We start from the raw sequence: 71,222 nt of genomic DNA on the forward strand, positions 1-71,222 counted from the left end.
GATTTATGCTCTAGGACAACAATCACGTGAAGATTGGCGCTATGCGCATCACATACGAGTCATAATTGCCTAGAGCAATTTAGGACTGGACTGGCACCTACAATGGATCCAAAGTTAGTCTACGGTGCGATGTGAACATACATGTGAAGACTGGCCCTAGCTTAGGCAAGTACTAACACTAGTGTAGTACACAAATGAGCAAATAACGTAAATATGATCATGCAATAGTAAACCGATAATTCTAGTCGACATAATGTTATTCATGGCCGTAAATATGATTAAGGCATCCTATAATAATATGCATATTTATGCATCCTTTAGGACGTAGCATAATTTCCTAATTTCTATCAATGTGCTAATTCTTATAAACATTAATCTAATCTTGACATAATGTAGAAAATTCTTTATAAAAAATATAAATGAAAACTAAATAAATATATAGTATTTAAAAGCAAAGACCCACTCACAAATTATGTCGTTAGGTCAAACCCACTTTGCGGGCATCGAAAATCCTCACGATGCGTTTCACCTAGAAATGAAACCATTTACATAGATATATTACGTAATATTGTAACTAAGCATTTTCGTACAAAGTACGGCTCATAAAGAAACTATTTTAAAATGATCAAATTTCAAAAAACGGAGGGCTGATTCAGATTTAGCACGTCGAGAAACCTATATATATATATATATATATATATATATATATATATATACCAATTCGAGGTTGAGTCATAGTCGGTGCTGGTTGAAAGAATGGCCTAAAAGTGGTTGCATCATTCGCCAAAAAATCTGGGGAAAACTCCTCGAGATGCTTTCTATATTAGATCACTCTCAAATCTCGTTTTAAGGTTGAAAAACAATATAAAGGCTTCGAAATAAGAAGGATGTGAGGGTCTCAAGGCTCACCATGGTTGGGGAAGGGAATGAACAGTGATAGAAGTCACTATGCAATGTAGGGTTTCAAGTTCATGGTTTGAGCTTATAGACCGAGATCCTATTTCTGACTGGAAGATTGTTGAACTTCTTTGAGGTGGCGAGTCAAGGCAGTGATGGTGTTGGCCGCTACAGCTTTTTGGTGCTTCAACGAGAAAAGGATGAGTTAGAGAAGGATGAGAGAAAGAAAGTTAAAGAGTGAGATCAAAAGAAAGATGAGAAGGAATCCAGGAGAGTAGGAAATAAGAGGACACGGGGACAAATGGGACAAAAGACCCATATGGGTTGGTCCCACGAACATAGATACCCTATAAGAAAATAATAAAATAATAAGGATGAATATCTAGAATAGTGAATTTACTAAAATGCCCTTCTGCTTCGTTGTTTCGTAAAATCTTCATCATAGCTCCAAATTCTAGAATAGTGAATTTACTAAATGCCCTTATGTTTCGTTGTTTCGTAAAATCTTCATCATAACTCCAAATTCAATTCCGCTTGCGCCCACGCTTTTGTAGCAATGGGTACTACGAGAATACAATACGATAATAGCTCATACACGTCACGAAATGACGGTTAATGAAAGTCAACGTTTTTGCCCCAAGGGGCATTATGGTAAAATCACATATTTAAGATTAATAAAATCGTAAAATTTGGGACAGTTTGTTACACCCACCATTTGTCCTTGCTTATTTGGATTGCTGGAGGTATTTTTTTTTTTTTGGGCTTGAGGGCAACATTATTGCCTTTGCCTTTGCCTTCCACCAATTGGTGGAGATACTCATAGAGCAAGTCCACTCCATGCAAATTGTTTGGGCAATTAGCCAATCCAAGCCCTCAAAATCCAAAAAATACTTCACCCTTGCCCAATCAGTTGGTTATTCGGTAGCAAGACTCATTACTTGGGCATGAATAGTCTAAGTTTGTGACTGAGTGGATCTGACATCAACCATGCATCAACCACGTGAACTTTTTGTAGCAATGGGTACTATGAGAATACAATATGATAATAGCTCATACATGTCACAAAATGACGGTCAATGAAAGTCAACGTTTTTGCCCCAAGGGGCATTATGGTAAAATCACATATTTAAGATTAATAAAATCGTAAAATTTGGGACAGTTTTTACACCCACCACTTGTCCTTGCTTATTTGGATTGCTGGAGCTGTTTTTTTTTTGGGCTTGAAGGCAACATTATTGCCTTTGCCCTTGCCTTCCACCAATTGGTGGGGATACTCATAGAGCAAGTCCACTCCATGCAAATTGTTTGCGCAATTAGCCAATCCAAGCCCTCAAAATCCAAAAAATACTTCACCCTTGCCCAATCAGTTGGTTATTCGGTAGCAAGACTCATTACTCGGGCATGAATAGTTCAAGCTTGTGACTGAGTAGATCTGATATCAACCATGCATCAACCACGTGAACCTTTTTTTTTTCTTTTTTTTTTGTGCCAGGCTTGTGGTTTGCACGCACAAAGAACGGTGAGTGAGCCGACCAAAAAACATGGTTGGGGCCCACACTGCAGCCACACTCAGCCTTTCAAGATAAGGAGTGACGTGGCTCATTTCTAGGCAATTGGATTTCCAACTGTCAAAAATTTTGAATTCAATTGTAACAGCAGTACATGTGGCGCAACCTGGGTTGTTAGCTTTTATCATCAACAATCCAGATTCTTTTGGCTTAGAAAATTAAAAAACAAATCAATAAAAAATATTTTATTACCATTGGGCCCACGTGTCACAATTAGGGTTGTTGGATTGCAAAAAAAATGTAATCCAATGGTCCATATTAATTAAGTTAGATAAAAATCATTAAAAATGTTGGGTTTTCGAGTCCCAATGGGCTTTGGTACATAAGGCCCATTAAGCCTAAGTTGTATGAAAACTTAAACAATAAGGGGTAAACAACCCAATTATTATAGGGAGCCGACCTTGCTAGAGAAAATGGATTACTTACACTCATGCCACTCAACTTTTAAGGGCTCTAAGAGGATTGAGTTATAACTCAACCCTTATTAAGGTTGTTTGAGAAGAAAACTTAGAGGCAATCTCCTCTCTCTCCCTATAGTAGCCAACCCCTAGAAGAAGTCCCACTAGCAGCAAAACTTCTTCTTGGCTTTCCATCTTGTCTTCACATCTCTACCTTGGTGTGGAGACTTAGAAGCAACATTCCTTTGGTGCTTGGAGAATGTTGTGTTCCTTCCAAGTAAAATATATGGTTAGTATAATGGCACAAGTAAGGGTGTCGAACCACAGGGATTGATTAGACCTCTACAAATTACTACTAGCTTTATGTGAACATTAACTAAATAATGAAAATGCAAACTGGATTTAGATTTTTCAACTGAAAACTTAAATAACTTAAAAAAGCAAGAAAGATAAAGATAAATGATAGGTTGATTCAGAAATAATGGGAATGGAACTAGGGATACTGATTTCACCATTACAAGCCAATTCCATGAAAATTAAGTCAAACCGCATTCAACTCTCCAATCAGTAACTAGGGTTCGTTTTACTCATTTATGATCTCTATTTGATGTATGGGTGTGATCAAGTACTCCTAGTCTGCAACCTAGTTGTGATGTTCAACCTAGATTGCCAACTAAAAATCCATTAGGAACAAGAAAACTTCAAAGAACCAAAGAAATCACATGGCAGGATGTATGCATAGCAGTTTCTTCATTCATTCACATGTCTACCAAGATTAAGCATGACGTGTACTATAACCTTGATCAAATAATCTGTAAGAAACTCTAATGGCGATCAAACATTAAGATAAACAAACAAATTGAACTATGAAATCAGTGAATGAAACAAGAAAACAGATTGATGAATTGAATACTGTAACTTAACAACATAAAATAGTTTTGCAAGGCTACATCGAAATCCCCAGCTATGAACTTAATTACGTAACATAATTACAGAATATATAAATATCAAGAACAACATGAGTGAAATTAAAGTTCATAGAAGAAACCCCCTTGAAATAATTATGATGTTGAACTTCTCCAAGAACAGCGCGGCTGCGTGGTTTCTTTGGTGGCTGCAGATGGTGAATGGAGAAAGGATTTTGTTTCTGGAAGAAAGGCCAAAGAAAGAGAGGAGAGAGAGCTCTAGGCGACCCCAAGGGGAAACTTATGTAAAAGTGGTTGAAACTCTTAGTTTTATAAGGTTAATGAGGCTGTTACAGATTGCCAATACATCCCAGTAATTAGGCATTTAATTCCCACGTTTTTTGTTGTTATTGGTCTTATAAAGAGCCATATTCAATTTCCACTTTTAATTCTTTGTCTATATCAGCATCCTTATTCAATTCTCCACTTTTAGCACCATTTTGCCTTATATGTCCTCAATTGAGCTCCAAAATACAATTAGCTGCACACTAACACAAAAGAGGGTAAATTGCAACTAGTTTAACTCAAAAATATCACAAAGGGGCTAGGAATGGATGGTATAAATCTATGAAATATATGAGTTATCAAAGAATCCTTTCATCCAATCCTCAAGTAGCAAATGAGCAAGGAAGAAGAAAAGATCCAAGGATTCAAGCTAAATCCATGGAGCATGTGAAGAGGATTGAAGAGCCTCACATGGGTGATAACATTGTGAAAACAAGGGTGAGCTTCAAGGGTATGAAAGCTCAATATTTTTTTTTTTTTTTATGAAAGTAGTCTTGGTTCACCATCCACTAGGCCTTGAATTTCATGGGTGTTTGATTTGTTTTGAGTTCATGCTTTACTTTAATTGTTAATATATGCATGTGTTGCTCAAATAATCTCTACATGGACAAAGTTTTTCCTTCACAAACAAGCTTATGATAATCTTCGAAGCGGCTAAATATCGGATGAGGCAACAATATTTTCTTTATTTATTTGTTTGCCCTTAAATTGACATTAATTAGTTTTAGTAGTGTTTTTTTGTCCCCATATTTTTTGTAGGCACTTCAAGTACAAACTTGGTACAATGAGGCCAACAAGAACAAGTCATTTAACCGCTTTGAATGTTGGAATGTTGTCAAAGGTTGCCCCAAATACAAAATTGTGCACTGTCATGAACAACTACTTTACATTCTACACCATAAGACCATAAAAAGTCTCGCTTGTTCAAGAAGGGAACCCACTTGAAGTGCCGGAATTGACCCATCAAACTTAAGCCTCAAGGTCATAAGGTTGCAAAGAAAAAAGACAGTTCTTCCAATAGTGACTATACAAAATATATGGAATAAATTAGCCGCCAATGTGCATTGAGTTTGAAGAAAGACATGGCTAGAATTGAGGCTAAAAATGCTAGATATGCGACTAAAGTTGCGGCTCATGAGAGAGAAAGAGGGATACTTAGGTAAGAAAGGGATATACTTAGGGAAAAAATGAGGGCGAAGAAACATAGTCAAATTATGTCCAAGTCTCTTGAAGGAATGTCTCTGCATTCAAAAAATTTTAGAGGTCAAAAAAAGTGGAAGTTATGCAAATGAGGGATGCAAGGGAAGAGGGACCAAGTGGAGATGACCCTAGCACCATAGATTGGTTAGGTGATTTATAGGGAATTTATAGTAAAATCAAATGTGCCCATAATATCCCATCCGCTTTGGGTTGTAATTTTGTATTTGTTCAATATGGAACATTATTTATATTAAGAGAATCGTTATATAAACTAAGAGTATCTTCATTCAAATTGAAATTGTTCATCACACCAAATAACATAAAAACAACACACCAAATAAAGTAAGGTCATTTCCTTCCACCACAAGCTTTTTTCAAGTGTCTTGAGCTTGTTTCATTCCATACAAGTGCTCAACTAAGTCACTTTGACGCGTTTTGTGAATGTATGAAGATTTCAATGAAGTATAGGTTTGAGTGTTCCTTTCATTGTTACGTCCATTTCGTTCCAATGGCTCATGGTGCACGGTGTCTTCGGTGGCGTCATGAGCCCAATAAACCCATTTTATGGAATTGTTCATCATATCTAGTTCAAATTCATCAACAACATTATAATCATATCATCTTCCACAATCATATTGTGGATTGATGCACGTCATCATGATGGATCGAAGTGTCTCTTTATCAATTAATCGTGTAGCCCCCCTAACAATTCACCAACAAGCTTGGAGGATCCAAAACAATGCTCCACATCCTTCTTATACCCATCTTGACATCTTGTGCAGTGTTTGTCCTTTCACTTTGTGAACGTGACATTATTTTGATAAATGATGTCCACATTGGGTAAAAGTCGTCTATTAGGTAGTACGTTCTCGAGTACATGGTTCAATTTATTGCATATGTGACTTAAGGAGATCTTCCTTGTAGCACATCATTGAATACTAGGGATTGGGTAAGCACATTGAGGTTATTTTAAGCTCCTAGAACACTGAAAAAAGCATGCCAAATTCATGTATCAAATGATGCAACCACCTCCAAAATGATTCTTTTGGTTCATTTTCTGTTTCCATAATTTCCTTGCCACGAACTTGGGTAGTTTTTTCACTGCCATTAAATACAGTCAATGCTTCAGTCATGCTAGAAAACCTCGCATCTTACTGTTTTTTAGAAGCCTTTGCAGGTCCATTGTCGTGGATCGCCAAAGGTACTCATTAGTGTAGATAGCTTCGATTGCAAAGAAAAACCTCATCAGGGACTTTAAAACAGTTGACTTCCCAATCCTCGCAATCTCATTCACTTGGTATGCAGATGCCCTATATGCAAGCGTTAGGTAGGTAGCAGTAATTTTTTGCTCATGAAAGAGACCTATACATTAAAAGCATTATTCTTTTGCACAGAGTATGAATCGTGGTTGCAAATAGCAATCATGATTTTGTTGAACAAATGTGGTTACATTATACAACGACGTCTAAATATGCACCAAGGTAGACACTATTTGGGACAAAGTAATTTTTCGAGAGATCATTACCTCGTTATTCCTTCCTTATATTGAGGTTCGGGGAACGACTGGGTCTAGAGATTACCACTACAACTTGCACGACTTGACGGGTATGTGTGGTTTTTTCTCTTCTTGCTTCATCATATCTCCTTCTATGTTTTTGGTCCTCTCATTTTTCCATTTCAAACAACTCATTTTCTCGTTCCTGGAGATCGAACAATCCATTCACTTGCTCTTCAATTTCTAACAAGCTTCTTGAAGAAAGCATTGTAAGAACTCAAGATTTATACACTATGAAGAAGGATTCTAAGATATTTTGAATTTGGTGTGTGATTCTAGGTTGGATGTAGGTTTATATGGAGAAGAAGAAAAAATAAAGGATAAAGTCATAGATAATGCCACGTGGCGTGATTGGTTGAACAGATAGTGACATGTGGTGCGATGAGATTGGTCAAAAATGTAATCGAAATCTATCCACAAAAATTGTAATTTTGTATAATGACATGTGGCGTAACGAGATTGGTTAAAAATCCTATCCGAAATCAAACATTAAATTATCTTCTTCTTTTTAAAAAAAAAAAAAAATTTATTACCAATTGCTTGGGCAATTCATTTACAAGGTGGAGATGTACTCGTGCAGTATTAAGTAATTGATTTTGCAAAAGAACGGAGAATTAGATGGAGATCTCAACCATAGAATACAAGCTGGATGGATGAAGTGGAAGAGTGCATCCGGCGTTTTGTGTGACCGCCGTATGCCACTGAAGCTCAAGGGAAAATTTTATAGGACGGCAATAAGGCCGGTGATGCTGTATGGCACAGAATGTTGGGCGTTGAAGCATCAACACGTACACAAAATGGGTGTAGCGGAGATGAGGATGCTTCGTTGGATGTGTGGGCACACAAGAAAGGATAAGATTAGGAATGAGGATATCCGGGGTAAAGTAGGAGTAGCCAAAATTGAAGGAAAGATGAGAGAAAATCGGTTACGGTGGTTTAGACATGTGCAAAGAAGGCCTACTGACGCTCCGATTAGAAGATACAACTATGGGACAGAGGTTCAGGGCCGAAGGGGTAGAGGAAGACCTAGGAAAACTTTGGAAGAGACTCTAAGAAAAGACTTAGAGTACTTGGATCTAACGGAGGACATGACACAGGACCGAGCACAATGGCGTTCAAAGATTCATATAGCCGATCCCACTCAGTGACTTGGATTTTCCAAGTCTCCAACCGAGAAGTTTTCCTCACTCGGGAAATTAAGGGTATTCTCACAAAACTTCAACATACAAGCTTCAACAAAAGAAAATTCAGAGAACTTAGCGAATAAGGCTTTGGTGTATTTAACACAATACGTTGAAATGAAGGAAAGCTATTTATTGATATCCCCGATAAGTCACAAATATGTACATATACATGAGTCAAAATAAACAAACAAGAGGGAGCCTTCACAAAGGTTGCTTAGGAGAAGTATCAACAGTCGGTAGAGCCCCAGAAAGAGCAGGCACTGGAGGGGGATCATTTGGAGCCTCAGTATTGGACAGAACCCTAGAAGGAGGAGGCAGCAGAGGTTGATCATTTGGAGCTTCATTACGCGGTACAGCCCCAGAAGACGAAGGCAATAAATGCCTTTGGAACAAACCCACAAATCTCTGATGATCAAGTAAAACCTGACCATCAGATTCCTTCATCTGGTCAAGCTTCCTCTTCATGTTTGTAGCATAGTCATGTGCGAGCCGGTGCAACTGTTTATTCTCATGCTTGAGCCTTCTAATCTCCTGTTTGAGACTCATCACTTCAGCCGCCAATGATTCAACTTGGCGGGTTCGAACAAATAGGCATTGGGCCATGTCAGACACAGAACCTGCACACTGAACACTGAGAGCCAGAGAATCCTTAACAACCAACTCATCAGACCGTTTGGAAAGTAGTCTGTTATCTTTGGGAGTGAGAAGGTTCCTGGCCACTACCGCAGCGGTCATATCATTCTTCATCACGGAATCCCCAACGGTAAGAGGACCAGTAGGGGAGACGAAGGATGGGCGCCATATGTTGTCTGGAGAAGGCGTGGCTACCTCTTCAACAAGGTTCAAGTCAAAACGACGGTCGGAGGGGCCAGACATTTTCAAAGGTGTTGAAGAGAGAAGAGGTCGGACAAATCAAGATCTTAGAAGTGCAAGAATGGAGCTTCTACTGGTGAAGATTCAAGTGTGCTTTGGAACTTAATGCCAGCCTCTAAAAAAATCTGCACTCGACGGAGCTTCAGAAATCGAAGAGGCGTTTGCTTTCTCAAAAGCTGGGCTGCTCAGAGACCACGAGACCTTTGGTTTCTCAAAAGTTGGGCTGCTCAAAGACCACGAAGACCGATCTCAGAAATCGAAGAGGTGCTTGCTTTCTCAAAAGCTGGGTTGCTCAGAGACCACGAGGGCCGATCTCAGAAATCGAAGAGGCACCTACTTTTCCAGCCTTGTCAGCACCTGTCAGCTTTGCGGAAATTATGGGCATTATGTCGAAGATTTCTGGTGAAGTAGAAAGCACATGAATCTTACTGTTCAATCACCCACTTCCCACACGCAACATTAGCTCATGGGTACCACAGATAACTTTGCCAAAGTTCTCTGACAAAGTTAAGACACGTGAAGCTTGCAGCTCCCACTACACCGCTCTGACCAAGAAGGGTAAAAGAATAGCAAAGAAACAGCACTAACAAAGTTTAGACACATAAATTTTGAAGGTCTAGCTACCATATTATTACCCACAAGGGTAAAGGAACAGTACTATTGCTGGATAATTGGAAAGTCCCTGTGTGTCAACCTCTGTGCTTCGTGGCAAGATAGACTAGTAAACATGCCCAACCTTTTCTCACATTCGAGAAAACACTCCCAACAAGATTGCTTGCTCCAAAATTGAAGAGGCACCGCCCTCCGAATCTCGAGAGCCAGACTCCCAACATGATTACTTTCTCAAAAATCGAAGAGACACCACTCTCCAAATCTCGACAGCCAGACCCCTAGCAGGATTGCTTTCTCAAAAATAGAAAAGGCATCGTTCTCCGAATCTCGAGAGCCAGATCTCCGACAGGATTGCTTGTTCGAAAACCGAAGAGGCACCACTTTCCCAACTTCAAGAGCCGGATCTCCTTGGATAAAGCTTATCTGTAATCTTTACACGCAACATCAGCTTTCCATATACCACAGACCACTTTTTCAAAGTGCTCTGACAGAGTTAAAACATGTGAAGCTAGCAGCTCCCACTACCGTGTTATGACCAAGCAGGGTAAAGGAATAGCATTACTACTTGTTGTTAGGGAGACTCCTATATATGTTGACCTCCATCCCCAACAGACAGGCAGACCTGCAAAAATGCTCAACCCTTCCTCATATCTGAGAGGGCACTCCCAAAGAAGCCTTTCGAAATATTCAGCTTTCTTTCCCCCCGATAATACCTCTGCAAACAAGCTATACTAGAGCAAGAATATCTCATATCATCAGGGTTAAAAGCAAGAGTATCCCATATCATGTTTTTTCCCTGTCTTTTCCTTTGGCCTTGTTCTTACCTGCAAGACAAGGAGAAAGAGAGCAATCAGTCAGCACTTGGAATCAAGCTTCTAGTCAGGAACTGACTGCTTGGAACCCCTTACTTGATTACTTACCTGGCATTGCTCTCGAGTACTCATCTTCAACATCTTATGCTTCCAGGGAAGATACCGCATCTGCCTGATGAACAGATAGGGCAAGTGAGAAGGATACAAGGAAGCATGTGGAGACAAGCGTAACAGCACACGTGTCGATACATCCACTACTCTGTCAAAAGCAAAAGTATCCTATATCAGCAGGGTCGAACGTACTATAGATTTGATGGACTTGTTTTGACCCTCAAATTCTTCAGTCGGCCTTATACTCTGGAGGAAACCAGAAAACCCTCCAGCCCAGTTCAAGAATAAGCATGTGGAAAGTTACTTCTTCAAAAGCAAAAGTATCCCATATCATCTCTTCTCATTTTTCTTCTCTTTATCCTTCATGCTGCCTGCAAGATAGGGAGAATGTGAACAATCAGCCGGAACTCGAAATCAAAGTTCTGATCTGGGACTGATTGCTTGGAGCTCTGATTGCTTACCTTGTCTGTCACCTCTTTCAGCAGATCCCCTAGCTCGGCGACTTGGAGGACTCCTACTACATGGTTTGTATCGCGCTTGACCAAGCCTGAAACTACAAGTAAGCTTCAAGTGAAATTGATACATTACCTTGTGCATCTCCACCAGTTAAAGATACCACCCCTGGATGGAGGAAGAGTACTTCCAGAGAAGATGCCACATCTACCTACGAGACAGATAAGGCAAGTCAAGACGATACCACACTCCGGTACTTAGAAGTTTCGTGATTACGAGATCATTCTCCCACGAAATTTCCTAATGTCATTTGTACTAAATCATTCACTTGTACTCACTAAAAGAGAGCTTGAACCTATGTACTTGTGTAAACCCTTCACAATTAATGAGAACTCCTCTATTTCGTGGACGTAGCCAATATGGGTGAACCACGTACATCTGGTGTTTGCTTTCCTATCTCTATCCATTTATATACTTATCCACACTAATAACCGGAGCAATCTAGCGAAGATCACAAAAAGCGACCGTTTTCGCTACCTAGGATCTATCTTGCAAGAGAACGGAGAATTAGATGGAGATCTCAACCATAGAATACAAGCTGGATAGATGAAGTGTAAGAGTGCATCCGGCGTGTTGTGTGACCGTCATAGGTCACTGAAGCTCAAGGGAAAATTTTATAAGCTCAAGGGAAAATTTTATAGGACGGCAATAAGGCCAGCGATGTTGTATGGCACAGAATGTTGGGCGGTGAAGCATCAACACGTACACAAAATGGGTGTAGCGGAGATAAGGATGCTTCGTGAGATGTGTGGGCACACGAGAAAGGATAAGATTGTGAATGAGGATATCTGAGGTAAAGTAGGAGTAGCCGAAGTTGAAGGAAAGATGAGAGAAAATCGGTAACAGTGGTTTGGACATGTGCAAAGAAGGCCTACTGACGCTCCGGTTCGAAGATGTGACTACGGAACAGAGGTTCGGGGCCGAAGGGGTAGAGGAAGACCTAGGAAAACTTTGGAAGAGACCCTAAGAAAAGACTTAGAGTACTTGGATCTAACGGAGGACATGACACAAAACCGAGCGCAATGGCGTTCTAGGATTCATATAGCCGACCCCACTTAGTGGGAAAAGGCTTTGTTGTTGTTGTTGTTGTTGTCTATGCAGTAATTGCCTTAGTGATGTGGACTTGCTTTAAGGATTTATCAATAGGAATTTTTATTTTTTTTTTATTTATTTATTTTTTTTTACATAAGAGGTATCCAACTACACATTTATAGCAAATTAACCCCCTCTCAATGTAGCTCCGATACCAAATGAGGTGGTAGCATACTTTTAACTAGGGATGGGCATAAAAACTGTGGAACTGCGAAACCGAATCTAACCGCAACAAAATAAACCTTTAAAAACCATGTTGACAAAAAAAGTCAATGTAGGTTCAAGAACCAAAACGAACCATTCATACCAGTTCCGATTCTCATGTTGGTAGAACCGCTTAAAACCGAACCGAATCGTGAATATAAATAATTAACTAAATCTAACAGTTGTATACAGGTGTCGCTAAATGAGTAGTGAAAATCAAATTGGTTTCGCCTAGTGCAATTGCATAGGAGCATTTCTCAATTAGGTCTTTCACTTGCACGGTTCACCTATTGAGATAAGGCACATATTTAAAAAAAGGAGGTCATTTTCTCTCCTGAATCTCCGTATTTGACATTCAGGTTTTAATATATTTTTCTTGGACAGAATGATCTTAATGTGTTAAGTTACATCCAACTTTTTTCTTTTCCTTTTTCCTGGGCCTTTTTTTAATCTCTTGATAAGTCCCCTTTGGACTCAAATTATTGTATTCATACTAACGTTATTACTACATAGTGGATATATTTGTATTTGTGGATGTATATTCGTATTATGAATGTACATGTACATTTGAATTGTGTTTTTGTTTTTGTTTGCTTGGTGTGAAGGATGTTTACATTTTAGAAGTCGTATTTGAATACAAGCATGCAAAAAATAAGAAAAAGAAAACAAGTAAACTTTAAATACCATTTTGATTTGGTATTCAAATGATTTAGTATTCAGAACCATAAACTGGCATGAACCAAACTAGAACATGCATGAACCGAACTAAACGATTTTAGTAATAAACTTAAGCAGAACTGCACCAAACCGAACTATTGGTATTTCCTTGTTCCGATTATGGTTTGAGAATGAAACAGCACAGTGCCCACCCCTACTTTTTAACTCCTGAATCGAACAGGATACAAAGCAGAATCAGGCCTGAGGGAAGTGTTTAATTAGGAATACGTCCAAAGTTGATTTTGGTTTTTGGCCGAGTTATTATGCTTGATTTGTTAAATTACATCTAGGTTCAAAAAGGAAGGCCACATAGTTTTCTGTTTTTTTCTTTTTTTTTTCTTTTTTTTTTTGGAAACAAGGCCACATAGTTTTCAGGCCTTGATAAAAGGTGGCAAAATGATGCTTTTCTTATGCCACTTTTTGCTATGGTTTCAATCGTTGTTGTTAGTAGCTTCATGCAAACTGAGAATCATCTAATGTTTATGGGTCACTGTCGTGTTTGAAGGTTGATCACATTTTGTATTTTTTTTTTGGGGGGGGTTGATGTATGGTTTTTGTTATCCGAAGCACGTTTAAATTTTATGAGTTGTGTTTTCACTGTTTTTAGGGTAATTCTCAATTTACTACCATGAGGTATCAAATTCTCAATTTACCAAATTTTTTTCATCTCAGTCTCATACCTAAAGTGAGGAATGTGAGACTTCATGCTTATGTAGGCCTTCTGTCAAAAGATCCGTTAACGGATGATGCATAGCCACGTGTCACAGACCCCATAAAAAATTAAAAATTGTAACATTGCTTTTTAGTGATGAAATAAGTGTGAATGTCTTATTTTCTTAGGAAAAGGAAAAATAATACATACGTAAACCAAACATTTACACAGTTTTCTCTACTAACAAAATTTCTAAGCTGTGAAAGATAGGCGGGCGGAGGAAAATGACGGGAAAGAATGGGGAAAGAGATTAGGAGAGAAGAGAATACTCCTCCGAGGTCAATACGAGGGAAGGGAGGGGAAGAAAAGAGTCCTATTGGCGTTTCAACGAAGGAAGCAGACAGTCGTACACTCGTACCATGCGTGAGGTCAATATGAGTTTATCTCCAATTTGGAGGCTGGGCTTCCCCAAATCAACAATATCCTCACTCAACCTGTTCATCATATAACAACTCATAAATTATTTACTCCAACACAATACCCCTCTTTCTTTCTTTCTCTCTGTTTTTTTTTTTTTTTTTTTTTTTTTTTTTTTTAAATGTGAACAAAGTTTACATTGTAAAGAAACTAACCATTTCCATTCACCGGTTGCTTTTGCGTGCCTCTTGACAGCACGGTATAGTCGATCCAGACTATACAACAACAATCCATACACGCACTGCGCTTCTTTCTCCTGTAAATTACAGATAAAGTATCAAGACCAACTTCTTTGCTTAAGTTTGTGAATGTGCCTCTTCCGGAAACCAAACAAAAGCACACAATAATATAATGTGGAGGACAATTACGAAACAAGAATGACTACTACAACCCCAACAATATGCATTAGAAACAACACATTCACAAATTTTATTATTGTGAATGTGTTGTTTCTAATGCATACATAATCATCCAAAGTATTCACAAAGAAAAACAAAGAGTGATTACAAAAGAAAATTAGAGGAAAACAAAAAAGACCATGATTTAGAAACAACACACAGATAAAGTTAAAAATCAGAATCAGATCTCATCACATAACAAAATCAATGAGAGGTTGCAACTATTAGCACTTTCTTATCAAAATTTTACAGATTCAAATCCTTGTTTTCATTGCAGTTTTTCATTACAAATCATCAAATAGATCATTACCCAACTCTAACAGAACAAAGCACCGAAGATTTTTCTATATATTTTTCAGTGTTTTAAAAAAGGGGCCTTGAGGCGTGCCTAGACAACCTTCGAGCGGGGCGGCGAGGAAAACACCTTGCCCAGCGGGAGTAGGCTTAAACTCATCTAGGCGTGGTCGAGTCGCGCCTCGGCACCTGAGGCGTCAGCTGGGGCCTTTTTTTATTTTTATTTTTTAAGGTAAGGGTTAACCTATACTGAATAACTTTTTGAATTGATTGTTGATTATTCTTCTATAATGTTTGATTTCGACTATATATGTTTAACTTCGGCTCTATATGTTTGATTTCAACTCTATTGTTGATTATAATTATATATAATTATAATATAATATATATTAATAATCAAATGCCTTGGCTTTGCCTTTTAAAACATTGATTTTTTTTTCCAGATGGAAAAACAAAAAGACAAATAGAATAATCAAAGAGCATATAAATGCTGATAAAGTACAGACATCAGCTCTCGAAGTAAAATAAGGACGGTAAAGTCACAGCCGCTTTCTTCTTTTAAGCAAAAATATTTTGCCAAGTGGCCTTGATTGTTGAAACAAAAAGATAACTCAATGTGCCTACATGTTTTATATTTATGTGGAGTTAAAAAACTGAAACTTAAAAGGAATATAGAAGCAGTGGTTGCTAACTTCTATAGTTGTTATCCTAAGTTTAGCTATATTTTATTGGAATTTGTTATTACCTTATTCGATTTGCTAAAAGTTTATTGCTCTATGAGTTAATGAATTGCTTCTCCTGTGCAATCTTTGCAAGCAATATACTTATCACATCTAATTATTTGTAATCTAATCTAAGGGCTCTAAGAGGTCGCACTTGGTGTGATGGCAAGTGCCTTCGCCCATGAGCGGTAGGTCTCGGGTTCGAGACTTGGGAGCAGCCTCTCCATAAATGGGGGTAAGGCTAGCCGACATTCACCTCTCCCAGACCCTGCGTAAAGCGGGAGCCTTGTGCACTGGGTACGACCTTTTTTTTAATCTAAGGGCTCTAATTTACTTATCACATCTAATTATTTATATTCTTCAGAATGCAATATTATGCATAAGTGCACATAAAAGAATTAAAGAGAGCAAATAGTGTACCCTCCCAATCCTTCTCAATGCATATAATCCTGAATTAAATGAGTGAGATAACAGTTCTAAAACACTTTTCTTGCAGATGAATACCATTTGAGACCTGTATGCTATGAAATAATTGCCCAATACTAATATTTGTATAGTTCTATATTTGAAGCTCTTCTAAATAAATTCTCTCTATTGACAATCAATACAATAGACAGTTTTAGAACTGCATTCTTACCATCCCTTGACCGTAAAAAGTACGATACTGCATAATCTGTTTCTCAACCTCCACAACCAGTAACCTCCGCTGGATCCGAGCAATTCTTCCCCTTCCTTCTGCTCTAGTATCCTGATTTGCATAAGTAGAAATGAGATTGAGCAACTAATACAAACAGGAAGAGAAGAACAAATTTGCACAAATGGTAACATTAAAACATTACGGAGCTTTACAGAATTATAATATTTTCAGATGACTTTAGCTTTGATGTCTTTCCATAAGTCCATCTGGCATACATTATGAAGAATGTACCAAAAACTTTTTGTAGCCCACAAAATAAATAAATAGTTAAATATTTCTCAATTACAATTTTTTTTTTTTTTTTTTTTTTTTTTTTTTTTTTTTTTTGAGAAGAAACAATTTTATTAAAAGAATAAAGAACAGCACAGAAGTGGATAAGAGTCCACTAACTGACAACAAGGAAAAAACCATTAGGATTTGGCTACAGCAGCCATTTCTAGACCTCGTTCACTTAACTGCAGCTAACACATCCCATAGTATTTGAGATAGAGAAACATTCTTAAACTCTTTAGTTACCGAAGCCCAAAAAGCTGCCCAATATTTTACTCTCCCCCAAAGTTCTTCTGCCCCCACTCCAGTATAGTCTTCAAAAATCCTCTTGTTACGTTCCAGCCATATATTCCAGAAAATTGCCGATACCAAGCAACCCCACAAAACTTTGGATTTTTTCCTTTTTCCAAGTGCCTTAAAATTTGTGCTTAGTAGCTCGAAACACCCTTTAGGAATGACCCAACTTGCTTTAACCTCCTGAAACAATTTCCACCACAGTTGGATCGAGTAGGAGCAATGAAGAAATATGTGATTTACACTCTCCTCCTTGGCTTTGCACAGGCTACACCAATGTGGTGATAAGCACATAAGAGGGTTTCTCCTTTGAATTCTGTCACATGTGTTTAGATTCCCATTGGCCACAAGCCATACAAGTATTTTAACCTTCGGAGGAACCTTTGATTTCCAAATCTGTGGGTAGGGTGGAAAATAGTGCACAATTTGACATACGAATTTTGGATGTCAAAGAGAGGAAAAAGAGGTTTATGGAGAAAACTGAATTCTACGTGTTTTAGAAAGTTTTGCAGTAGGCTAGTAATGCTGTTGTCTTTAACTGTGAACAATTGTTTTGAACTCTGCGCAATAAGTTGGAGTTGATGATGTAATCCATTACACATGGGATATGCATAGAAATGAAACTACATCTTCATGTGAGAATACTCACATGCAGGCACTAACATCCTTAGGATAATTTAACTTGAGAATATTTAGAAGAAAAAAAAAATGCTTAAGAAACCTCTCCTACCTGCTTGAACCATGCACGCACTACCATTAGCAGAATGAGGGAGAGGAAGAATGCCGGTAAAGCCGCCAGAATAGCAAAATTGATCTCATTTGCCCTCAGAATTTGGTTGAGTTCAAGCATCGCCCTGTTCATAATAAGATCATCTTTAGGAACTGAAACATGAAATAAGATGGTGCATCTGAAAAACTTGCGTATTAACCAAGACACCAGGATCAGAAACGCACGTTTCAATATCCAGCTTTAGCTTCTGAACCTGTGTGGCACCAGGCATTATAACATGAGAAATAATATAAACAGTGGTAACAGTACTGATAATAGGTAATGGATACTACCTGGATCAGCATAGCACGAGCCAGCTCTCCATTAAGAAGGTTCTGAATAGGATGAGTAAGTTCCTCTTCGTACCTGTATATTCATAAGATTAAAAAAAAAAATCTATTTTCAAGTAGACATGGGATTTTTTTTTTATGAAACGTACACATACGATTTCAGAACTATACACTAAACAACCAGTGAACCATATGCATCTTAACAAAACCATGAACAAGTTTCTAATCTACTGTTTTACATACCGGCAGAGTACTTGTTTAGGCTTATCTGGAATTTCAAGAAGATCGAAATAAAACAACCAAATCATAAATTAGATTACAACGTATATTAAAAATAGGATTTTTTTTTATTGAAATACAACATCCATTCCATTCATATGAACTTCAACAACAACAAAAAAAGGGTAAATTAGCATCCATCATTTCAATCATAAGAAATCAAAGAGGGAAACAAAATGAGAGGTTCAGAGGATAGGACCAAGCTCCAAATATGTACACTAAATGAGAAACTCAAATCTGAATAAATTCGTTGATTTAGTAGACTCAAGGATATAGGTCACATTCAAGAATTTAATAACAGACATGACAATTTTATTACACAATTCCATAGATCATGTTTTACTGCATTCACAAGTCTCAAAGTTGTTTCAATAAAAACTTCTCATGTCAAGACTCTGGACAAGAGTTAAGCAAAGCTACATATTTATACAAGCACATTTTAAGTTTTATAAAAAGAGGCTAGCACCAAGACACAACAGAAGCAAGCATACTATAAATACCAACCTGGCCATGACTATTTCAAGCATTTCCTGATCTGATGCATTCTCTGGGAACTTTTGGCCTTTTGTCTGCTCAATGAAAGCCAGTAACATTCTACAAACGAGCAGATACAAATGTTAGGTTAAAATAAAAGGCATCAACCACAACAACAACAACAACAAAGCCTTTTCCCACTAAGTGGGGTCGGCTATATGAATCCTAGAACGCCATTGCGCTCGGTTTTGTGTCATGTCCTCCGTTAGATCCAAGTACTCTAAGTCTTTTCTTAGAGTCTCTTCCAAAGTTGTCCTAGGTCTTCCTCTACCCCTTCGGCCCTGAACCTCTGTCCCGTAGTCACATCTTCTAACCGGAGCGTCAGTCGGCCTTCTTTGCACATGTTCAAAATCACCGGAGCCGATTTTCTCTCATCTTTCCTACAATTTCGGCTACTCCTACTTTACCTCGGATATCCTCATTCCCAATCTTATCCTTTCTCGTGTGCCCACACATCCCACGAAGCATCCTCATCTCCGCTACACCCATTTTGTGTACGTGTTGATGCTTCACCACCCAACATTCTGTGCCATACAACATCGCTAGCCTTATTGCCGTCCTATAAAATTTTCCCTTGAGCTTCAGTGGCCTACGACGGTCACACAACACGCCGGATGCACTCTTTCCATCCAGCTCGTATTCTATGGTTGAGATCTCCATCTAATTCTCCGTTCTCTTGCAAGATAGATCCTAGGTAGCGAAAACGATCGCTTTTTGTGATCTTCGCTAGATTGCTCCAGTCATTAGTGTGGATAAGTATATAAATGGATAGAGATAGGAAAGCAAACACAAGATGTACGTGGTTCACCCAGATTGGCTACGTCCACGGAATAGAAGAGTTCTCATTAATTGTGAAGGGTTTACACAAGTACATAGGTTCAAGCTCTCATTTAGTGAGTACAAGTGAATGATTTAGTACAAATGACATTAGGAAATATTGTGGGAGAATGATCTCGTAATCACGAAACTTCTAAGTATCGGAGTGTGGTGTCGTCTTGACTTGCCTTATCTGTCTCATAGGTAGATGTGGCATCTTCTCTGGAAGTACTCTTCCTCCATCCAGGGGTGGTATCTTTAACTGGTGGAGATGCACAAGGTAATGTATCAATTTCACTTGAAGCTTACTTGTAGTTTCAGGCTTGGTCAAGCGCGATACAAACCATGTAGTAGGAGTCCCCCAAGTCGCCGAGCTAGGGGGTCTGCTGAAAGAGGTGACAGACAAGGTAAGCAATCAGAGCTCCGACTGATTGTTCACCTTCTCCCCATCTTGCAGCAGCATGAAGGATAAAGAGAAGAAAAATGAGAAGAGATGATATGAGATACTTTTGCTTTTGAAGAAGTAACTTTCCACAGGCTTATTCTTGAACTGAGCTGGAGGGTTTTCTGGTTTCCTCCAGAGTATAAGGCCGACTGAAGAATTTGAGGGTCAAAACAAGTCCATCAAATCTAGAGTACGTTCCACCCTGCTGATATGGGATACTTTTGCTTTTGACAGAGTAATGAATGTATCGGCACGTGTGCTGTTACGCTTGTCTCCACATGCTTCCTTGTATCCTTCGCACTTGCCCTATCTGTTCCTCAAGCAGATGCGGAATCTTCCCTGGAAACATAAGATGTTGAAGATGAGTACTCGAGAGCAATGCCAGGTAAGTAATCAGGTAAGGGGTTCCAGGCAGTCAGTTCCTGGCTGGAAGCTTGATTCCAAGTGCTGACTAATTGCTCTCTTTCTCCTTGTCTTGCAGGTAAAAACAAGGCCAAAAGAAAAGACAGGGAAAAAGCATGATATGGGATACTCTTGCTTTTAACCCTGATGATATGAGATATTCTTGCTCTAGTATAGCTTGTTTGCAGAGGTATTATCGGGGGGAAAGAAAGCTGAATATTTCGAAAGGCTTCGTTGGGAGTGCCCTCTCAGATATGATGAAGGGTTGAGCATTTTTGCAGGTCTGCCTGTCCGTTGGGGATGGAGGTCGACATATATAGGAGTCTCCCTAACAACAAGTAGTAATGCTATTCCTTTACCCTGCTTGGTCATAGCACGGTAGTGGGAGCTGCCAGTTTCACATGTTTTAACTCTGTCAGAGCACTTTGAAAAAGTGGTCTGTGGTATCTGGCTCTCGAGATTCGGAGAACGATGCCTCTTCGATTTTTGAGAAAGCAATCATGCTGGGGGTATGACTCTCGAGATTCGGAGAGCAGTGTCTCTTCGATTTTTGAGGAAGTAATCATGTTGGGAGTCTGGCTCTCGAGATTCGGAGGGTGGTGCCTCTTCGATTTTGGAGCAAGCAATCTTGTTGGGAGTGTTGTCTCGAATGTGAGTAAAGGTTGGGCATGTTTGCTAGTCTACCTTGCCACGAAGCACAAAGGTTGACACACAGGGACTTTCCAATTATCCAGCAATGGTACTGTTCCTTTACCCTCTCTTCGATTTTGAGAAAGTAGTCATGTTGGGAGTCTGGCTCTCGAGATTCGGAGGACGGTGCCTCTTCGATTTTGGAGCAAGCAATCTTATTGGGAGTGTTTTCTCGAATGTGAGTAAAGGTTGGGCATGTTTGCTAGTCTACCTTGCCACGAAGCACAGAGGTTGACACACCGGGACTTTCCAATTATCCAGCAGTGGTACTGTTCCTTTACAGTTGTGGGTAATAATATGGTAGCTAGACCTTCAAAATTTATGTGTCTAAACTTTTGTTAGTGCTGTTTCTTTGCTATTCTTTTACCTTTCTTGGTCAGAGCGATGTAGTGGGAGCTGCAAGCTTCACGTGCTCAACTTTGGCAGAGAACTTTGGCAAAGTTATTTGTGGTACCCATGAGCTATTGTTGCGTGTGGGAAGTGGGTGATTGAACAGTAAGATTCATGTGCTTTCTACTTCAACAGAAGTCTTCGACAGAATGCCCATAATTTCTGCAAAGCTGAGTGTGCGTGTGACAGGTGTTGACAAGGCTAGAAAAGTAGGTGCCTCTTCGATTTCTGAGATCGGCCCTCGTGGTCTCTGAGCAGCCCAGCTTTTGAGAAAGCGAGCGCCTCTTCGATTGATTCGGAGAACGATGCCTCATCGATTTTTGAGAAAGCAATCATGCTGGGGGTCTGGCTCTCGAGATTCGGGGAGCAGTGTCTCTTCGATTTTTGAGAAAGTAATCATGTTGGGAGTCTGGCTCTCGAGATTCGGAGGGCGGTGCCTCTTCGATTTTGGAGCAAGCAATCTTGTTGGGAGTGTTTTCTCGAATGTGAGTAAAGGTTGGGCATGTTTGCTAGTCTACCTTGCCACGAAGCACAGAGGTTGACACACAGGGACTTTCCAATTATCCAGCAATGGTACTGTTCCTTTACCCTCTCTTCGATTTTTAAGAAAGTAGTCATGTTGGGAGTCTGGCTCTCGAGATTCGGAGGACGGTGCCTCTTCGATTTTGGAGCAAGCAATCTTATTGGGAGTGTTTTCTCGAATGTGAGTAAAGGTTGGGCATGTTTGCTAGTCTACCTTGCCACGAAGCACAGAGGTTGACACACAGGGACTTTCCAATTATCCAGCAGTGGTACTGTTCCTTTACCCTTGTGGGTAATAATATGGTAGCTAGACCTTCAAAATTTATGGGTCTAAACTTTGTTAGTGCTGTTTCTTTGCTATTCTTTTACCCTTCTTGGTCAGAGCGATGTAGTGGGAGCTGCAAGCTTCACGTGCTCAACTTTGGCAGAGAACTTTGGCAAAGTTATCTGTGGTACCCATGAGCTATTGTTGCGTGTAGGAAGTGGGTGATTGAACAGTAAGATTCATGTGTTTTCTACTTCCCCAGAAGTCTTTGACAGAATGCCCATAATTTCCGCAAAACTGAGTGTGCGTGTGACAGGTGCTGACAAGGCTGGAAAAGGTTGGAAAAGTAGGTGCCTCTTCGATTTCTGATATCGGCCCTCGTGGTCTCTAGGGAGCCCAGCTTTTGAGAAAGCGAGCGCCTCTTCGATTTTTGAGATTGGCCTTCGTGGTCTTTGAGCAGCCCAACTTTTGAGAAAGCAAACGCCTCTTCGATTTCTGAGATCAACCCTCGTGATCTCTAAGCAGCCCAGCTTTTGAGAAAGCAAACGCCTCTTCGATTTCTGAGCAGGCGCCTCTTCGATTTCTGAAGCTTCGTCGAGTGCAGATTTTTATAGGGGCTGGCATTAAGTTCCAAAGCACACTTAAATCTCCACCAGTAGAAGCTTCATTCTTGCACTTCTAAGATCTTGATTTGTCCGACCTCTTCTCTCTTCAACACCTTTGAAAATGTCTGGCCCCTCCGACCGTCATTTTGACTTGAACCTTGTTGAAGAGGCAGCCCCGCCTTCTCCAGACAACATATGGCGCCCATCCTTCGTCTCCCCTACTGGTCCTCTTACCGTTGGGGATTCCGTGATGAAGAATGATATGACCGCTGCGGTGGTGGCCAGGAACCTTCTCACTCCCAAAGATAACAGACTACTTTCCAAACGGTCTGATGAGTTAGCTGTTAAGGATTCGCTGGCTCTCAGTGTTCAGTGTGCAGGTTCTGTGTCTAATATGGCCCAACGCCTATTTGCTCGAACCCGCCAAGTTGAATCATTGGCGGCTGAAGTGATGAGTCTCAAACAGGAGATTAGAGGGCTCAAGCATGAGAATAAACAGTTGCACCGGCTCGCACATGACTATGCTACAAACATGAAGAGGAAGCTTGACCAGATGAAGGAAACTGATGGTCAGGTTTTACTTGATCATCAGAGATTTGTGGGTTTGTTCCAAAGGCATTTATTGCCTTCGTCTTCTGGGGCTGTACCGCGTAATGAAGCTCCAAATGATCAACCTCTGATGCCTCCTCCTTCTAGGGTTCTGTCCAGTACTGAGGCTCCAAATGATACCCCTCCGGTGCCTTCTCTTTCTGGGGCTCTACCGACTGCTGAGACTTCTCCTAAGCAACCTTTGTGAAGGCTCCCTCTTGTGTGCTTATTTTGACTCATGTATATGTACATATTTGTAGCTTATCGGGGATATCAATAAATAAGCTTTCCTTCATTTCAACGTATTGTGTTAAATACACCAAAGCCTTCTTCGCTAAGTTCTTTGAATTTTCTTTTGTTAAAGCTTGTATGTTGAAGCTTTCTGAGTGGAGCATGTAGGTTGGGGTAGTGTTCTCTTAATTTCCCGAATGAGGAAAACTTCTCGGTTGGAGACTTGGAAAATCCAAGTCACTGAGTGGGATCGGCTATATGAATCTTAGAACGCCATTGTGCTCGATCCTGTGTCATGTCCTTCGTTAGATCCAAGTACTCTAAGTCTTTTCTTAGAGTCTCTTCCAAAGTTTTCCTAGGTCTTCCTCTACCCCTTCGGCCCTGAACCTCTGTCCCATAGTCGCATCTTCTAATCGGAACGTCAGTAGGCCTTCTTTGCACATGTCCAAACCACCGTAACCGATTTTCTCTCATCTTTCCTTCAATTTCGGCTACTCCTACTTTACCCCGGATATCCTCATTCCTAATCTTATCCTTTCTCGTGTGCCCACACATCCAACGAAGCATCCTCATCTCCGCTACACCCATTTTGTGTACGTGTTGATGTTTCACCGCCCAACATTCTGTGCCATACAGCATCGCCGGCCTTATTGCCGTCCTATAAAATTTTCCCTTGAGCTTCAGTGGCATACGGCGGTCACACAACACGCCGGATGCACTCTTCCACTTCATCCATCCAGCTTGTATTCTATGGTTGAGATCTCCATCTAATTCTCCGTTCTTTTGCAAGATAGATCCTAGGTAACGAAAACGGTCGCTCTTTGGTATTTCTTGATCTCCGATCCTCACCCCTAACTCGTTTTGGCCTCCATTTGCACTGAACTTGCACTCCATATATTCTGTCTTTGATCGGCTTAGGCGAAGACCTTTAGATTCCAACACTTCTCTCCAAAGGTTAAGCTTTGCATTTACCCCTTCCTGAGTTTCATCTATCAACACTATATCGTCTGCGAAAAGCATACACCAAGGAATATCATCTTGAATATGTCGTGTTAACTCATCCATTACCAACGCAAAAAGGTAAGGACTTAAGGATGAGCCTTGATGTAATCCTACAGTTATGGGAAAGCTTTCGGTTTGTCCTTCATGAGTTCTTACGGCAGTCTTTGCTCCTTCATACATATCCTTTATAGCTTGGATATATGCTACTCGTACTCCTTTCTTCTCTAAAATCCTCCAAAGAATGTCTCTTGGGACCCTATCATACGCTTTTTCCAAATCTATAAAGACCATGTGTAAATCCTTTTTCCCATCTCTATATCTTTCCATCAATCTTCGTAAGAGATAGATTGCCTCCATGGTTGAGCGCCCTGGCATGAACCCGAATTGGTTGTCCGAAACCCGTGTCTCTTGCCTCAATCTATGCTCAATGACTCTCTCCCAGAGCTTCATTGTATGACTCATTAGCTTAATACCCCTATAGTTCATGCAATTTTGTACGTCGCCCTTATTCTTGTAGATAGGCACCAAAGTGCTCATTCGCCACTCATTTGGCATCTTCTTCGTTTTCAAAATCCTATTGAAAAGGTCAGTGAGCCATGTTATACCTGTCTCTCCCAAAAGTTTCCACACTTCGATTGGTATATCGTCTGGGCCTATTGCTTTTTTATGCTTCATCTTCTTCAAAGCTACAACCACTTCTTCCTTCCGGATTCGACGATAAAAGGAGTAGTTTCTACACTCTTCTGAGTTACTCAACTCCCCTAAAGAAGCACTCATTTCATGTCCTTCATTGAAAAGATTATGAAAATAACCTCTCCATCTGTCTTTAACCGCGTTCTCTGTAGCAAGAACCTTTCCATCCTCATCCTTGATGCACCTCACTTGGTTTAGGTCCCTTGTCTTCTTTTCCCTTGCTCTAGATAGTTTATAGATATCCAACTCTCCTTCTTTGGTATCTAGTCGTTTATACATATCGTCGTAAGCCGCTAACTTAGCTTCTCTGACAGCTTTCTTCGCCTCTTGCTTCGCTTTTCTATACCTTTCACCCTTTTCATCAGTCCTCTCCTTGTATAAGGCTTTACAACATTCCTTCTTAGCCTTCACCTTTGTTTGTACCTCCTCATTCCACCACCAAGATTCCTTTTGGTGTGGGGCAAAGCCCTTGGACTCTCCTAATACCTCTTTTGCTACTTTTCGGATACAACTAGCCATGGAATCCCACATTTGGCTAGCTTCCCCCTCTCTATCCCACACACATTGGGTGATTACCTTCTCTTTGAAAATTGCTTGTTTTTCTTCTTTTAGATTCCACCATCTAGTCCTTGGGCACTTCCAAGTCTTGTTCTTTTGTCTTACTCTTTTGATATGTACATCCATCACCAACAAGCGATGTTGATTAGCCACGCTCTCTCCTGGTATAACTTTGCAATCCTTACAAGTTATACGATCCCCTTTCCTCATTAGAAGAAAATCTATTTGTGTTTTTGACGACCCACTCTTGTAGGTGATCACATGTTCTTCTCTCTTCTTAAAGAAGGTGTTGGCTAAGAAGAGATCATATGCCATTGCAAAATCCAAGATAGCTTCCCCATCCTCATTTCTCTCCCCAAAACCATGGCCACCATGAAAACCTCCATAGTTGCCTGTCTCCCTGCCCACGTGTCCATTTAAATCTCCTCCTATAAATAACTTCTCCGTCTGAGCAATTCCTTGCACCAAGTCTCCAAGATCTTCCCAAAATTTCTCCTTCGAACTCGTATCCAACCCTACTTGAGGTGCGTACGCACTAATCACATTGATAAGTTCTTGTCCTATTACAATCTTGATTGCCATGATTCTATCTCCTACCCTCTTGACATCTACAACATCTTGTACCAAGGTCTTGTCCACGATGATGCCAACACCGTTTCTCGTTCTATTTGTGCCCGAATACCAAAGTTTAAACCCTGAGTTTTCTAGATCCTTTGCCTTACTACCAACCCACTTAGTTTCTTGTAGGCACATAATATTTATCCTTCTCCTCACCATAACTTCCACTACTTCCATAGATTTTCCCGTTAAGGTTCCTATATTCCACGTTCCTAAACGCATTTTGCTCTCTTGAACTCTACCCTTCTGTCCTAGCTTCTTCACCCTCCCCCGTCTAATAGGATCAAAGTACTTCTTTTGTGTGTCCCGGGTAAAGTTGATAGGAGCATATGCTCCCAAACAACTTTGAGTGGAGTCGTTCGAAAAGAAGTTTCTATGGCCCCCTTGCTCATTTAACACTGCATCCGGGTGCCGATGGAGATACAGCGACCCTTGCTCACTTATCACTGTGCTCAGGCCACACAGCGCGCCACTTACGGGTGACGCCCTAGCTTTAGCGCGAACCAGTTTAGCAAAATAAACTAACGCTGGATGTGCTATGTGAATGTGATAAAAGGATAAATAAATAGAACACAAACCCAGTGATCTGCAAAGAATAAGTTTCGTTAGTATAATCAAAGGATATAGTAATATTCCCTTCTGCCTCTTAAAAACACTTTTTTTTGATAAATTTGAGAAACACTCTATAAAACAAAAAGGGAAAATTGTAGCAATACACCCAAACTAAAAGGGTAAAATCTTTATTAACTACACCTATTAATGTAAGTCACAGGTAGCACAAGTGATCCAAAGCCCGCGGAATAAAATATGAAATGTAGAAGGATTTAACAGTTAGAAAGAATAGTTTTCTAAACCACTGCATTAATTGTGAATTGAACATCCCCTCCTTCCACTAAAAAAAAGGGCAACTGCCCACCACTGACGTAAGACTTGATAAGTCACAATCTGCATGTTGATCACTTTTATGACTTGAGAAATGTGAATGGCATGATCAGCATTTTACTACCCACAGTTTAAGCAAGCAAGGGGGAGATAAAAACATTAACCTGTGTAGAGAATTAGAAGTTAGTTGCACTTCTTCGTGATCCATCATTCCTTTATGTCTTTTCCTGAATGTCTCAAAGAGTTCATCTCTAATAGACAGAAGCTAGGAAAAATTGAGTCAACATATAGCTGAAGTCATTAGAATATATTCAGATGTTTATATAAATATGAAAAAGGTTATTTGCATGTACAGGAGAGAGAGAGAGAGAGAGAGAGAGAGAGAGAGAGAGAGAGAGAGAGAGAGACGAAGGTTGAGGTCAGAAGTGAGTGCCATCTTTTTAATAATGAGATAATACTTCAAACCAAAACTTTCAGTAAAAACAGAACAATTACAATACGCTTAATTCTCAAGGATGCATATTAAAGGCTGGATGATATAAATTTTAAATGGAAAAGATCATCCTGGTTCTCAACAATATGGGCTAAGTGGACTCTTCACATCTTTTCCTGCAATCTACGATAGGAGAAACTGAGAGGGGTTTGGCTAACAGGCACTCTGGCAAGATAAGACACGAGCATACTTTGATCAATATCTCAAAGCCAACAAGGGGAAGCTCTCTCTGAGGTGCTATTGGAGCAAATCACGTAGTAAAATTTTTTATTTTTATAAAGAGACAATATTATAAGAAGAAAGGGGAAAGCAAAGAGGGCGGTCAAGAAAATCACCCAAAACAGAAAACAGAATAAACACAGCCAACCAGAAAAGCTAAAACACCCAAACACCAATTATTAGGCTGCCCCTTCCAATCTAAACAAATTATAGAGAGAGATTCCTGGGAAAACTGAGGCCCAAAGGGCAGACAAAAACTGAACTCTATCCCGTAGGTCCGCTAAACCGACTCTAGCATAATCTTCGAATATATCTACCTGGGGTTCTCATGTAATGGCTGACGAGATGGGTTCCTTTAGTGATACCGAAAAATAAATTCGAGCTCTTAATCGATAATATAATCCATCCAACTTAAGTAACAAAATACCGCACGTATTTGAACTGCTAATGTCTGCTATAGCTTCCATGAAGAGTAAAACAATTTATCTGGCTGTCAGATGCACTCTGAATTTTATTTTTTTACCTCTTCAGAGAGGAGACGCGAGAAATTAATAAAAACTGAGGAGAAGATGTCCTCTAAAATGGCAAAGACAAAAAAGCAGAAGCATCGTCCACATTCACCATAGCAACTATATAACATATCCAAGATTAAAAAATGAAGGTGTTGAGAAACAGCATTGCAATTTGAAATAATAACAGAAAATGAACTCTCCCTAATCTCTGAAGATACCAAAGCTCGAAACATAACCCCTTCCAACAAATAATCCACCTCTCACCCCCCCCCCCCCCCTACATCCCAAAATCTGTCTACTCCTTTCCACCAAATTCTTTTTTTATCACTGTATCCACCTCTCACGCCACTACATCCCAAAATCTGTATAGTCCTTTCCACCAAATTTATCACTGTGCCTCTTTCTTCCTCCAACTTACTTGTGCTTCTTACAAATAATGCCACACATGTAGCTGGAATCTCCCAGCCCAAATTAGCCTTCACGAATAACCTCAGCCAAACAATCAATGCTACTGGACTGTGCAAAAACAGATGACCCATTCTCAGCATCTTTTATCACAATTCACACACCAATGTCGACAGTACAGACACAAAAAGAGGTGTTCTCCTTTGAACCATATCGCAAATATTGCACTGAGCACTATCGAAGCTAATACCCTTAGGGTGTATTCAATTGAGATTTTAAAGGATTTTTATGGAATTATAAATCCACGGATTTTGATGGAGTTTTAAATAAATTACATAGACTCCATGGAAATATATCACAAATTTAAGCCTCCGAGAAACTTCTATCAAAGGTTAATTTATAAAGTGATCATCTGAAAATATAAACTTCATGTCAAGACAGTTACATGGCACCATAGCTTCCTTCACTTTCAGTCAAATAGCATAACAAATATTTTTTAGAGCAGCAGAAAATTAAAGCACGACATAAGTTGAACAAATATACCGGTTGCTCCACATGATCGCTAAAGAAGCTGACTGTTGAATCCCTCGCTTCACGAACCCAATTGTCAATGTCAGGACTTCCCATCAGACTACTATGTCCTATAAGCCACACAGAACAAACTGAGAAGCCAACCGCACCACATGTATAACGGATCCAATATTGTGTTACCTTCCTTGGTTTACGATGTTTGCAAACCTATCACATAAATAAATCAAAGAAAAAGTATAAAGAAGTATATGAAAAAGAAAAACAGGAAATAAAATAAATTAAAATAAAAAAACGAAAGGCAACTATTTCCTGCATATTGTCAAAAGATGGATAAAGTATATAAACAAGAACCAATCATAAGCCAGTTGATACACATATGATCTATCAGCTGCTTCAAATTACAAGGTACTACCCGTATGCCAGATAATCATTTCATCCAGCTTCCCCAACAAAAGCTATACTTAATTCGATAGAGAAAATGTGGCAGAAGCTCTTACAATAGAAGACAAGTAAGAATCGAGCTTGTCCAGATTCTGATAAACCAAATTGATAGCATCCTTAATTTCACAGTCTGTCCACTGAGATCCTTCTTGATTTATTTCCGGGAGTTTCTCAAATAGTAGTGGAACTGAATAGCTGCCCTCAACAGACGAATCAACCTGCATGGCAATTAAATATACATATTACAATGGTTTTCATGTTTCGTGCTTGATTCTCTTTTTGAATTTCAGATGGTGAAACAATCTTGACAATAAGGCTACCACCACAATAAAATCAAGTTCGAATGTTCAAGAAGCTACCTGCCGCATTGCATGCACATGGCCAACAGATGCCTCTAGTTTGAAGAATAAGCCATTAATTCTAATTAGTAAGGAAGGCAATGAATTCTCTGGATCGCTCACTAATCCGTCTCCAAACTTGTCAATTTCCATGTAAACCTATACAAACCACGATTGACATACATCATATTCAGATATGTGTGCGTGCGTGCACGTGTGTGTGTGTGTGTGTGTGTGTGTGTGCATGTGTCTCTGTTTGTGTGTCTGTGTGTGCGCGTGTTGTGGGTATTCTTAAGAGGATCCCTTTGGAAGAATAGTTGAGAGGGTTGTTCCTCACACTCCACAATGAGGTTCAATAATCCAAACTGACTACAGTTTAGATCTCCATCCAAGAACCATGCCTACGAAAAATCATTGAAATCCAAAATCGTTTGACAATTTGATTATCATATATTTAGTTCTTTTAGAAGAAAGATTGTGTCCGTCTATTTCTTATGTTATTGTTTGATGACCATATGATTTTGGATTTTGGTGATTTTTTGCAAGGACGATCTTTGAATGAAGTCCTAAAAGTTAAACAATGTGGATTAACGGATAGCTTTGATGGTTGGGCTCAACTACAATCCTTTTTCTAGTAGAAAGGGATCCCTCTTATGAAGCTCTCATTGTATGTATGTGTGTGTGTATATACTATCTATCTACATATATATATATATACAACAACAACAAAGCCTTTTCCCACTAAGTGGGGTCGGCTATATAAATATATATATATATATATATATATATATATATATTTGTGTGTGTGCTGAAAAGAAAATATAAGAGGGCTATAATTGGTCATCTCTCTCCTCAAAAAATTAGAGACCATATTCAAATTAACAATATATGAACAAGGTAAAGCAAACCTGGGCCAAAAATGTGGCGAGAGAACATCTCAAGCTAGTTAATATAGTTATCCGTTCAGATATGTGAGCAGATGCAGAGAGGGATATACTCTGTATAGAAGAACCTTCAGCAATGCATCCACGTATCAGCTGAATTGCACCTTCAATAAAAGCATGTGGCCCTCTCTCTAACACCATAAATTTAACTTTTTGAGCATTAGATCCCTGAAATCAGATATATCAAACATAAGTCTGATTGTGTATCATTTGTATATAACATCAATATTTGTGCATGGTTTATTCAAATCATAGCCAGCACAGACAGACGCATAAATGCAGGAACGTAGCCATGATTTGCATTGTGTGGGGGAAACCCAGAAAGTAAACTGTATTTGTTTTATTTCTAGTAACAGAATGTGGCTGGTAAGATCAATTGTTATATTACCATTTTACCCAGTTGTTAACAGATGCATTACCTGCTACAAGCTATAGTCAAAGACAACCGCTTATATGTAGCTTATCTTCAATTTAACAACATAACAAGAAAATTAACTAACTATATGTGGCTTATACACAATATGATGATAGGAACGATTTAAAATTATGTAAAACAATCTCAATGTCACAAAGATTTAAGGTTGGTGTTAATAAAGAAAAGTTAAGGGAAAGTGGTAGAGTGAAGGAAAACAAAAAGTTCTTGCATGAGCAGGAAAGGACTTTTCTTATTTGAATAACAGAGGAAGCTTTGCCTTCTGTGTGAACCTGCTTGGTGAAAATTTGGAACTGCCCCACCTAACATAAAAATATGAAAAACAACTAACACAAAGAAAACACCTGCTGATTCTAATCTCCAGGTCCTTGAATGTGGCCTGGTTGATACCAAGCGAACCCTTTCCACCAAAAGTTGTTGAACCATCATGACCAAACAATTTATACATCCCGTGGCACAGATCCTTCAACACTTGCTTCTCAAAACCGATTTTGAACCTTCCCAAACTGGCTTATTTCCAGTAATTTAGTATATCATCTGTTTATTTTTCTCAAAAACAACTTTTTGCTCATGAAATTGTGTCACCTAAAACGCTTTAACCTCCCAAATCCTAGCTTCCAGCAGAACTTCAGCAGTAAACTCAGAAAAGGCTGGCAACTCTTCTTTCTATGTCATTCATCAAATAGGGAAGCTTCTGTAGTTTAGACATTTTGATAGGTTCTTTCGTGATATGTTTCTTTTTTGTTTTGTTTATATTTTCACATGTTTTTATTTGCATTCCCCTCTTTCTGTAATCTATAATGTAATTAATGATGTTGTGTTTTATTTCTCACCTCAGCCCTAGATTGCCAAAACTGCAAGTTCTTCTGGATATTATGCAAATTGTAGAAGATGTGTTCCAACATATCATGTAGAACATCAAAAACTCTAGATGCCTCTGTCGATACCCTGCATATTTAAAGAAACAAACATTTAAATGTCTTCATTTATCACTAATATGATCCAATAGTACAAAAACAATGGCATTCTTCCAACAAAGCATGATATTTGTTGATCAAAATAAATTTAACCATCTCATAATAACAAAAGTGATAATTCATGGGCACTGATTCAAGCATCATGTTTCAGTACAAGGGCGTTACGTAGATTTTATAAATTCATGGAGTCCATGAATTTTATTTGATTTCTATACTACATAGAATTTGACTGAATTGTATGTGGAATTTAATGAAGTTTGTTAAACTTCAAACATAGAGTTTGAAATATATTTATAGGCTTGATTTTCTCTACTACATAGAATTTAACTGAATTGTATGTGGAATTTAATGAAGTTTGTTAAACTTCAAACATAAAGTTTGAAATATATTTATAGGCTTGATTTTCATGGAATTTTAACGGCCAAATAGAATACTGTTGTCATGCTTACTTTGGCAGTTAAAATATTTATAAAAAAATAAAAAATAAAAACTATTTAACATTTCATATACACATTACCCTAAAATCAGTATTTTGGAAAGTATTACTATTAACTACAATTATTATAATGAAAAGGATCATAAAAATATGCATAGTGAAAATAAAAATTAATAGGGTAAGCAAAATATTGAACTACAATTATAGAAAACAGACTTTTTTTTTTCTTCTTTTTTCGGTTAACAACACCCCCACCACCACCAAAAGCCAAACTTGTAAGTTTGTAACGCATACAAACAAGAAAAGAACAGAGAGGAAGTTGAAGTACAAGCCTTGATAGCTGGGTGACAAATCATTAGCCCCTGTAATACCACTAGCTCAGAATAATCTTATTTTCCACTGTTCATTTTTTTCCTTTTTATACAACAACAACAACAAAGCCTTTTCCCATTAAGTGGGGTCGGCTATATGAATCCTAGAACGCCATTGCGCTCATTTGTGTCATGTCCTCCGTTAGATCCAAGTACTCAAGTCTTTTCTTAGGGTCTCTTCCAAAGTTTTCCTAGGTCTTCCTCTACTCCTTCGGCCCCGAACCTCTGTCCCGTAGTCACATTTTCGAACCGGAGCGTCAGTAGGCCTTCTTTGCACATGTCCAAACCACCGGAACCGATTTTCTCTCATATTTCCTTCAATTTTGGCTACTCCTACTTTACCTCGGATAACCTAATTCCCAATCTTATCCTTTCTCGTGTGCCCATACATCCCACGAAGCATCCTCATCTCCGCTACACCCATTTTGTGTACGTTGATGCTTCACCGCCCAACATTCTGTGCCATACAACATCGCTGGCCTTATTGCCGTCCTATAAAATTTTCCCTTGAGCTTTAGTGGCCTACGACGGTCACACAACACGCCGGATGCACTCTTACACTTCATCCATCCAGCTTGTATTCTATGGTTGAGATCTCCATCTAATTCTCCGTTCTCTTGCAAGATAGATCCTAGGTAGCGAAAACGGTCACTTTTTGTGATCTTCGCTAGATTGCTCCGGTCATTAGTGTGGATAAGTATATAAATGGATATAGATAGGAAAGCAAACACAAGATATACGTGGTTCACCCAGATTGGCTACGTCCACGGAATAGAGGAGTTCTCATTAATTGTGAAGGGTTTACACAAGTACATAGATTCAAGCTCTCCTTTAGTGAGTACAAGTGAATGATTTAGTACAAATGACATTAGGAAATATTGTGGGAGAATGATCTCGTAGCCACGAAACTTCTAAGTACCGGAGTGTGGTATCGTCTTGACTTGCCTTTATCTGTCTCATAGGTAGATGTGACATCTTCTCTGGAAGTACTCTTCCTCCATCCAGGGGTGGTATCTGTAACTGGTGGAGATGCACAAGGTAATGTATCAATTTCACTTGAAGCTTACTTGTAGTTTCATGCTTGGTCAAGCGAGATACAAACCATGTAGTAGGAGTCCCCCAAGTCGCCGAGCTGGGGGATCTGCTGAAAGAGGTGACAGACAAGGTAAGCAATCAGAGCTCCGGCTGATTGTTCACATTCTCCCTATCTTGCAGGCAGCATGAAGGATAAAGAGAAGAAAAATGAGGAGAGATGATATGGGATACTTTTGCTTTTGAAGAAGTAACTTTCCACAGGCTTATTCTTGAACTGGGCTGGAGGGTTTTCTGGTTTCCTCCAGAGTATAAGGCCGACTGAAGAATTTGAGGGTCAAAACAAGTCCATCAAATCTAGAGTACGTTCGACCCTGCTGATATGGGATACTTTTGCTTTTGATAGAGTAGTGGATGTATCGGCACGTGTGCTGTTACGCTTGTCTCCACATGCTTCCTTGTATCCTTCTCACTTGCCCTATCTGTTCCTCAGGCAGATGCGGTATCTTCCCTGGAAGCATAAGATGTTGAAGATGAGTACTCGAGAGCAATGCCAGGTAAGTAATCAGGTAAGGGGTTCCAGGCAGTCAGTTCCTGGCTGGAAGCTTGATTCCAAGTGCTGACTGATTGCTCTCTTTCTCCTTGTCTTGCAGGTATGAACAAGGCCAAAGGAAAAGACAGGGAAAAAGCATGATATGGGATACTCTTGCTTTTAACCCTGATGATATGAGATATTCTTGCTCTAGTATAGCTTGTTTACAGAGGTATTATCGGGGGGAAAGAAAGCTGAATATTTCGAAAGGCTTTGTTGGGAGTGCCCTCTCAGATAAGAGAAAGGGTTGAGCATTTTTGCAGGTCTGCCTGTCTGTTAGGGATGGAAGTCGACATATATAGGAGTCTCCCTAACATCAAGTAATAATGCTATTCCTTTACCCTGCTTGGTTATAGCACGGTAGTGGGAGCTGCCAGCTTCACATGTTTTAACTCTGTCAGAGCACTTTGAAAAAGTGGTTTGTGGTATCTGGAAAGCTGCTGTTGCGTGTGAAGATTACAGACCTGTCAGGGGTCTGGCTCTCGAGATTCGGAGAACGATGCCTCTTCGATTTTGAGAAAGCAATCCTGCTGGGGGTCTGGCTCTCGAGATTCGGAGAGCGGTGTCTCTTCGATTTTTGAGAAAGTAATCATGTTGGGAGTCTGGCTCTCGAGATTCGGAGGGCCGTGCCTCTTCGATTTTGGAGCAAGCAATCTTGTTGGGAGTGTTTTCTCGAATGTGAGTAAAGGTTGGGCATGTTTGCTAGTCTACCTTGCCACGAAGCACAGAGGTTGACACACAGGGACTTTCCAATTATCCAGCAGTGGTACTATTCCTTTACCCTCTCTTCGATTTTGAGAAAGTAATCATGTTGGGAGTCTGGCTCTCGAGATTCGGAGGGCGGTGCCTCTTCGATTTTGGAGCAAGCAATCTTGTTGGGAGTGTTTTCTCGAATGTGAGTAAAGGTTGGGCATGTTTGCTAGTCTACCTTGCCACGAAGCACAAAGGTTGACACACCGGGACTTTCCAATTATCCAGCAGTGGTACTGTTCCTTTACCCTCTCTTCGATTTTTGAGAAAGTAATCATGTTGGGAGTCTGGCTCTCGAGATTCGGAGGGCGGTGCCTCTTCGATTTTGGAGCAAGCAATCTTGTTAGGAGTGTTTTCTCGAATGTGAGTAAAGGTTGGGCATGTTTGCTAGTCTACCTTGCCACGAAGCACAGAGGTTGACACACCGGGACTTTCCAATTATCCAGCAGTGGTACTGTTCCTTTACCCTTGTGGGTAATAATATGGTAGCTAGACCTTCAAAATTTATGTGTCTAAACTTTGTTAGTGTTGTTTCTTTGCAATTCTTTTACCCTTCTTGGTCAGAGCGATGTAGTGGGAGCTGCAAGCTTCACGTGTCTCAACTTTGTCAGAGAACTTTGGCAAAGTTATCTGTGGTACCCATGAGCTACTGTTGTGTGTGGGAAGTGGGTGATTGAACAGTACGATTCATGTGCTTTCTACTTCGCCAGAAATCTTCGACAGAATGCCCATAATTTCCGCAAAGCTGAGTGTGCGTGTGACAGGTGCTGACAAGGCTGGAAAAGTAGGTGCCTCTTCGATTTCTGAAATCGGCCCTCATGGTCTCTGATCAGCCCAGCTTTTGAGAAAGCAAGCCTCTTCGATTTCTGAGATCGGCCTTTGTGGTCTTTGAGCAGCCCAGCTTTTGAGAAAGCAAACACCTCTTCGATTTCTGAGATCGACCCTCGTGGTCTCTGAGCAGCCCAGCTTTTGAGAAAGCAAACGCCTCTTCGATTTCTGAGCAGGCGCCTCTTCGATTTCTGAAGCTTCGTCGAGTGCAGATTTTTATAGGGGCTGACATTAAGTTCCAAAGCACACTTGAATATCCACCAGTAGAAGCTCCATTCTTGCACTTCTAAGATCTTGATTTGTCCGACCTCTTCTCTCTTCAACACATTTGAAAATGTCTGGCCCCTCCGACCGTCGTTTTGACTTGAACCTTGTTGAAGAGGCAGCCCCGCCTTCTCCAGACAACATATGGCGCCCATCCTTCGTCTCCCCTACTGGTCCTCTTACCGTTGGGGATTCCGTGATGAAAAATGATATGACCGCTGCGGTAGTGGCCAGGAACCTTCTCACTCCCAAAGATAACAGACTACTTTCCAAACGGTCTGATGAGTTGTCTGTTAAGGATTCTCTGGCTCTTAGTGTTCAGTGTGCAGGTTCTGTGTCTAATATGGCCCAACGCCTATTTGCTCGAACCCGCCAAGTTGAATCATTGGCGGCTGAAGTGATGAGTCTCAAACAGGAGATTAGAGGGCTCAAGCATGAGAATAAACAGTTGCACCGGCTCGCACATGACTATGCTACAAACATGAAGAGGAAGCTTGACCAGATGAAGGAATCTGATGGTCAGGTTTTACTTGATCATCAGAGATTTGTGGGTTTGTTCCAAAGGCATTTATTGCCTTCGTCTTCTGGGGCTGTACCGCGTAATGAAGCTCCAAATGATCAATCTCTGATGCCTCCTCCTTCTAGGGTTTTGTCCAGTACTGAGGCTCCGAATGATCCCCCTCCGGTGCCTTCTCTTTCTGGGGCTCTACCGACTGCTGAGACTTCTCCTAAGCAACCTTTGTGAAGGCTCCCTCTTGTTTGTTTATTTTGACTCAAGTATATGTACATATTTGTAACTTATCAGGGATATCAATAAATAAGCTTTCCTTCATTTCAACGTATTGTGTTAAATACACCAAAGCCTTCTTCGCTAAGTTCTTTGAATTTTCTTTTGTTGAAGCTTGTATGTTGAAGCTTTGTGAGTGGAGCATATAGGTTGAGGTAGTGTTCCCTTAATTTCCCGAGTGAGGAAAACTTCTCGGTTGGAGACTTGGAAAATCCAAGTCACTGAGTGGGATCGGCTATATGAATCTTAGAACGCCATTGTGTTCTGTCCTGTGTCATGTCCTCCGTTAGATCCAAGTACTCTAAGTCTTTTCTTAGGGTCTCTTCCAAAGTTTTCCTAGGTCTTCCTCTGCCCCTTCGGCCCTGAACCTCTGTCCCATAGTCGCATCTTCTAATCGGAGCGTCAGTAGGCCTTCTTTGCACATGTCCAAACCACCGTAACCGATTTTCTCTCATCTTTCCTTCAATTTCGGCTACTCCTACTTTACCCCGGATATCCTCATTCCTAATCTTATCCTTTCTCGTGTGCCCACACATCCAACGAAGCATCCTCATCTCCGCTACACCCATTTTGTGTACGTGTTGATGCTTCACCGCCCAACATTCTGTGCCATACAGCATCGCCAGCCTTATTGCCGTCCTATAAAATTTTCCCTTGAGCTTCAGTGGCATACGGCGGTCACACAACACGCCGGATGCACTCTTCCACTTCATCCATCCAGCTTGTATTCTATGGTTGAGATCTCCATCTAATTCTCCGTTCTTTTGCAAGATAGATCCTAGGTAACGAAAACGGTCGCTCTTTGGTATTTCTTGATCTCCGATCCTCACCCCTAACTCGTTTTGGCCTCCATTTGCACTGAACTTGCACTCCATATATTCTGTCTTTGATCGGCTTAGGCGAAGACCTTTAGATTCCAACACTTCTCTCCAAAGGTTAAGCTTTGCATTTACCCCTTCCTGAGTTTCATCTATCAACACTATATCGTCTGCGAAAAGCATACACCAAGGAATATCACCTTGAATATGTCCTGTTAACTCATCCATTACCAACGCAAAAAGGTAAGGACTTAAGGATGAGGCTTGATGTAATCCTACAGTTATGGGAAAGCTTTCGGTTTGTCCTTCATGAGTTCTTACGGCAGTCTTTGCTCCTTCATACATATCCTGTATAGCTTGGATATATGCTACTCGTACTCCTTTCTTCTCTAAAATCCTCCAAAGAATGTCTCTTGGGACCCTATCATACGCTTTTTCCAAATCTATAAAGACCATGTGTAAATCCTTTTTCCCATCTCTATATCTTTCCATCAATCTTCGTAAGAGATAGATTGCCTCCATGGTTGAGCGCCCTGGCATGAACCCGAATTGGTTGTTCGAAACCCGTGTCTCTTGCCTCAATCTATGCTCAATGACTCTCTCCCAGAGCTTCATTGTATGACTCATTAGCTTAATTCCCCTATAGTTCAAGCAATTTTGTACATCGCCCTTATTCTTGTAGATAGGCACCAAAGTGCTCATTCGCCACTCATTCGGCATCTTCTTCGTTTTCAAAATCCTATTGAAAAGGTCAGTGAGCCATGTTATACCTGTCTCTCCCAAAACTTTCCACACTTCGATTGGTATATCGTCTGGGCCTACTGCTTTTCTATGCTTCATCTTCTTCAAAGCTACACCCACTTCTTCCTTCTGGATTCTACGATAAAAAGAGTAGTTTCTACACTCTTCTGAGTTACTCAACTCCCCTAAAGAAGCATTCCTTTCATGTCCTTCATTGAAAAGATTATGAAAATAACCTTTCCATCTGTCTTTAACCGCGTTCTCTGTAGCAAGAACCTTTCCATCCTCATCCTTGATGCACCTCACTTGGTTTAGGTCATTTGTCTTCTTTTCCCTTGCTCTAGCTAGTTTATAGATATCCAACTCTCCTTCTTTGGTATCTAGTCGCTTATACATATCGTCATAAGCCGCTAACTTAGCTTCTCTCACAGCTTTCTTCGCCTCTTGCTTCGCTTTTCTATACCTTTCACCATTTTCATCGGTCCTATCCTTGTATAAGGCTTTACAACATTCCTTCTTAGCCTTCACATTTGCTTGTACCTCCTCATTCCACCACCAAGATTCCTTTTGGTGTGGGGCAAAGCCCTTGGACTCTCCTAATACCTCTTTTGCTACTTTTCGGATACAACTAGCCATGGAATCCCACATTTGGTTAGCTTCCCCCTCTCTATCCCACACACACTGGGTGATTACTTTCTCTTTGAAAATGGCTTGTTTTTCTTCTTTTAGATTCCACCATCTAGTCCTTGGGCACTTCCAAGTCTTGTTCTTTTTTCTCACTCTTTTGATATGTACATCCATCACCAACAAGCGATGTTGATTAGTCACGCTCTCTCCTGGTATAACTTTGCAATCCTTACAAGTTATACGATCCCCTTTCCTCATTAGAAGAAAATCTATTTGTGTTTTTGACGACCCACTCTTGTAGGTGATCACATGTTCTTCTCTCTTCTTAAAGAAGGTGTTGGCTAAGAAGAGATCATATGCCATTGCAAAATCCAAGATAGCTTCCCCATCCTCGTTTCTCTCCCCAAAACCATGGCCACCATGAAAACCTCCATAGTTGCCTGTCTCCCTGCCCACGTGTCCATTTAAATCTCCTCCTATAAATAACTTCTCCGTCTGAGCAATTCCTTGCACCAAGTCTCCAAGGTCTTTCCAAAATTTCTCCTTCGAACTCGTATCCAACCCTACTTGAGGTGCGTACGCACTAATCACATTGATAAGTTCTTGTCCTATTACAATCTTGATTGCCATAATTCTATCTCCTACCCTCTTGACATCTACAACATCTTGTGTCAAGGTCTTGTCCACGATGATGCCAACACCGTTTCTCGTTCTATTTGTGCCCGAATACCATAGTTTAAACCCTGAGTTTTCTAGATCCTTTGCCTTACGACCAACCCACTTAGTTTCTTGTAGGCACATAATATTTATCCTTCTCCTCACCATAACTTCTACTACTTCCATAGATTTTCCCATCAAGGTTCCTATATTCCACGTTCCTAAACGCATTTTGCTCTCTTGAACTCTACCCTTCTGTCCTAGCTTCTTCACCCTTCCCTGTCTAATAGGATCAAAGTACTTCTTTTGTGTGTCCCGTGTAAAGTTGATAGGAGCATATGCTCCCAAACAACTTTGAGTGGAGTCGTTCGAAAAGAAGTTTCTATAGCCCCATTGCTCATTTAACACTGTATCCGGGTGCCGATGGAGATACAGCGACCCTTGCTCACTTATCACTGTGCTCAGGCCACACAGCGCGCCACTTACGGGTGACGCCCTAGCTTTAGCGCGATTTCGTTCTGGATTCATTTTCATAAGGATTCGACGTGATCATGGAGTGCCGGCTGTCGACTACCTCGTAACTTGTAGGTTCAATAAATATTTAAGCACGTGTGCATACAGGTCTACTCTCGATGGTGTCTTCAAACGATCTACAAATTCAGTCAAATCCTTCATGTTCACAAGCAGGGTCTGCATCTTACATCCACCAAAGTGAAGGGGAAAAGGCTAGACTTGTTATAGCCCATAATTCATTCTAAAATACACCAAAATCCATTACTTTATGTAATATATTTTTAAAAATTCTTTGTTGAAAAGACCCAACCTTTTATAGGTTCCATAAAAATTTGACTATAATACGCCTAAAATCAAGCAAGTTACTTCTAACACTATTAAAATCCCAATTGAACACACTAGGCTTTTAATTAGAGCACATTAAGTGATGCAGGTACTTGTAACACTAAAATCAAGCAAGTTACTAGTGTGTCCTATTTACCCCCTCTAATACAATTCACACACAGTTATTGTGTAGCATAACAACTACAACAGAAATTGACATTGAAAAGTGATTATTTCTTCAGGTATTAGTAATTCAAAAATTCAATGACTTCCACGCGCTTCATACTCCAACCAATATCACAATTAAAACTCAACATAAAATCAAAAAGTGCAGGTTAGAAAACTAAGTTAATATTAATGGTTTTTTTTTTTTTTCTGTAATTCCATGTTTATAAAGACGATATTGTGGAATTGGGATTTAAGCCGAGCCACAAATTGACCAACCATAATTTGAAATAGTACTTCCTATTCAGGGGGAGTCAAGGTAAAGGATACTAAGATCTTAAGTATGATATGAATGGCCCACAAACCAAATGCAGCCTTATAGAATCAGGAAGAAAAAGGAAAAGTGAAGAGAACGATGTACGCCTAGATGCAGTTTCTTAGTAGGGATCCGCTCAACTGCAGGAAAAATTGATAGGGAATAGGACTATAGTATCCCATAAAGTCTGTACGGAGACCCTATCATCCCGTGTTTGTGATCATGACGAAGCAGGGGCTCGTGTGTGCGTGTACGTATACATGTATATATGTATATATGTATATATGTATATATGTACATATGTATACGTGTATATGTAAATCCGGGTTTAGGAAAATGCATCAAAGCAACCAAAAAAGAGAGTAAAGTAATGTAATAAGAGGCATACCCAGATGATTCCAGTGGATTAAAAGGCAGCGGAAGAGGAAGACATTCTCGTCGTTTCCGTGATCTGGCTTCCCCAGCCCCAGCAAGAATTGGAATTTTCCGGAGAAAATTGGAATCAGAAGCGGGGAGGAAGCGGCGGACGCGGTTCCAGAGACGGTTGGAGTAGAGCGAGATGAGGGGTTTCAGGCCCTTGGTTTCGGTTCCATCACTCGCTGGGGCTGGACTGACCTCCATTGCCTTGAGTTCAATTCAAAGCTCTGTCTCTGTGTGTGTGTGTCTCTCTCTCTATTGTAAAATTGTAAATTGTAACTGTTAAGTGCTGTTGTAATGGTCTACAGAGACGGATTGTGGGAACCGGGTTCGACCTGGGCAATGGGAATTGTGGGAGCCGGGCCGCACCACGATTTCCATTAAACGGGGCCTCTATTCAATCCACTATCGTTTTTTCCTTCTTTTGCGGGCATCATCTGTGTATCATTTTCATTCTTTTGTTTATTAACAATTAGGGTAAATTACACTTTACCACCTCAAGTTTGTGGTCGATTTTAATTTCTTATAACATGTTTAAAACATTTCAATTTCATACTATTTTATTTCAATATAATACATCAGTTACATTTTTCATCCATTAAAACAGTAATAGATGACGTGGCTGCCAAGTATGTGGTCCTACTAACTTCTCTTAATAATATTGGACCACCTCGTTTGAATAATGGGTCGCTTGGTCCTGACTATCTTAAATTATGGGTCGCTTCATCACGGATGTATAAAATTTATTTTAGAAACATATATACGTGAAAAATTAGTTTATTTTCTAATTTTAGTAATTTTTTTTCTACATGGCACGCATATTAACACAATTGGAGGTGTCATTGTCCTGCATCGTAAGCATAGTGACAAACAATTTAACAGAACACTTCATATTTAATCAAGTTCACTAGGGACTAAACATTATAAATTTTTAAGTCATGGACCAAAGTTACAATTGGTTCCTAATTCCGCGGCCACTTCTCGGATTCTTGTTGTTGTTATTGTTGTTGTGAAATAAAATTTTGAATTGAAAAGAGGGCCAAATTACAAGACATGGAACATGGAGAAGAAATGGGCTACAGGTCGACCATCTTGAAACAAACTCACTCAAAAAGTCAAGTCGCGTATTATGGGTGGCCCAACTTATAAAGAATTTCAGAGAAAATGACACATCCAGCACCTCCAACCACAAGTGAAAGAGTAAGCCTTCCTCCTGGAACCAACTGTGGCAACTTCATACCAACGGATGATGAACTTGACGAGTACCTATCGGACCAAGACATTACAGCTGGAACAATTCCGAACAGCACCAGCACTATCAAAAGCAAGAAACAAAAAGAAATTTGTTAACACTAATCGTTCGTTTTATGCATCTAACTTATCTATTCTAATGCAAAAATAATAATCTGTTAACTGCAAAAGCTACATAAGATATGGCACACGCACACCTCCATAAGTTCCAGCAAAGTCCAAGGCTTTGAAGAATATTTCTGGGTCTAGCAATGACAGCACAACCGGTGGAGCCAATGTCATTAGGTATGGCAGAGACCGGCTTTGGCCACCCGGGAGTTTCAGCACTGGGTATTCAAAACCGAAGATGAACACTGATTTTTCGAAAATTCATCAATATGTACTTTAAAGATGAATATATAGTCGTGGAGAAGAAGAAGGCACTTACAGTCGGCAAGGAAATCAGAGAGGCCCAAAACAAATCCAATGTACGACGTTGCAATAGCAAAAAGGGAGAACACCTCAACAATAGGCTGAAAAAGTAGAAAACATATAAAACAAAAGAAAGGAAACTAGAACTTCATTCTTTTAAATACCATATGTTACTTGCAAAGAAACTAAAGAATCGTTGTGATAAACGTACTCCAACAACTTCATTGGTAGCTTGCAACTGTTGTAATGGATCCATGATCTTATCTGAGCTCATGTCGACATTTGTGATGGTTCCTAGAATCACAGCATTCCAGACTAGAAATAAAACAAGTGGTATACTTGTACCTATAACAATTGCAGTCCTGCAAAATAACAACTTGATTACATACACAACATACAGTATAAACTATATATGCATGACAAAACTCTATCAGACAGCAAACTTTTATAAGCGTAATGAAAACGTGTGAGGTTCTTCAATGGAAAAGGCCATACGTTAATTATCCCGCATTGGAACATATTGCAAAGCTGTGACTGAGATTTGACTGTCATTTTCTTGATTGTCCAATGGTTTCAAGTTTCTGGTACTAATTTTTTCAGGTGCTAGGTTAGATTGGATGCTGCCACATTTAAGTACCTCTTTTCTGTTTAGGTGCTTTGATCGATGGTGGAGAGAAGGCTAAGGTCTTAATGAGTTGCAGTGTACTGAAACCTTTTTGGGCGATTTACGAGAAGCTAGGAGAGGCACCCCTTGTCTGTGGGAGACCACCCCTTATTTCTTTACATTTAGAGGGTCAATTGAGCAGCTACAATTTCTGGATTTATATGGATGGGTGGACTTTGTTCAGTTATTGTATATGTCCGGTGCCTGGATTTTTCGGGCTGAGGGTATTTGTGACTTTGACTATAACTATCCCATATTAGTAATATGTTTCCTGTAAAAAGAAAAAGTTATCACTATCACCTTACTTTTGACAGGTCTCCTTCAAGATCCGTGCAAAGAACAGGCACTACATTCTGGAAGAAGTAGATACAGAATGTTAAAGGGTTTAATTCAGTATCGAAGGACTGTAAGTTAGTGATGTCACCTGGTAAACAAACGACAGAACGATTATGGGTATACTCATGGGAACAGCTTGAAAGTTGGCCTTCAAAAGCTCATCCCATTGTAGGTATCCACCTGCAACTGCCTAAGATAAAAAGCTCAATGTTACACAAGGAAATAACACATATCCAGAACAATAGAATTGTACACAGCAATGCCTATGAGAATCGACTGATCACTTTCAGGGGAAATATTCTAATGACTAATGTGCAGAAATTTGGTGTAAAATGGGCAAGAGCAACAATCCGTAGTCTAGAGAAATTCACTTAAGTGAGGAAGAGAGAAAGAGACTTACTACAAGAGCAGCAAAAGATATGATGATTCCAGATACCAGAACCCCATTAACCGCACCAATGAAGCGTTGACTACATGTGAAGAGAAGTTTACAGTCAAATCTTAACACGTACACACAGAGAGAGAGAGAAAGAGAGAGAGAGAGAGAGAGAGACAGAGACAGAGACGGAGAGACAGAGACAGAGACGGAGAGACAGAGACGGAGAGACAGAGACAGAGACAGAGACAGAGACAGAGACAGAGAGACAGAGAGAAGTTTACAGTCAAATGTTAGCTTGATATACACAAGTATTGGTTCATTCCCTAACAATTTGAGCTTTTGGAAACATAATGATCATCATTCTCGACTACTAGAGTCTAGAAACTAACGAACGATCCATTCAAAATATATATGTACAAGCATTGCATAAATTCAATTTTCTTACTAGAGTCTAGGAAAAGAACGGTTTACTTTGATGAGCTTAGTTTACAATATTAACCAACAGGTTATAAGCATCACATTAGTGTAAAGACAAACCTTCCGAAGTAGCATATGCCTCCCAACAGAACTGAAAACATGGTTGCACTTTCCCATCTGCAACCACAATGCTGCCATCAATACCTGACAAAGGTAGAATGTGCTTCGAAAATAAAATGCGATAAAACAAGACATTTGCCCAACAGATGGGCGCATAAGCAATGCTCAAGATTTTGGTCCTTACAAGGGAATTCCGAGAAAATTTGTCAAAATTTCTGAAGAACGAGCTACATAGGCAACAAGAAGTGCGTAATGTATAAAAATGTATGACCAACTGCAGGTTAATGGAAGTTGTTATCAGAAACCGATAAAGAAAACCGCAAACAAAATTGTAGAATCTTAGGTTATTGTCATGATAGACCATGTTTATTTGAGAAGAAACAAAAGTTATTAAAAAGCAATGAAAAGTACTTAAAGAGAGTGATAAAGAATCCACCAGTAATAAAGAACAACTGATTACCAGAGAATTACAACCAAAAACAACAAAAACCAAGTTATCCTATAGCAGCCTTCCAACAGAAGAGAACGTTAAATTCCTGAACTATGAGGAATCTGAAGCCTACAGAGACGACAAAATCCTCATCCTTTCCAAAAGCTCTTCTACCACCACCCCTTAGAGTTGTCGAGAATTCTCCTTTTCTCTCCATCCAAACAACCCACAAACAACAATCCCAAAGCAGCCTCAAAACACACTAGCCTTCTTAACTCTACCAAAAGCAACAAGACTTCCACTAAACAATGAATGGCACCCTTCTGGAAATACCAACTCACTCCAGCCTCTTTGAATATTTTTTTCCTTTAAATAATAAAAACCAACAAATTTAGAGCTATTGGATGGTGGAGAAACAAAAAAAATAAATGCAAACTAGTAGACCATGCTTAAATAACTATCGGTACAGGTATTACATAAGAGCAAACTGAACCTATAGGCATGTACAAGAAGAAACGCCTTGTTTCGAAATAAACAAAAGAAGCACGATGCAGATTTTATCAGTAACCATTTTCACATTTATAAACTATAGGAGTGGTAAGAGTGTCACTCGAAAAGGTTCTTCAACAATAGGAGACATATCTAACCCTAATGTAGAAGCCATGGTCGAAAAGGGATGCGGCTGTGTTGAAGAGACAATTATTTCATCGGGCACTCCTTACCTTAAAACATTATCAAATTAGCTTACTTCTCTGTTGGTTCCCTTACGTATCTCTCTTGCAATTCAAGCCATATCCTTCTGTACGAAGCATAGGACGCATATCCTTCTCTCTGCAGCCCAAGCCATAACTTCAATTTTGAGGGGAACTTTCATTTTCCAAATCAGCAATTGGTTGAAATTTTGGATTAGTAATATCCTCACAAGACATCTGAAATATGATTTACCTGAAAAACTCTGCGGATTATAGCCTCCACACCTTTCTATCCGGTAGAGTTTGTTATCAATTTGCACCACTTTCAGTATCCCAAACAGAGAAGGTTAGTTCCTACATCTCAAAAACCCTTCAAAACCGCTAAACTGTTGTAATTTGACAAATTATAGAACCTGGCAAACTGATCTTTCAACACTAATTCCCCAACCCATAAGTCCCTACAAAACCACACCATATCTCCATTGCCACAAACTATTTTCAACTTTCTAGAAAGGCAACATGCTCTTGTGAAACGATATCCTTCCATGGACTTCAACTTGAGCCTTCACATCGTAAACTGGAACGTTGAGCCTTCACATCGTAAACTGGAATGATTTCCAGTACTATAAAATAAAGACAAACAGTAAACTGAAATGCTTTCCAGTGCAACTTTCAAATTTTTTTTTAACCTTTTCAGCCACCAGATTCATAAAATTTACCGCTCTAAACTTGCTGCCCAAGAAGAAAGACCTTCCTTTTATCTCAATGGGTGCAATTAGTTTGGCATGGGCATGGGCTTATCCATCGGTCCAAGTCTTAGAGGTCATCCCAGAGAGTCATAAAAAACATAAGGAACAAAAAATTAAATGAAAACAAGAAAATGAAAGTCATTTCTATGTTGAAATAATCAAGTATGTCTATGTCCAATGATCTATCAGTCCAAGTTGATCTTCTCCCTCCAGCTTGGACTACAGTTACCTTGGTTTCATTTGACGGTGAATCCTGTGAAGCCGGCCTTCATTCTACTTCACATGGCTTCTTCTACGACACCAGTATGCATAAAGCCGATTCCAGCTGTTGGTTCCAGTGGCAGGATCTCAATTATTTTCTTTCAAGGGCTTGCTGAAAGAGGACAGAACCTTCAACGGATGTCCACCAAAACTTTAGACCTCTCTCTATAATAATTTTTGGGAAACGTTTGGGCTCAGTTTCCTTCTACCAACATCAAATTTACAACAGCAACATAGAAAAAAACTACAATCTTATTAAACAGATGCACCTTGCCAAGAATGACTACCTATTACAACTCTTTAGATACAAAAACTGAAAACTCTAAAGACAACAACTTATCTCACAGTTAGTCCTTGGAGGAAACTTTGGATACATTACATTTGAAAGCAAGGAAGGTAACACTGACTTGAAATAAAAAGCTTAAACGAAAATTTCTAATATGCTACTTTAATTGTTCAAACAGAAACCAGAGTATTCAGGACAAAACAAAACAAAACAAAACAAAACAAAAACCCAAAGTATGCACGTTGAGATCAGCAATTTGCTATAAAAAAAAATGCTTGAAAAGTCTATCAGATATCACCCTACCAAACAATTTGAACTCCCACACTCCCCATAGTCCTCATAGCCATTGATACCTGAAATCGATCGCAGGACAAACTGTTGTGAATTTAATCTCATTCTCACAAGTAAACTGACGAAAGAAACAAAATTAAAGTGCCAAGAGGACAAAGAGCGACTAAAGAAAGCACATCAAGAATTAGAAAAATTCAGCATACGTCCTATAGTGTTGTATCAAATACATCCATAGAGAGAGTGAATATCGTACGTAATAATGCTCATGGGAAATAGTGCTTATGGTTCAGAGGTCCATTGTATAAGCTTGTGTTAAACCGAGTTAGTATGGTGAGCCTAATTAGGTCAAAAATTACTTTAGCACTTATGTATAACTGTGGTCTATCGACTCTATCCGTAAATAGCGAATGGAAAGATAGTACACATGCAACTCCCAACAAGAACAACAACGTATACAGATTCCAACTCTCAAACTAACATAAGGGCACAGTTTGTAAACTATCTCTGGTAGCACATAAATACAGGGTTTGACATCACTTTTACATAGCCTCCCTCTTGGGGAGAACCGCAACTCTCCATTCTCTCTTTATATTGCTTTTGAATAAAAAACAAAACCCTATTTCCCTTCCATCCGCTGCCACAAAAGAAACCACGCAGCCACGTTGTTCTTGAAGGAGTTCCACCTCAAAATTGTTTTTTTTTTTTTTTTTTTTTGAGAAGAAACAAACATTTTCTAAAAGAACAGAGAAATACACAGAAGTGGATAAGAAATCCACCAAGAACAAAAACAAGAAAATCCCTCAAGAGGATCTGGCTACATCAACAAAACCTAAACCTAAATCACTTTACTGCTGCTAACATATCCCACAGTAACTAAGAAAGAGAGTAATTTTTAAAATCATTTGAAACTGAAGCCCAGAGGGCTGCCCAGAATCTTACTCTTCCCCAAAGTACTTCTACCCCCACACCAGTATAATCCTCAAAAATTCTTTTGTTACGCTCCAACCAAATGTTCCAAAAAACTGCCGAGACCAGACAACCCCACAAAGCTTTAGCTTTCCTCCCAATTCCTAGGGCCTCAAAATTGGTGCTTAGAAGCTCAAAACAACCCTTTGGAATGACCCAACTAACTCTAACCTCCTAAAACAATTTCCACCACAATTGAATCGTGTAAGAACAATGGAGAAAAATGTGGTTTACACTCTCCTCCTTAGCTTTGCACAAACTGCACCAATGGGGGGAGAAGCAAATAAAAGGGCTTCTCCTTTGAATTTGGTCACAAGTGTTGAGCTTCCCATTAGCCACAAGCCAGACAAAAACTTTGACCTTCAGAGGAACTTTTGATTTCCAAATCTGTGAAGAGGGTGGAAAATGTTGCTCAATCCCATTGTTACTCAAGAAAGAGCGATAGGATTTGCACATGAACAATCCAGATACGTCCAGTTTCCACCTTCTGTTATCCGTTTTCCACCTTCAGAGATTTCTTCTATGAGTTTAATTCATTCATGTTGTGTATTACATTTATATTTTATGCAATCATGGTGTAGCTAAATTCATAGCTGGGATTTCTATGTAGCCTTGCAAAACTATTCTATGTCATTAAGTTGAAGTACTCAAACTTCCAATCTGTTTTCTTGTTTCATTCACTGATTCTATTGTTTGATTTGTTTATTAATCTTAATGTTTGATCACCATTAGGCTTGCTTATGAATTTTTTATCAAGGTTATGGTACACATCATGCTTAATCTTGGTGGACATGTGAATGAATGAAGAAACTGCTATGCACACATCCTTCCATGTGATTTCTTTGGTTCTTTGAAGTTTTCTTGTATTAATGGATTTTTAATTAGAAATCTAAGTTTAAGACCACAAATAGATTGCAGATAAGGAGTACTTGATCATAACCACACATTGTATGGATGACCATAAATAAGTAAAACAAACCCCCTAGACGCATATCAGTTAGTTGGCTATGTCTGGACTTAATATTCATGGAGTTGGTTTGTAATGGTGAAATCGAGATCCCTAGTCTCATTTTCATCGGTTCTAAATCAATCTATCATTCATATCTACACTCTCTTGTATTTTAAGTCACTTTAGTTTTCAAAACAAAACCCAAATTCAATATGCTATTTCTATTGTGTAGTTAGGGTTCACATAAAGTTAGTGATTTGTACCAGTCCATATAGATCGACACCCTTACTTGTGCCACTATAGTAACCATATATTTGCACTTGAAATGAACACAACATGAGTGTGTGACAAGTGTCTGTTTAACTATTGATGGGAAAAAGAAGAAAGAAAATCCTACTTTAGAATTGCAGACTGAGGAAAAGACAAGTGTAAAGAAAAGCAAGAAACCAAATACCAGTGATACACTGCCGGAACCCAATTCGCACATAGTGTTTACATTGACTTGGGCTATTAGCAGTCCTGTTGCAACCTGCAGTTGAAATGGAACAAATTGCGGTTAGCGACAACCAAAGTAGCCATTTGGAGAGTAAAAACCGGGGCTAAACAGAGGGCGTTTCCAAAATAATACCATGTATAACCAACAAAGGATGCATGTAAGCGCAGAAGCCAGAAATCCAGATTCTAGTGTGACTGCAGGAATTGCAAGGATGCCGGCACCCACCTAAAATTCAAATGCAATATCTGACATACATGATAGGTGATAGTACAAGTAGAAGTAGAAGAGCGAGAGAGTACCGTTGTCCCTGCGACTAGCAAAATAGCGCTGGCTAGACTTCCTGTCGATTAGGTTACCCAAATGATAATAATTAGAAATGATGATATTGGATACTAATAATAAATGACTAGTGACGGACCGACGGTGACTGACCAGGTTCTCTCTTCAATGTGGTTTGGTTGAGGTTGGAAAAGAGACGCCGCTGCAACTCAAATTCCGCCTCCGTCTCACTCTCCTTTGAGAGGCATTTGATAACTACATTTCTTCTTTCACCTCGACTTGAGTAATCGCTCCTCCTCTTGCTCCTCCTCCTCGTCTTTGTATATGATGTCGAATAACTATGTGCAAGGGGGAGTGGACGATGACCAGAATAATGCAACGACAAACTTGACGACGGCGACGACCACCACCACGGAGGACTAACAACCCAAGAAACAGAACGACAGAAAGCTGCTGCCATTGCCCTTCTGCTCTCTATAGTTTTAGCCTTCAGGTAGAGGATGAGCAACGGCCAAGAACCAACAGCCGCCAACCAAAATAATCAAGTTGTTTTTTGTAATTTCGCTTTGGCCCTCTAACTTTCTGAAAATTACAAAAGATCCCCTAGGGCCTAGTCCGATGGATTCGACATCTTGGAACATCTTTCGCTTCAATTTCTTAGCACCGTGTCGTTAGAGAAGTCAATTTTGTAACCCATGTCATTTCTACTTTTGGTTACACTAGATCTGCTAGGAGCACCTAGCTTTTTCATTGCAGTGACTCGATTGTGAAAAAGTTTCTCTCCGTTAATATTATTATATGTTCCATTAGCATAGCGGTATTCTATTCACTTGTAAACGAGAGGCATTTGGTTTAAATCTCATAGGTGACGAGTACCATACCAATTCATCCCTTCACCAAGTGTAAATATATCATTGTATATATAGGAAGCCTTTAAGAGAAGGGATTCCCATTTTCTTTATAAAAATAGGGATTAGTTGTAAAGTCCATTACACATCCAACTTTAACATTCTAAACTGTTTATTTTTCAAGATGCACCTCATAGATCATCCTTACAAAATATTAACTAAATCAGAAATATCTAAGACGTCTAATTAAGTTCAAAGAAATTGACCAACACATTGTTCTATAAACTCATTCCAAGGTTAGAGAATCCTCAATGCATGCCAAAACCTATTTCTAATGCCCAAAATCTTTGTATTATGCAAGACTCAGAATCCTCAACCTATAATATTTGCAATAAACGTTTCTTTATTTCATATTGAAGAATGAAAACCATTCAACAATATGAACCATTACAGACTTCTCTTAGTAAAGGAGTCAATCACTCAATCGACCCGGAAAATTGGGAGGATGAGCCAGAAGCACTTCTCGAAGCAGGTTCCGTATACCAGTTATTTTCTTCACGTGTCAGAAAGTTCGCCTCTGCATAAGGTAACACATCCACGCAAAAATACAATCATTTCAACAATCCTTGATATACTTCAAAAGGATATTTAAAGCCTTTAAGGTTCACTCCGTTAAGCATAGTCTAAAATTATTTCGACTAGGTGATCAAAAACGTTAGGCAACCATCCATGAATTGCTTGATTTTTTTTTTTTTCTTTTCATTTCATGGTTCCCCATGGATATCAAGCTTGGGAAGTTTTACAGCTATTACATACACAAATAGTTCAAATGACAGCATGGGCGGCAGCATGATGAATAAACAAGCTTGGGAAGTTTTATAGCTATTACATCACAATTACTACGTTTTTTATCTTCTTTTTTCCTGCTCTGCATTTCGTCACAATTAATAAACAATCTTTTGATGAATTTCTTTAACATTAAGATTGCTAGTATCATGGCACTGAAAATAATATTGATACAGTAATGCTGTAAAAATATCAGATGTAGTACATTGGACTGACCTGACAAAAATACATCCTTGTATTCATCGTCGTCATATAAAAATTGGGGAGGGTCTGGAGAACCAATCCCAACAATAGTGCTTCCACTGCATTAAGAATATTGAGGAAATGGACATAATGGAAACATAAAATGAGTTTGCACTAGAGAATATATGTTCTTCGTACAAAAGTTGACAATGTGGCATTTTTCCACAACGGCTTTCATTTTGGGCCATTTCGCGTTAAAACCCCTTTTTAGTAACACAGATGATGGGAGGAGAGATACTTATTCATACTCCGTATAGTTAAGTCTTCTCCAACACCACCATCAATAATTTTTCAACAAAAAAATAAATAATATATTCCGAGTCTCCGACCTATAATGATCACTAGGAAGTAGGAAGAGAGGAAGATCTCTTTCCAAACAATAAGAATGAGCAAAGATAGACAGAATGAAGGAAAACAAACAGAAAAGAAAAGTCATCTGATATGTGTGGCGTGCGGTCCAGTAGGTGAGCAGAACTGACCGAGAAAATTTAGTCATATTGTTGGTCTAAATTCTTGGAGGCTAATATTGAGTTCATTTGAAAAATTACGAGTAGGAAACTATTGATTTCTGTGTGAAATTAGGCAACAAATTCAAAGCCTACATGCAGATATTCAAGTAACAATACTTATTATGATCATGCAGATAATTATTTCATGAGAAAACAGTCAAAGCCATTTAATTGAATATGCAAATAAGAGCTATAATCAATGTACCTTCCAGACATAAAAACAGCGTCATATTGTCCACGGCTTGCGGCAAGTACTCGCTGCTTTAATCTTTTAAGAGATGGAAGAACATCAAATGCTGGAGGTTCTGCATATGTTTACATATAAAAAGTTTGCAAATGGAGTCATTTTTAGATAAAAGATGGTCCCGTAGCAGTCTGATACTTAATTGACCCAGCTGAGACTTGAGATCTACTTTCAGAAACAAGCTAGTTTCTCTAGTTCTGTTAAAAATTCAATCTAGGTCGAAGTTCTGTGCAATACATTTGAACAACCATCACATGCGGAAGATTGTTTAGACGATAATGATAACGATTCCAATGTGTACTAAAATAATTCCAGATGCAAAAACAGTTAAAATCCAGTCAAGCAAGATGCCCTAGGTGAACCTCTGGAGTCATATACATACGAAACCCCCCAACAGGATCAATATAACCAAGATTCACCTTTATTAATCTTTAATAGAAAGAACAAAAGAAAAACAATACCCAGAGTTTAAATTCCGCAGAGATCAGACAAGCAGTTTGTTCTACTCATTTATAAATCTAAGGCGGTTCCAAAACTCTCAAAACCAATCAAATGTTAAACTCCAAATAGACAAGACAATCACTGTGTCCTATTACAATTGAAGTGAAATTCTGTTCATAATTCCCATAAACAATCAAATTAAGCCCCAAAGTGTTCAGAGAAAAGTGTTTCCTATACAAGTGAAGTCTAAGGCTGTTCCAGATTCCCAAATACAGTCAAATCAAAGGCACATGGTGATCCACAGAGACAGAATGCTCAAATTGGAACATTTAAGAATCCCAATTGTAATTCCACATTCAGAGAGCCTAATGAAGTAACTACTGCAAAATATGCTATTAGAAATGAAAAGCAAGTAAAAGAAGTAGCAAAACAAAGGACAAAACAGGTGTTTGGGCCATAAAATAAAAATAGGGCCTGCTATGGGGCAGTCTATTGTTATTTAAACGAAGGCATGCTACACCGCCCACTAACTATGAAGCCCAACTTGGACTGGCCATCTAGGGCTCGAGATGACCACTTCCAAGCACGCCACGATCTCTTGAGAGCTCGGTTGACGAACATCCCAACCAACCTGATTACCTCCTTGAGGCTATGTTTTCTCTCCAATGCAGCCCGATACTAGTGAGACAGATGGACTTCTCTAGCATTATCCTGACTCTTATGGCTCAAATCTTGCTAGAGTTTTACAGCTTTCTTTACATTTCGAAGTCTATTTACTTTCTAGTTATGCAAGGTGGCTCATCAGTCCACAAGTTTCTTTAATGAACGTTTGTAATCTTGTCTCAATCATGAAACAGCTTTCTTTACATTTTGAAGTCTATTTAATTTCCAGTTATTGTAAAGTGGCAAATCAGTCCAAAAGTTTGTTTTATAAAAGTTTGTAATCTTGGATTCAATCATGAAATGATTACATTTAGTTTTCTGCTTTCATTGTCATCTTATTTTCATTTACTAGTAAACATATTTTCACACTGGATTCCAAGTGCTCGTTCACTAGAGGCATAAAAAAACACCTAACCGAACAAGCGTCCCACTCAGTGCACAATCGTTTTGGTTAAGAGGTTAGATCTAAGTGCAAATCTTATAAAACACTGCCTGTTGGCAGCCTCCAACAATGACATGCCTATTCTCTTTTTCACTCAAGCCATCCCGTGGCATTAAGACAGAAAGCAACACTAGGGGCACTAAGACTGAAGGTCCCTTAAGTTAGCGATGTATGACAGCACTCCACATCCTCACAACAATGGTTTTATTCTAACACTCCTAAAATGTAAATCTCCCTCGCGACTAAAGGGTACAGATCAGAAACTGGGAGATTTAACTTGCATGAATTTGAACACAAGATCTCTCTCCCACTCTAATCAAATGTTAAACTCTCTTAGTTCCTATTCGAAAAGCTTAATCTATTAGGACATGGGCTAATAATAGCTTTATAACAAACAAACAATGTATCTTACTATTCTTCATTAATACATACCTAAATCATTTATGCAAACATCTTGTGATATTCCATGCCTTGAGATTCTCTCCAGCAGTGTTAAAGGATCAGCCTTATTAGTTTTATCCAATTGGAGGCGCTGAAAAATAAAATAAAAAAGTTCTCTTAGAGAAGATGAGGAAATATATTGTAGATAATAATCCCGTCAAAAGTTTTAAATGTGCAATACCTTGTAAACTTCAGCTGTCGAACATGCCTGTTGGGGCTTTATAAGAACCATTGGAATGTCCAATGGTAAGGCTGGACTAATATTTTGAACAACCTGGACATCAAAAAGCAGAACTAAAATGTGAACTCTTACAGATTATGAACGATGATATGAAGCACAAACACTTCTCCAAGTATTTTATGGCAGTATCATATAATTTGAGGACACAATCTCATATATGGTACAAAATGCACCTCACGAAAGTCAAAATTGTTCTGTGCATGTTAGAGATAACTATTTCGTACACATTATGGGGGTGGAAAATCATTTGTAAACATATTTGCAGACCCGTCATGTGAAATTGTGTAGAATTAGATAATAAAAAACCGACCAAAAAATTATTCTGTAACACAGACATACCTCACCCCGACCAGTACAATAGGCTGCTCCTTGAGAGAAAAAGAAGGGAACATCTGAACCAATCTCACTCGACCATTCTTGGAGTTCCTTCTCAGTGGCAAGAAGACCACTAAACTGATTTGCTGCCCATAGTGCAGTTGCAGCATTGCTGCTTCCACCACCAAGCCCTGCTCCTGTTGGCACCTTCTTATCAAGATGAATCTGCCCCAAAATGTGTGGAACGTAAAGTTGATCAAATTCAAAGAAAACTCAAAATGTCCTAAATCAGCCAAGTACCAATCCTTACCCAAAAGAAATTGTTGCTACCTGTCTTCTTCCTGTAGAGATTAAGGGCCTTAATAATCTGCAGAAACAAAGTTCCCAATCACAATGTGCCAGCCAAGATTAATAACAAGTTGCAGGCAAAACGAAGATAAGAGTCGGTGGCTTACCAAATTTCTATCATCAAGGGGCACCCCAGACACATTGGTCGAAAGACGATCCTTAGTTTTTGAGGGTGACAAAGAGAACTTAATTACATCTCCAAGACTTATTACCTAGTTGCAGAAAAATAATCAAAATTCCAAGACACATTTGGGGAGTAAGAGATCTTTTGTATATGTTTGAGGCCAAAATATAAAAACGATGAGCGAAGTGAACTGACATGAAAGAGAGATGCCAAATCATGAAACCCATCTTCCCTTTTGCCAGTTATTCTCAAGAAAACATTTATCTGCAACAAATTCAAGTTATATTCCAACAAAAAATAAATAATCAAACAAATTGGAAAACCCAATTGCCATAAGAGATAATGCAGTTACTACCTTGCAAGGGGAGAAAAGGGTGAGCCTTGAAACCGGAGCGGCCTTCTCGTCAACCTCATCTGCCAACTTGTTTATCCTTTCATCAGGATCATACACTATCTAGTAGCAACCAAACCAAACCAAACAATTAACAAACAAGTTCAAAACATATAAAATTTAAACCATAATTATTGAGGACTTTAGATTGAAGGACAACCAACCTCTACTTGTTTTCTGGCAAATTTGGGGGTCCTTTGATTTCCAGACTTTGAGTGAGAAAAAGAGCACCTATGCGACTGTGACCTGAGCCAAGAGAGCCTGAGGCTGCTGCTACTGCCGCTATTTCCGACGAAATTGGGGGAATTTATGAGGAAGGTAGGAGGAGGGTTCTGGCAGAGCAAACGAGAGGAAGCAATGGCCATGGTCATATTTCAAGAGCAAAGGGCCTCAAACTTGAAGCTTTCAGTGTCCGGGCTTTCCTGTACCCACTACTTACCAAGGGAACGAAAAGGAATCAATTTCAGCACAGATTTTGCTACCCCTCCTTGTCCTGTCTGAAATGTCTAAGAAATAACTACTATGCATACGGGGTTTAGCAATTTTAGTAAAATAAATAAATAGTATTTTTAAGGTGCACAGCACTTGGACTTGGTGCAATGCAATATTCTAACTATAATAATTAAGTATCAAATTTGTTAAATTCGTCATTAACGAAAAAAAATCAAACTGTACTGTTGTTCGTTGTTGTTGATATGCATCTAGATTAGTTGATGAACCTATATCACATAGACGCAGTTTGATAAATTTGAACATTAGGAATAAAAATATGAAACTTACTTCAAACCCCATCACTTTTACATAAAATACAAAAACAACAAATAAAAAGCCCTTTTGTGCATCAGCCAACCTCTATAAGTGTCTGTTTCTTCTTTCTAAAACTTTAGTTGTCATCTAGCAACTATGGAGCACGGTGTTAAGTTAGTGGGAGCAACTTTGGTCCAAAAACCACTCAATAAATGGGGAGTTAGAAACATTCTCCGTTCCTCATGGAAGGAGATGGGGGATATTGAAATTAAGTGGACCAAGGAAAATACCTTTCTGATTACTGTCCCAGATGAAACTGTATCAGCTAAAATTATGGAGTATGTGTCTTGGGCAGTCATGAAACAGAATTTCTCTGTCAAACAATGACCCTATGAACTCGCTTTAGAGGAAGTTAATATGGAGATCGTTTCTTTTTGGGTTCAAATCAGAGGTGTTCCTCCATATATGGTTACTTTAGAAAATGTAAAAGAGATTAGCATCACAAATTGGAGAATTTGAAGACTTTAAGGATCCAGCAAAGGCAAGAGGTTTTCTGCGTGTTAGAATGGCAGTAAATATTTTACAACCCTTAGTTACAGGGTGTTGGCTCCCAAGGGATAATAATCATGAGACCTAGGTCGAATTCAGATATGAGAGATTACAGGATTTTTGTTATCGTTGTGAAAGAATTGGACACTCTAATACGGGGTGTGCTTTTGAATTTGCAAGGGAGTATGGCAGGCTATAGGGACTAGACAAGAGCGGCGCCTGTCGGAGACTTTATTGATTCTCCAAGAACGCTAGTTATTATGGGGGAAAGACGATTGCTCGGGGCGTCCAAAAGGGGATCGCGAATTACAAATCAATGTAGTAGATTGACTTTGCCCAACCTATTCAGGCCAATGTAGAAACCAGGGAAAATTCTCCCCTTGTGGAATTGCCGCAACATCAGGGTAGAAATTCGAGTAGATGGCATCGAGTACAGCGCAAGCGGCGGAGTCTAGTCCATTGGAGGTACTAGAAGAATCGGAGCAGACGAAGCACTATGGAATAGAGGCAGGACTTGATCTTGTGTAGTCATATGGGGAGGACCAACATAAGAGGTTAGGTATAATCGAGGCAATTCCGGAAGTAAGTAGCAATTCGATAGCAGCAGAAACTGCTATGGCCTACACGGGAAAGCAATGCATTCCAAGTACTAGAGGTGTTCTTTCTAGTATGGAACAAGCAGAGCAGCCATTTGCAGGGAATACACCAGTGAATGGTAGGAGCAGCTCGAAGAGGGAATTGGTTTGGAATACTAAAGAACCAGTTCACTCCCCACAGGAAAAAAAAAAACTAAAACTCAACCACCTGGTGATGTAGTTCGGGAACGGAAACAGAAGGCTGCTGAAAGATTCTGAAGCATGAATGTGGGAATACTTGGAGGCAGCCTCTATGAGCAAAAGAGATGCTCTATTGGCAAGGAAGGCTAGAAGGCAGATAGCTAAAGAAGGCAGAGAACATAGTGGCGGTGGCGGTTAACCCTTGACAGCCGCACGGTCACCATGAATTATCTATTTTGGAATTGTCATGGTCTTGGGTCAGACCCGCTAGTTCGTGCCCTATATGGGCATATAAAGAAAATCAGACCCTCTATGATTTTTCTTTCGGAAACTAAAATGAAAAATCATAGAATTGATGATGTTGAAAAAAGAATAGGTTATGCAAATGGTTTTAACGTGGATCCAGTGGGAAGAGCAGGGGGTCTTAGTCTTTGGTGGGATGATTTACTAATGGTGGAAGTTTTGGAAGCTTTTCAAAATTTTATCAATGCTAAATGTACTGTAGGGGATGGTCAAGGTGTCTTTCGATTTACGAGATTCTATGGCACTTCTTATTAGGCTGCCAAGGCCGAATTTTGGCGATCCATGCTTCAGAAATTTGGACTAGATACCATTCCATGGATTTGCAGGGGAGACTTTAATGAATACATGTGGAATCATGAAAAAATAAGCAGTGCAAAAGTTAGATCTAATCGACCAAGATATTTAGAGGATTTTATGTGTCAGACGAAACTGATGGATCTGGAGTTCAATGGTCTCCAATTCACATGGCGAGGAACAAGAAACGATCAGTTGGTAGAGAAGCTCGATTAGATAGAGTTCTTGTAAATGATGGGTGGCAAGAGTTCTAGCCTAATTCGATGGTTATCCATGGCACATCAATTGGGTCTAATCATCATCCCATATTCTTACAAACCAATCTGAGCGTGGTGAAGGGGACTTCCTTGTTCAGGTTTATGGCATTCTGGGCACAAGAACCAAGCTGCAGAGAAGTTGTGAATCAAGCATGGGCCATTCCCAATGGCGATAATATAATGGAGCAGTGGATTTCAAAAATAAACCATTGCCGTCATAACTTACAAAAATGGAGTAAAGCAACGTTCAAACAGGGCCAGTGGCAAATTCAACAATTGATGGATCAATTACAACATCTTCAACATAATGGTCATGATAATTGTCACAGTATTGAGGAGTTATCGAAATAGGTTGATCACCTATGTCGGCAGGAGGAAAGTTTTTGGATTCAAAGATCAAGAGTTAAGTGGCCTAAGGAAGGAAATGCTAATACTAAATTCTTCCATCATACGACACTACAACATCAAAGGAGGAACATTATGGTTTCATTAAAGAATAACAATAGGGTATGGGTGGACAACCCAAGACAGGTCCTGCAGATGATTGATTCTCATTTTATTGATCTTTTCACATCCATCGGTAATCGTGATTGGGGGGACATCTTGGATTATGTTACACCAAAAGTCACAGCTGCAATGAATGATACATTACTAGCTACGGTTTCAGTGGAAGAGATTAAATGGGCAGTAACAAAAATGGGCTGTCTTACAGCTTTGGGCCCATATGGTTTCTAAGGAGTTTTTTTTTATCATTCTTATTGAGACATTATCGTGCAGGATGTGAACCAGCTAATTTGGGAACTCATTCAGGGCTCTCAACCTCCAACTCAGATCAATGAAACACATGGTATTAATTCCAAAAGTACAGGCAACAGAATCAGTTTCACAATTCCGACCCATCAGTCTTTGTAATTATTCATGCAAGGTGCTTTCAAAGGTAATGGCAAAGCGGCTCAAAGCAATTTTACCAGAATTGATCTCTCCTACTCAAAATGCTTTTGTAGCTAGTACACAAATACAAGACAATATTGGTACTTCGAAAAGCCACCCATAAATTCGAATTAGCACTCAAGTTAGATATGCATACGGCCTATGATCGGGTGGAATGAGACTTCATGTTGGCGGTGATGGAGAAGATAGGATTTGATTCACGATGGACCCGTTTGTTAATGGGTTGTATCTCTTCGGTCAATTTTGCTATTCTTCTCAATAGACAGCCATGTTCTAAGTTTGTTCCTAAGTGAGGTTTAAGGCAAGGAGATCCACTCTCGCCATACTTATATTTATTCGTCAGTGAAGTTTTTTCCCTTATGCTCCAACAGGCCAGTGATCGATAGTGGATTCAAGGTGTTCAGATGAATGTTGGTGGTTCGGTCATTTCACACATGTTCTTTGCTGATGATACTTTGATCTTCCTTACAGCTACATATGAAAATTGTAGGCGCCTCATTCAGTTAATTGATCATTACTATTTAGTGTCGGGACAACAGGTTAATAAATTGAAATCCAGTGCTTTATTTAGGGGTAATGTGCCAGAGGTTTTATCACAGGATTTGTCTGCCATTTTAGGAATGGGGAAAGTTGGCGATTCGGGTCCCTATCTTGGTATGCCTGCTATATGGGGTCGATCAAAGAAATGTGGATTGACTTATGTGAAAGGTAGATTGTTGGGGAAACTTCAAAGGTGGAAGTAATCAACACTCTCACAAGTGGGAAGAGAGGTTTTGATTAAGGCGATGGAGCAAGCAATCCCAGTGTATCTGATGAATCTTTTCAAATTCCCTACTACGTTATGTCATGAATTAGATTATCTGGTTTCTCAATTTTGGTGGGGGCAAAAAGGTAGTGAGAACCGAATTCATTGGGTTTCCAAGGAGAGGTTATGCAGATCTACATCTAACGGCGGGCTTGGTTTCCGAAACTTTGAAAAGTTTAATGATGCTCTTTTGGCAAAGCAATGTTGGAGATTGATAATTGAACCGAATACTTTATGGGCGACAATTCTTAAAGCTAGATATTATCCTAATTGTTCCTTTCTTGAAGCTAAGAGAGGTGGGAAAGCTTCCTAGCTTTGGTCCAGTTTATTGGTGGGAAGAGACATTCTGCTAAAGGAAGCTCACTGGCAAATAATGAATGGTCGCGAGGTTCGTGTTTGGATTGATCGTTGGCTCCCATCTTTCCCATCGGGTAAACTGAAACCATTGAGTAATGTGCCAATTACTCGAAATTTGCTAGTGGAGTCTCTGATTAGTCAAAACTCGGGGACTTAGGGTATTTCATTCTTGAAACCTTTTCTATCACCGAGAGACTATGATGCGATTTTAGAAACTCCCATTGGTAATCCATTGATTCGAGATCGACTAATATGGCCTTGTGAGAAAACTGGAATCTATTCAATTTGCTCAAGTTACCGTTGGACTATGGCTGGGCAACGTTCCCATAGATCTCTTTTAAGTGGAAGTCACTCAATCAGGCACTTTCTACCATGGCAAATTTATTCAAAAGACGATCCTATTCATTTCCTATGTGCCCTATTTGCAATGCTCAAGATGAGACCATTAAACATCTTCTCCTTCTGTGTATGTCGGTTGAGTTAGTATGGTTTGAGGGTGCTTTGTGTCTGCGTATCCAACGTGAGGTGGTCACTACTTGGGCCAACTGGCTTTCGGATTGCTTGCAGGGGGCTCTAGGATCGAAGTTTGACAAGCAACGCTTCTTGTCTTATATTGCTTTTACATGTTGGAATCTATGGAAAACTTGTTGCAATTTCTTTTTCAACCATCAACCCATTTATCCCTCTAAGGTAGTTTTTGAAATTTCTAATTCTATCGAAACTTTTCTGCATGCTACTCAGGTAATTGGCTCTCAAACAACTGCTTTTCTATTACCAGTGGTAACTGTCACGTGGACTCCTCCAAGCCCGGGGTTTATCAAGCTTAATGTGGATGCTAGTTGGGAAAAGTCATTGGGCTCGGGTTTTGTTGGGGTGGTTGCACAAAACAATGCTGGGGTTTTTTGGGTGCAGGTAGATATATTGTGAAGGCTCGGAGTATGGCTATGGCAGAGGCGTTAGCTGTTAAGATTGGATGTGAGCTTGGTCATCAATTGGGTTGACATTCTGTGGTTCTTGAATCTGACTCCTCTTAAACCATTTTAGCTTTGCAGGACTCGCATTCCAAGGGCACGTGGGAAGCTTTCCCTCTTCTTCAGCAATGTATTCACTTGAGAGATTCTTTCCATGTCAGTCACTGGTCTTGGATTCCAAGATCAGCTAACAAGGCTACGCATTTTTTGGCGTCACAGCGATGTCGGGAGATGAGCAATGGGGTTTGGGTTCACAAACCTCCATCTTCCCCGGTTTCCGTGCTTCGCAATGATGGACTTCCTTGTCCACACTAGGTATCTCAGAAGGTAATGTAGGGAGTGACGTTTTAGCATCAAATGCGATGTCAGGATCCTTGTATCTCCTTGCATTGCCTGTTTGTGGTGTAGTTTCTGGCTGTTTGCCTCTTTGTAGGCTTACTTGTACTGTTTTGGCTATTTTGCCTGTAAATCTTATCTAGTTTTCAAAAAAAAAAAAAAACTTTAGTTGTCATTGTCATTTAATACTATGGTTTAATGATATTTTTTCTTCAGTTGTACGTAAAAAAAAAAAAAAAAAAGGCGAGAATCTTGTAAATGGCAAGTTTTATACAAATTTATTTACCCACCTTAACTTGTTGTATAACATATTAAATAAAAAAAACTTGAGATATTCCATTCAACAAAACTATGAGTTTAACCTCTATACAAAATTCCACCATCTGCAGAAAGAGAATATCAACTTACTACCAATGCCGGAGCTAATAATTTTTTCACCGGTTGGGGCTAGCTAAAAGATTTAAATCTTTATAAACAAAGAAACTTTATGCTGTATTTTTCACAGTATTAGCTAGCTTACAAGGTGAGCCAAGAGTTTTCATTATTAAACAAATTTGTGCTAAAATTCCAACAAATTCAAACTTGTACATGTACAAAAAAGCGATGAGAAAAAGGATGTAAGAAAAAGAGACGGTTTGTAAATTGTATTATATAATTTTATATAATTAAATCGAGAGAATTCAAATTAGTGACTAAATATATGGTGGACTACATTCGAAAATCTAAAAAGATGCAAAATTTTATTTTTCACCGAAAGTTACCTAGGCTATAGCCCAGGGTTGTCCTTAACACGGCTCCGCCATACTTGCTACTTGCTTGTTGCCGCGGGTATTGGCAGAAGTCTCCATATTCGATTAATGTTGTTATCATACAATTGGTCGAAATTTTTTTGTTCAATTTTCCAACCAATTGTGTTATTACACTTGGTGTACAAAACCATCTTCCCGGCACACTTATAAATCTCTCCCCCACAGAAAACCCCCTTCATTGTAGAAGCTTCTCTAGGAAATAGATGAGCGAAACCATGCTTGAGGACGAGTATGTCAAATGGGGCCCAAAGAGTTCTTTCGTTAGACATGAGAAAAAACGGATGGTTGATTGTATCACCCATCACCACACCTGTAATTCTCTCATTCAGGTGGGTTGTGTGCATGATCGCCCATAACCCCTATCGACAACATATCCTCGCCATATTGACAGTATAACGATACACTATTTATATGCTATCAATACGATAAAGATACGTTGTCAATATACCATCAATACAGGTCATGCGCACAACCCACAAGGACAAGAGAGAATTTCTCGTCACCACGCTAGTGACTAGTCACAATGCCTCATAGTCGAGTTGGAGGTCGAAAATCAGACCCTTAGGCCTCTTTTGGTTTAGGCCTTAGACTCTAACCTCCTGTTGGCCAAAACACTCAGTCCAGTTTCTGTATAGCAGACTGTTAAAATTGTATTATAAAAGTAGAGTCGAGAAAAATCAAAGCTTACAATACAACGAGGCTTTCTATTCCGCAATTTGTTCCGAGATGAGCAACTATTTCATAAAACTGACCTAGTCTGAATATGTCTTCTCCTCTGAATTGACAAAATCTATTCCAATCCATTGAAGCACGGGGCAGAAACGAAAACTTGCCGACTTTCCATTTCTAGCCACGGACTCTGTCTTAATCATTTCTCTTTCTTAGCAAATGCCTCCCCTTTGCACTCACTTCCAGCAGGAACCACGAAACCTGCACCGACCTGGAAGCCAACAAAATGTAAATAATGGGATACGGTGCACTGAATGGGACAGAAGAGGAAGGGGGGCAACAAGAGAAATAAGAGATCATGCTTACTTGACAATCTTTAAGTACAACACGATCTTGGAGCTGTACGTTACTGCAAATAACTGAATTCTGGACTGAACAACCATCGCCAATGGTAACATGATTCATAACAACTGAATTCACAACCTGCGGCGCGGGGGGGGGGAAAGAAAAAAACGGAATTGACTATATTATCTGAGTTCTAAATCTCAGTTTTTCTATTCATTCAGGAATCAATTCATATTTCAATAAATAAAAAAGGCATTTATACTATATTTTAGCTTCCAACGTTTTATGATAAACAAATTATCTTACCTTCACGTTAGAACCTATCCGGCAGTGACGACCAATAACAGATCGTTTAACACTACATTTGTCACCCATCTGTGAACCTTCCCCAAGCATACAATGTGGTCCGACCTAAATGGAAGAAAAGGAATGACCTTAACCCAGCATAATGGCCTAAACTTTCGCAAACTGTCAGAAAAGCCCTAACATTTATTGCTGAATTGACAATCAATCGTTTTGGTTTTTAAACAATTTGACTTACAGCCGTTTTAGATCCAAGTTCTGCTGACGGATGGATGATGTTATTTTGTGCAGAGAATGAATACCCTGACAAATGGCTAGCATCTCCTATGACCTGATAGAATTTGTGAAATGTTAAAACTATCCACATAATGAATGCAGAAGAGAATTTTCACGGAAAAATGGCAAACTAAAGCTCTCAACCATGAACTCACATCTCGATTAATGTCACTGAATGCTTGAATGGAATTTAACCTCACACAGTACTTGCTGTTTCCAGCAATATAAACACAGCATTTATGGGTTCTTTGCGCAGGAGTAGAGCCATTACAACCTAGTGCATAGAGCTCATGGAAGCTTGGAGTGGATGAATTAGCCAGGATTCGAGATATCACTAGTTGGTTGCTCTGAGAACTAGCCTTCTCATTTCCATTTTCTTCTGGTTGTGGTACACCATTTGACACTTCTGAATTCTAATGTTCAAACACAGAAATATGAATGAGTCAGATGTTTTAGAAGGGCCTGCATGTTAAAGGAATCTAGCAAGGAACTGCACTGGACTAACCAGCTGGCGACGAACAAGATAAGGTAATACATCGCGCTTTAAACTTTGAAAGGTATCCTTTTGATCCAAAACTTCTTGTAGAACAGACCTAGGAGGGAATGGAAAAATATACTGCATGTATAAAGATCGATTTGTATATGACAAACATCATTTGACAGCAAAACGGAAAGATGTATAACCTCTTGAATGCATATAAATGAGCATCCATGAGATCAGATCGAATTTCCATCTACAAGGAAAATACAAGTGTAAGAATAAACAGAAACATATAAACCTTATATCACGGTTAATGACATTTATATCCCCCTAAAAAAAGTTTACCGCCTAGATTATGCACCAAATGTTAATGTGAGGTTCTACCAACTACCATTCATTTTTCAGTTAAATTTGCCATGTTCTGTGCAGGAGACTTTCTTTTTTATGTGGTTTTCTTAATTTTATTTATGTCTTCACTTTCACTTCCTCCCCTTGCTTCTCTCTTCTCTCCCTGGTTCTCTCTTCTTTCTCCGCCCATTAAAAAACCACAAATCCCACCCGCCACCAACCCTCTATTCTAACCTGTTCAAACAAAATTTCCATGAGTAAAACAACAAATAAATAAAATAATCAAGTACTCAGCTCACACTGACATATAAAAGAAACCCCCAATTGAAATATAAAACATCAACACCAAAACTGACTCAACAGACACTCAGCTGGCACCAGCTAAAAGATCCCCGGAAACCCCAACAACCTATCAAAACCACCCCAGCCCACTACCAAACCCAGTGGCCATTAGCACCCAAACCCACCAAAACACCAATCCCTAAATCCAATTAACTCACGCAAGCATAAGCACAGAGAGAGGGAGAGTTTAAAAAAATGACCCAATGCCCTTAACAGAGGCCTCCTCTCCGCAGCACATTATCTTATTTACAAATTATTGGATGGAACTAGATGGAGACCAACACTTACTTGTCTCTTTTATTTTTTAATAAGAAACAAAGAATTTAATTGGACAGAGAACCCAAATTACCATACATGCATAAACAAGAGAGTACACTGAAAAAAGAAAAAGATTAGGGGGTCAATCGTCACATCCTAAAAGATCAAGAGCATTGGTATAATTTCTTCAAGCAAGAAAAATTATTAAGAATCCATAAATGTTAAAGCTGGAATGCTATCCTGAAAAGCACCTAATCAAATCCATGATTGAATTTCAAATTTAGTAGTGATCAGCACGAACTAAAACAGTAACTTTAAATTTTTATTATGATACCGTCCAAATTGAGAGAATAGTTTCAGATTTTATGTGAGGTTGTAGTTGAGTGCCAAGCATATCTCAATGAAATTCACCAGCCCAGTAGTTGTTTACTACTGGAAAGTGTCGACCAAAAGAAACAAAATAATTCAGGGGCAAACCAATTACCTGGCCAACCGCACGGAGTATGCTCTTCTGAATTCGAATATCTTTCTCAAGTTCCGCTCCTAGCAAGGACCAAAAGATAGATGAGGAATTTAAAAGATTACATGCTACAGAAAGGGAAAATTAAAAGAACTAACCTGTTGCTATGTACAGTAAAAACTGCTTTGTCGGATCCAGCCCAATGATATTGTAGTGCCCTGGTTTCTTGGCTTTGTCTTTTCCAACAGAGGATCCCGAATCCGAAGGTCCACTTACAGGAGCAGAACAAAGCATTGCAGTTAATACTGCATCATGACGTCTATGAGCAGCAGCTACAGCACCAGGAGAAACATCAGAGACAATATCGCCACTCACAACCTGCAGCAACACAAGGAGTTGAAGACCTAGTTTGGGAGCGAGGTGCTTAAAAAAAAAGCACCTATGAAAAAAAGCTGTGAGGGTTTTAGGTGTTTGGTAAACTGAAAAAAAAAGGCTTATTTTGGAAGCTGATGTGAGAATAAGCTGAAATCAAAGGAAAAAGTTGAAGCTGCCATTTGCAGCTTTGGAAAACTGGCTTTTTTTCAAAGCACACGGAGCTACAGTGCTCCTTTAATGAAAAGACCCACTATCAGACTGCTTTTTTTTCTTCCAAAAGCACTTTTACAAAAAAGTTTACCAAACGCTCTGCTGATTTATTTCACAGCCGCTTATTCTCACAGCACAGCCGCTTATTCTCACAGCAGCTTTTTTTCAAAGCACAGCAATACCAAACCAGCCCGAAGGCTAATCTAGAAGAAACTTTTGAGAAGTCAAAATACTAGAAAGAATATATAGATGCTAACCAAAATGTCATTTGCAGTCAAGTGGTGTGCAATGGCCCGAAGTGCACCAGCTGTTCCAACATCCTCAGGGACTGCTGCAACCTGCACTAAGCCGAATTATGCAATGCATCTCTACGTGAAATTCTTAGATAAAAGACCCATTCATGGAGTTGATTAGAAAGACTGCTCGGTATCACGTTGGCTATAAAACTATATACTAACGAGCTCAGTTTACATGCACACATGCCTAAATGAAATGCAATGTAAATGCAAGAGATGTAAATCCAGCTTCAGAGAAATTTAGCAGTAGAAACAATTTTGGAAACACAGAATTGGACCATTTACAAGCAAGGAATGAAAATCTAATTGAGCAGTAAACAATAATGAAAAACAATGGATTTGCATCAAACCAAGGCTTTCAAAGAACAGAGAGTGGAACATATTCAACGCCATGCTTGACAACCAGAGTCATAGTCCCATGCATCATACAATCTCTTAAAAGACAAGTTTTATTACAACATAAATTAGATTAGTAGGAGGACTAACAATAGCCCATAAGAGGCTTTCAAGGAAAAATTTATACCTCTCACACACCAAAGAGTTACATGAGGCTGGAATAACCCAGCTCAAATATGCCTCCCCAAGCAGCCCTTACCCAGCAATGCAACTGGACAGTGAAGACACGCAATCTACACACTATCTTGCAATGGCAGAATTTTGGTATTGTTATCATATGTAAAGGCAAGAAAAGGGAGAACAAAAGGCTGTTCCTCCTAACAAACACTCCTCCCAAAACCTCACCCTTTCCTCATTTCCCACCCCAATCAAAACTGTAATAAGAGGAAAGAATTGAGACTACGAGAGATGCATTCAGGGGCATGGACTTGAACCTGCGAGCACAAGGCTAGAATCCCACCCATTTTAATGCACCTAATAACAGGATGCCAAAGGCAACTCCTCGCTAACTGACAACCTTCATAAGAAGTCTCCAATTTATGCTTCAATTCACCCAATTTTACTAAATGGCCCTTTTTCCCCTCCACCACCACACCATCACCTCCCACAGAAAATTCCTCATCAAAAGCGACAATGTTAGGATTCCTGCACAGAGGCCAAAAACGATTGGATCCATGCCGACCTTCCCCTTCTCTATAAAACTGCCTTCCTCCAATCTTATAGCCTCCCTCTTCACATTTTCTATAATTGCATCCCAAAAGGTAATGGTCCCTGGGTTGCTCCCCAAATACTTGTGATTTCTAATTACTTACACCGATGCTATCGTTTCAATTTGTTATAAATCCAAGTGCACACGTACTGAGACTAGAGAGTACAACATTGACAAACATCATATGCATAAAGTGTCCCCCAACGCAACACATATCTAAACGAACTACTAATTATATAACCACACTAGATCCTTGGAGCAGAAACAAAATAAGTAGCATGAAATTCAAAACATTAACAATCAAAACAAATATAGAAGAAATGAAAGTTGGGTAAGTACCTCAACATGTAAACGATCGACATAAGCCCCTGAAATCCAACTTCCAACGAGTACGGCTGCATCTTGCCCTTCAACAACCTAGAAAATCGACAGTTAGCCCTGTTTGGTTACTGGAGAAACGAAAAATTGGCATCACATTAAACCCAACAAAGCCAGGGCAAGTGTAAACAAAAAAACCCTTTACTCATGAGCAACCATTCACCAAGCAGAGAGCATAAGAGTTACTATGAGGTCCTTAAGGAAGAGAGAGAGGAGAAGAAGTCGTACAACTATGAGGTTCTTAAGGTTACAGAGTTCTAAGAGCTCCAGAACGTAGGAGATAACCGGACGATTCGCCACCGGAAGCAGAGCCTTTGGGACCTCCTGCCATTGCAATTCATAAAAAAAAAAAAAAAAAAAAAGAATAAGAAATCATAACAAAAATTGGAGAGAAATAAACCGAATGGGATTCCGGAGAACCAAAGAGCGTAGAAAAAGAGGGGGACCTTGGAGACTAGAGGGACAAGATTCTTCGAGGTGCCACCGGCTAAGACTACCACTTGGAAATCCATCGGAGCAGCAGCAGAGAGGGAGAGGGGGAGAGAGAGAAGGGTTCAGGTTCCGCTTTTTTAGGCGTTTTTGTCTCCACAGGAAGCAGAGCGAGCGAGGGTGGCTTGACCACTCGCAATTGTTGTGTGTAATTAACGGCGTTCGTCTACTTAGTGGATTCGGATCGGTTTGATTCGGTTTGACAAGATCGTTTGATTTATTTTAATATAAAAATAAAAACATTTAGAATGAGATGCCTCTTTTTACACTTTCTAGATTCAATATTTGTTACTTTCCAACTTCAAATTAAAATATTTTCATTTTGATTAAACCCTATATTTCATGTATATTCTTATTTA

General features: G+C 39.4%; 4 protein-coding genes and 1 long non-coding RNA gene across 6 annotated transcripts; all 5 read right to left on the reverse strand.

The window, feature by feature from the left end:
* Positions 1–10,015: 10,015 nt before the first annotated feature.
* Positions 10,016–11,199, reverse strand: LOC139194466 (uncharacterized). The gene is made up of 3 exons (XR_011579326.1): positions 10,653–11,199; positions 10,458–10,521; positions 10,016–10,361 (listed from the first exon to the last, which is right to left on the reverse strand). It is a non-coding gene; the product is annotated as an uncharacterized lncRNA (long non-coding RNA).
* Positions 11,200–13,766: 2,567 nt separating this feature from the next.
* LOC103427262 (protein DGS1, mitochondrial) lies at positions 13,767–42,709 on the reverse strand. Its single transcript, XM_029099977.2, has 14 exons — positions 42,272–42,709; positions 32,519–32,633; positions 31,217–31,420; positions 30,330–30,467; positions 30,027–30,188; positions 29,542–29,736; positions 27,534–27,634; positions 18,633–18,722; positions 17,853–17,925; positions 17,745–17,773; positions 17,521–17,644; positions 16,167–16,277; positions 14,271–14,371; positions 13,767–14,132 (listed from the first exon to the last, which is right to left on the reverse strand). Exons 1-14 carry the CDS (start codon positions 42,502–42,504, stop codon positions 14,012–14,014), a joined length of 1,797 nt encoding a protein of 598 aa, XP_028955810.1. The 5' UTR covers positions 42,505–42,709; the 3' UTR covers positions 13,767–14,011.
* A 465-nt stretch (positions 42,710–43,174) lies between these two features.
* On the reverse strand, positions 43,175–51,860 carry LOC103418937 (uncharacterized). 2 transcript variants are annotated; one of them, XM_029099975.2, is made up of 14 exons: positions 51,431–51,860; positions 51,298–51,338; positions 51,131–51,223; positions 50,957–51,031; positions 48,600–48,649; positions 46,063–46,152; positions 45,879–45,935; positions 45,363–45,432; positions 45,051–45,152; positions 44,927–44,979; positions 44,174–44,324; positions 43,979–44,063; positions 43,749–43,904; positions 43,175–43,615 (listed from the first exon to the last, which is right to left on the reverse strand). In XM_029099975.2, the coding sequence occupies exons 1-14, from the start codon at positions 51,735–51,737 to the stop codon at positions 43,428–43,430; spliced, it is 1,518 nt and encodes a 505-aa protein (XP_028955808.2). In that variant the 5' UTR covers positions 51,738–51,860; the 3' UTR covers positions 43,175–43,427. The 2 variants fall into 2 exon arrangements, with proteins under 2 accessions (XP_028955808.2, XP_028955809.2); XM_029099976.2 differs by having other exon boundaries at positions 43,749–43,877; positions 51,431–51,856.
* Positions 51,861–52,386: 526 nt separating this feature from the next.
* Positions 52,387–58,170, reverse strand: LOC103426090 (4-diphosphocytidyl-2-C-methyl-D-erythritol kinase, chloroplastic). The gene is made up of 11 exons (XM_008364179.4): positions 57,538–58,170; positions 57,338–57,436; positions 57,178–57,246; positions 56,966–57,070; positions 56,821–56,877; positions 56,535–56,735; positions 56,136–56,228; positions 55,946–56,045; positions 53,929–54,028; positions 53,188–53,273; positions 52,387–52,702 (listed from the first exon to the last, which is right to left on the reverse strand). The coding sequence occupies exons 1-11, from the start codon at positions 57,742–57,744 to the stop codon at positions 52,602–52,604; spliced, it is 1,218 nt and encodes a 405-aa protein (XP_008362401.3). The 5' UTR covers positions 57,745–58,170; the 3' UTR covers positions 52,387–52,601.
* A 6,982-nt stretch (positions 58,171–65,152) lies between these two features.
* Positions 65,153–71,062, reverse strand: LOC103426079 (uncharacterized). Its single transcript, XM_008364168.4, has 13 exons — positions 70,821–71,062; positions 70,603–70,698; positions 70,336–70,413; positions 68,853–68,933; positions 68,169–68,388; positions 68,035–68,093; positions 66,806–66,855; positions 66,627–66,714; positions 66,277–66,534; positions 66,084–66,176; positions 65,849–65,953; positions 65,564–65,680; positions 65,153–65,468 (listed from the first exon to the last, which is right to left on the reverse strand). Exons 1-13 carry the CDS (start codon positions 70,884–70,886, stop codon positions 65,397–65,399), a joined length of 1,383 nt encoding a protein of 460 aa, XP_008362390.3. The 5' UTR covers positions 70,887–71,062; the 3' UTR covers positions 65,153–65,396.
* Positions 71,063–71,222: the final 160 nt, after the last annotated feature.

The sequence above is a fragment of the Malus domestica genome, chromosome 03 (genome assembly GCF_042453785.1).
Source record: "Malus domestica chromosome 03, GDT2T_hap1".
Taxonomy (NCBI): Eukaryota; Viridiplantae; Streptophyta; class Magnoliopsida; order Rosales; family Rosaceae; genus Malus; species Malus domestica.

Excerpts from the sequence above, each read along its gene's own strand:
- LOC103427262 (XM_029099977.2), bottom strand. The coding sequence starts at position 42,504 with ATGGAGGTCAGTCCAGCCCCAGCGAGTGATGGAACCGAAACCAAGGGC. Across the intron at positions 17,774-17,852 it reads CTCGTGCTATGCTGATCCAG|GTTCAGAAGCTAAAGCTGGA; the intron begins GTAGTATCCATT and ends GGTGCCACACAG. Across the intron at positions 14,372-16,166 it reads CTTTTTACGGTCAAGGGATG|GAGAAAGAAGCGCAGTGCGT; the intron begins GTAAGAATGCAG and ends TGTAATTTACAG.
- LOC103418937 (XM_029099975.2), bottom strand. The coding sequence starts at position 51,737 with ATGGCAGCAGCTTTCTGTCGTTCTGTTTCTTGGGTTGTTAGTCCTCCG. Across the intron at positions 45,433-45,878 it reads GGCATATGCTACTTCGGAAG|TCAACGCTTCATTGGTGCGG; the intron begins GTTTGTCTTTAC and ends CTTCACATGTAG. Across the intron at positions 45,153-45,362 it reads TATCTTTTGCTGCTCTTGTA|GCAGTTGCAGGTGGATACCT; the intron begins GTAAGTCTCTTT and ends TTTTTATCTTAG.
- LOC103426090 (XM_008364179.4), bottom strand. The coding sequence starts at position 57,744 with ATGACCATGGCCATTGCTTCCTCTCGTTTGCTCTGCCAGAACCCTCCT. Across the intron at positions 57,247-57,337 it reads CCCTTTTCTCCCCTTGCAAG|ATAAATGTTTTCTTGAGAAT; the intron begins GTAGTAACTGCA and ends AATTTGTTGCAG. Across the intron at positions 57,071-57,177 it reads ATTTGGCATCTCTCTTTCAT|GTAATAAGTCTTGGAGATGT; the intron begins GTCAGTTCACTT and ends TTCTGCAACTAG.
- LOC103426079 (XM_008364168.4), bottom strand. The coding sequence starts at position 70,886 with ATGGATTTCCAAGTGGTAGTCTTAGCCGGTGGCACCTCGAAGAATCTT. Across the intron at positions 66,177-66,276 it reads TCAGTGACATTAATCGAGAT|GTCATAGGAGATGCTAGCCA; the intron begins GTGAGTTCATGG and ends AAATTCTATCAG. Across the intron at positions 65,681-65,848 it reads GGATAGGTTCTAACGTGAAG|GTTGTGAATTCAGTTGTTAT; the intron begins GTAAGATAATTT and ends CCCGCGCCGCAG.